This window comes from Bufo bufo, chromosome 10, assembly GCF_905171765.1.
Source record: "Bufo bufo chromosome 10, aBufBuf1.1, whole genome shotgun sequence".
NCBI classification, from domain to species: Eukaryota; Metazoa; Chordata; class Amphibia; order Anura; family Bufonidae; genus Bufo; species Bufo bufo.
This window is the reverse complement of record NC_053398.1, coordinates 115,737,289-115,809,377: the sequence shown is the minus strand read 5'-3', so window position 1 is coordinate 115,809,377 and position 72,089 is coordinate 115,737,289.

Below are 72,089 nucleotides of genomic sequence, written 5' to 3'. Positions count from 1 at the left end.
AAATTGTGATTTGCAATGTCCCAAAAGCTCAGATGCTGGTGCACTGAGCTTGCATAAAATGTCCGCCGCCGCCGCCGCCCGCCTAACTAACAGAATTATAAAAGTAATTTTTTTTTGGTCAATGGCCTCAGGGCAGGGTATAACGATTGTGCCCCGCACCCACACAACTATTTCTCTGTAGATCGCTGAGTTAGATTCTCTCCTATTCTCTCCCTGAAATCACAAGTCCAGCAGCATCCTCTCCCTACACTTGTAACAGCAGAGTGACGTGCCTCAAGTTTATATAGAGCCTGGGTCACATGCTGCTCTGGCCAATCACAGCAATGCCATTAGTAGGCATGGCTGGGATGGCTTCTAAGGTCAGACAGTTAACCGCTAGTTGATTGGCTGCTCTGCAGCCTTTCAAAAAGCGCCAAGAAAGCGCCGAACAGCGAACCCAAACTTTTATGGAAATGTTCGGGACCGGGGTCCAAAAATCCTAAAGTTCGGTACGAACCCGAACTTTACAGTTCGGCTTCGCTCAACCCTACAAGTGATAAAAAATTTAGCATAGCCACTGAGTTATTCAATAAATTGTATCTGTATAGCGCCACTTGCTGTTTGTTCCTTTTCCTGTTTCTTTGTCCCGCTTACTGTGATGGCCGCACATGCTCAGTTTCATCATTTAACTGTCTCTTGAGCTGTGATAGGGAGAGAAGTGCAGCAAAATGGACACTGAGCTCCAGTAGAAAAGAGATGTTCCCTGAGCTGTCAGCTTGATATAAATCTAGCAGAGCAATGAATGGGGAGATCTCTGGACCCATGTGAGGTACAGGGCTGGTTCTAGCTTTGTTAGAAAGAGGTTGTCATGTACTATGTTCAGTGGGCACAAATTTACTGTCCCAAGTGACCAACTCCCTCAGAGGGCGATGTCTATGTACACCCCTCGTTCTTCACAATACCTCAGATGGGGAGGATAGACTTTCCTGAGAGGTGTACCAGGTGCTACCTCCGAGGAGGGTTAGGACACGAGGGAATCGGAACCTGGGTGTGGACCCACTGGACTGACCTCCAGCCTGTATGAGACACCCAGAGGGCGCTGGGAGGCCAGAGGCTGATCAGGTGGAAGCATAGGGTACGAAGGCCGAGGACAAAGCAGGCAGCAATGAAGCAAAGTTTGTGAATGTAGTTCTAGGTCATGGAAGGCAGCAAATAGGCAAAGTCTGTTTATACGGAAGCAAAAGAAACAGGGTCCGGTACATAGTAAAGCAGAGTCACACTAAACACCTTTACACCAGGGATGCTCAACCTGTGGCCCTCCAGCTGTTGTGAAACTACAACTCCCACCATGCCCTGCTGCAGGCTGATAGCTGTAGACTGTTTGGGCATGCTGGGAGTTGTAGTTTCGCAAAAGCTGGAGGGCCGTAGATTGAGCATCCATGCTTTACACAATAGGCCTAGACAAGCTAGTGACCAAGTTGCTCAGGCGTCTTCCTGTACAAGGAGGCGCCTTAAATACATCCTGCAGATCACATAAGGAGAAGAGACATGTCCACACACACCCCACATGCACACAAGGAACTCTGAGCCGGACCATAAGCTCCGCTCAGAGCAAGGAAGGGAATGCCAGCAGCAGGAGAGCAGACCACAGCTAAGAACCCCGCTGCCCATGCCTGTCAGTACAGTGCGCAGCAGTGGGGGGGTTGAGAAAGCCTGGCGCTCGTGCCTGCTTGTGGGGACAGAATCGCAGGTAGGGGGCATCGGGTTAACAACATGATATCTTATTTTCATTTTTTTACATTAATCAAGGGATAACCCTTTTAAGTACACCCTTACTACTTCCATAGAAATAGCCGCCAGGTGCTGATAATCAAATGTTCTTAATTAATTGATCATGGGTTTAGGCAGTTTGCTGGTCTGGAGCATTCAGGCAAGTGTTAACACAATGCCAGGAAGAAAGACATCAGCGATAATCTAAAGCCTTGTTCACGTTTCTTTTTTTTTTTACTTTTCCACGGACAGCACACGTACTCATTGATTTTAAATGTGTCTGTTCCACATCAGTAGTTTTTTACTGACCGCGGGTCAATGAAAAAAAAAAAATCACGGGAGTATGCACTACTTTGGTCCGTGATGCAGATCAAACACGGCCATTGAAGCCTATGGGTGCACGAAAAACCACTGACACAACACGGATGGCATCCGGGTTTGGTTCATGTCAGTTTTTCACTGGAGATGCCTTTAAAGTAAATTTTCAGCTGAGCAGTGTCCATGGAATACAGATGACAAACAGAGGGCAAAAAAAAAGGACTTAATAAAGCAATTTTACTGTCCATCAATCTGGGAAGGGTTATTATGTCCTGAGATGTGAAACCACAGAATTCAAAGCTGGCGCTTTTATGTTTCGTTATAATATATAACATAGTGAGAGTACATATAGGTGCATCTCAATAAATTAAAAAAATCATCAAAAAGTTAATTTATTTCAGTAATTCGATTCAAAAAGTGAAACTCCTATTTTATAGATTCATTACACACAGAGCGATCTATTTCAAGCACTTATTTATTTTAATGTTGATGATTATGGCTTACAACTAATGAAAACCCAAAAGTCAGTATCTCAAAAAAATTTAAATATTGAGAAAAAGTTCAATATGGTAGACTCATGGTGTCACACTCTAATCAGCAGCACAAGACACCTGCAAAGGTTTCATAAGCCATTGAATGGCCACTCAGTCTGGTTCAGTAGGCTACACAATCATGGGGAAGACTGCTGACTTGACAGTTGTCCAGAAGACAGTTTTTTGAGACCCTCCACAAGGAGGGCAAGCCACAAGAGGTCATTGGTTCAGAGGCTGGCTGCTCATAGAGTGTTGTATCCAAGCATATTAATGGAAAGTTGAGTTTAATAAAAAAAAGCGTGGTAGAAAAGGAACAGACTACAAAAAATGGCGTGGTGTCAAAAGAAAAGAGGTGCTCAACCCCATATGCAGTTGTGTATCCATACCCAGGGGAGCAGATCCTGCACTTGTGGCCCGTTTCTAATGGCGATCCCCAACAAAAATGCATACAGTGGAGGATGCCCGCTGCAGACCACAAGTACCACAAAAAGACATCCTACACAAGATTGAAAAATGTGTGGATGTAAATAGCTATATTAAAATAAACATTAATAAGGAAGGTGCACTACTGTGGATGCAAACAAACAAGTCTGACTAAACCCTCAAACTGGTGTTAAAATTGAGAATTTTGCCAATATATCCTTATATGAAGGACATATCTGAGCCCGAGCACAGGGATAACCGCAGCCTTGAAAGGATTGTCAAGAAAAGGCCATTCAAGAATTTGAGGGAAACTCACAAGTAGTGAACCCCGTCTGGAGTCAGTGCTTCAAGGGCCACCACACACAGATATATCCAGTACATCTAGTGGAAATCTGCCCACGGAATAGGACACAGTCTCCTTCTGATCTCTTCCATCTTTGGCTGCTGTCCGAGGGAGCAGAGCTTAGCAAAGGTGGATGGGAGTGCACAGAACATATGCGCAATACTGGTTTAATGTCATGACAGTAAAAAATCAAAAAAATTTTAAAAAAATTCCCAGGACAGCCCGTTATCATTTTTATTGTGGAATTGTCCTACAGGGAGTGCAGAATTATTAGACAAATGAGTATTTTGACCACATCATCCTCTTTATGCATGTTGTCTTACTCCAAGCTGTATAGGCTCGAAAGCCTACTACCAATTAAGCATATTAGGTGATGTGCATCTCTGTAATGAAAAGGGGTGTGGTCTAATGACATCAACACCCTATATCAGGTGTGCATAATTATTAGGCAACTTCCTTTCCTTTGGCAAAATGGGTCAAAAGAAGGACTTGACAGGCTCAGAAAAGTCAAAAATAGTGAGATATCTTGCAGAGGGATGCAGCACTCTTAAAATTGCAAAGCTTCTGAAGCGTGATCATCGAACAATCAAGCGTTTCATTCAAAATAGTCAACAGGGTCGCAAGAAGCGTGTGGAAAAACCAAGGCGCAAAATAACTGCCCATGAACTGAGAAAAGTCAAGCGTGCAGCTGCCAAGATGCCACTTGCCACCAGTTTGGCCATATTTCAGAGCTGCAACATCACTGGAGTGCCCAAAAGCACAAGGTGTGCAATACTCAGAGACATGGCCAAGGTAAGAAAGGCTGAAAGACGACCACCACTGAACAAGACACACAAGCTGAAACGTCAAGACTGGGCCAAGAAATATCTCAAGACTGATTTTTCTAAGGTTTTATGGACTGATGAAATGAGAGTGAGTCTTGATGGGCCAGATGGATGGGCCCGTGGCTGGATTGGTAAAGGCCAGAGAGCTCCAGTCCGACTCAGACGCCAGCAAGGTGGAGGTGGAGTACTGGTTTGGGCTGGTATCATCAAAGATGAGCTTGTGGGGCCTTTTCGGGTTGAGGATGGAGTCAAGCTCAACTCCCAGTCCTACTGCCAGTTTCTGGAAGACACCTTCTTCAAGCAGTGGTACAGGAAGAAGTCTGCATCCTTCAAGAAAAACATGATTTTCATGCAGGACAATGCTCCATCACACACGTCCAAGTACTCCACAGCGTGGCTGGCAAGAAAGGGTATAAAAGAAGAAAATCTAATGACTTGGCCTCCTTGTTCACCTGATCTGAACCCCATTGAGAACCTGTGGTCCATCATCAAATGTGAGATTTACAAGGAGGGAAAACAGTACACCTCTCTGAACAGTGTCTGGGAGGCTGTGGTTGCTGCTGCACGCAATGTTGATGGTGAACAGATCAAAACACTGACAGAATCCATGGATGGCAGGCTTTTGAGTGTCCTTGCAAAGAAAGGTGGCTATATTGGTCACTGATTTGTTTTTGTTTTGTTTTTGAATGTCAGAAATGTATATTTGTGAATGTTGAGATGTTATATTGGTTTCACTGGTAAAAATAAATAATTGAAATGGGTATATATTTGTTTTTTGTTAAGTTGCCTAATAATTATGCACAGTAATAGTCACCTGCACACACAGATATCCCCCTAAAATAGCTAAAACTAAAAACAAACTAAAAACTACTTCCAAAAATATTCAGCTTTGATATTAATGAGTTTTTTGGGTTCATTGAGAACATGGTTGTTCGATAATAAAATTAATCCTCAAAAATACAACTTGCCTAATAATTCTGCACTCCCTGTATTTGGCACCGGTTTCCCACACCTAATAATTGCTACAATGTGTGTGGTCCCCTTACGATGTCTTTGCGGAGCCCTATTGTTTCAAATATTTTCTTGGGGGTACAAACTAAAGCATGTCACCCATTACAAACCAGAGCATTTTATATATTTCAGGGCGCATCTATGTGGAAAGGGTTAAAGTTTTCCGTTTCTAATATTTCCTTTTTTTAAATAAAAAAATAATCCTTTTCTCTTTACCTTTTATATAAGGAAATATTAAACTACATGTTACTATGAGATTAAGAGAAGCATTTTGTATAATATTGACTCGTACCTAAAATATTAAAAACCCAACTTAACTATGTCTGGGGACTAATCCATGTTCTCAGGCCGTAGATAAATAAAATATAATCAGTTTACTAAATGGATTCCTCTATGATAAGAAGAGATTATATTTCATATCCTTGTATGAGTTATGACCTATATATACAAACTCATCATTTTTTCTAGACTCGTTGCCTTTAAGAGCTTTATATTAACTCAAGTATTTCAAAAAACAATTGAAAACCAATTTCCTTATATAAAAAAAACACAGAAAATATATTTTAAAACAAATGTTCTTCTATAAAACAATATAACGTAGAGTCCATCTGCCTTCTTTTTACATTACCTGAATGTTTAATTTGTATTCAGTGCAACGTATTGTGTAGTGTCCGTAAATCCTCATTACGTTACTGTATTTGACCAGATACTTTAAATTTATGGTTTTATTTCTTTGTAATTCATAAATGGTTGCTAGTATAAAACATGTCGATTATTTTTGGATTTCTATTTTGTAAAGTATTCACATTATAAGCATGAGATAAAATTTCAAACATATTTCATGTAATACATTTATAGGGGTTCACCGGGCATTTTGTCTAATTACCATTTGTTGCCAACCTGTGGAGGGAAGTCATTTCACATCGCACTTACCTTCCCTTGCTCCCCCGATACCTCAGTCTCTGCTGCATTGGCCCGTGCTAAGGGCTCTTCTTTCTGGGTCCCGACTAGATGTGACCGCTTCTTTTCCTGTTTGGCTGCATTATAGTTGGGACCCAGGTGACAGAGCCATTGCAGCAGAGATGGCGGCATCGGGAAGCGCTACGTAAAAGAACTCTCCAAGGTTAGCACCATACATAAATGGACAAAAATACATTGACAAAGAATACATTTATGTACATGGATTTATAAATAGGAAATTCAACTTTCTTTTACAATTTTAAACTGATCAGTTCAGACCTGTACAGATCTGTTTTCAGCAGTCATCTCATTATCATCAATAAAAGCCAATACCTCTATCCACCTATCTATCCAAACTCAGGTTCCACCGTTTACAATGGGTGATATCACAGCTTATCTACTAACTCCCGACCTCTGCACAGGTCACAGAGCATGCTGATAGCACACATTTAACCCCTCAAATGCCATGGTCAACTGTGACGACAGCATCTGAGCGTTCCCGGGTGCCCGAGCAGTTTCCCTTAGAGGAGATCGGGGAAGCTGTTTATTCTCTCTAACAGTCTGGAGTTCTCTGGGGAGTTCCAGGCTAATAGAGCAGTAGTTTCACTTGGGCACTGCAGGTGGCAGTGCTCTATAGGAATATACTGAATCTCACATATACTGCTGTATTTAATCACAGTAGTGTTTAGGACAAGCAATCTAAAGATTGTATATTTTATTTGTCTAAGTAAAAAAAAATATATAAACAAATAAAAATTAAAAGTATAACAATTCAAATCACCCCTATTTCCCCATAATAAAAGTAAACAATAAAAAAAAACATCATAGGCATCACCGCATCCCAAAAACACCTGAGCTATCAAAATATAACATTTATTTATCTATGAAAGCCGTAGCAGGAAAAAAAAAATCTAAATAGCCAACTAGCCTTTTTACATCACTTCTCCTCCCAAAAAATTAAACAAAAAGTGATCAAAAAGTCAAACACACTCCAAAAAGGTATCAATAAAACCTATAAATCGTCCTACAAAAAATGAGGCCTCACACAGCTCTGCAGACATACCTATAAAAAAAGTTATGGGGTCAGAATATGGTGATGCAAAGAAAATCTAAATGTTTCTGAAGTGTTTTTTTTTTTTCAGTATTAAAACACAAGAAAAACTACTGTATATAAATGTGGAATCATTGTAATCATACGGACCCGGAGAATAAAAGGTAACAGGTCATTTTTACCACATAGGGAACATTATGAAAACAAATGCAGCCAGCCAGTAGCGCAGGGGCAACACGTGAGGTGCACGGTGGACCGATGAGGGGTCAAATGGTATAACACACAGTTCATCAGTTCACTCACGGTTAGCAGAAATCCTCCCTGGGCTGGCAGCACAATGTTGAGGTGGACAGCACGAAATCCTCCGGGGCACGCTCTATGGTAGGGAAGCATCAGCCAAGATGGTGGTTGAGGTGCCCTTGATGTTAGGGGTGCTTAGGGTGCTTGTTGCGGCTGAGTCCCTTGATGGTTTTTGTCGTGACGCCAGTACAGTTAATGGTGGTACAACCATTAGTAGTAATAATGAGGTAGACAGTGGTAAGGTGCAACTCACAACTTTTACTGTTGATGACTTTGGTTGGTAGCAGTACAAAATACAGTCTCTTGATGTTTTTAGAGTTGGTCTGCAAATCCACTGTTTCCAGGCTTTTTAGGCTTGACTTGGAGCTGTGGGTTAGGTGTACCTTGTTCCTATTGATGTGCTCTGTCCTATTCCTTGTCCTTTCCCTCCAACCTGAACATTGGGACAGGTAAACTCATCTGTCTCTCAGAAGTATGGTGTGGCTGCCAGAAGCTATTAGTCCTCCACCATGCGCAAAGGTGTCTGTGGCCCTCAATAATGGCTCTTATCACAGATGATTCCTTAGGAAGCTTGTTTCTATTCCAGGGAGGCAAACTCTCTCCTACTGGTCAGGGATGCAAGTCTATAGTCCGGCCACAGAAGGAAAACGCTCTTCTGCGCCTCACATCTTAGTACTACCTCATGGGGAAGTTGGCTCCACTCACTAATCTGTGTCATGGAGTCTTCACTCTACATTTTCTCCCACTAATCTAATCTGATCTCCTCAGATCTGCTCTAGACTCTGACTACATTTTTAACACTGATCTGATCTGCCTCACTAGGCCTGACCTAGGTATATATATAGGACCTAAGCTATATCCCCATCTAGTGGTGGGATGTATAAATTACACCTAATCTGCCTGGTAACAGGGATTTTGCAGATACATTATTACAAAGTACCACAATACAGCATAATACAATTGTTAAGACAAAAAGTTCTTTTAAGCAGTGCCCACACACACGTAGTGGGACGCTGCACAAACACCCATAAAACTGTGGTGGAATTGTGTTTTTTTTTTTTTCCAATATGCCCCATTTGGAATTTGTTTACTAACTTCCCACTACATTGTATGTAATGTTAAATGGTGCCATTAGAAAGTACAACCTGTCCCACAAAAAACAAACCCTCATACGTCTATATGAGCGGAAAAAAACAAGAACAGAAACTTATGGCTCCAGGAAGGCAGGAAGTGAAAAATGAAAACGAAAAAAATGGGGGGAAAAAATAAAAAATAAAAATAAAGCAGGGCTGAAAGGGTTAAGGTCTGATAACTACCCCAGTTGCCTTAAACAGAACCCATTTGCACCATCTATGATTACAAGAATCACATCCTTCCCTTTAGCGGAGTCACATCCTTTCTTTACAGAGAATCCGTCCCCTCTCCTGACAGGTCTGTTTTAGTAATTACTTGCATCCACCATGTAATAATTCTGGAATCTGGAGCATCTGTTCTTAGGACTCTATCATGTGCCGGTCCTTTATTAGTCCTGTTAGAAGCTATGAATGACTTACTAGGAGTCTGCAATGAAGTTCCAGATGGGTATTACCAGTTGGGGCGATGTCACTGCACAGTCTCGGACTATCCCATCAGTGCCTGCCAGAATCAGACTTTGCAAGGACACACCCTCAATTTTTAACACCCATCTGGACCTTCATTGCAAACTGCTAATTCATTCATGACTTCTAGTAGGAATAATAAAGGGAATGGCACAACATAGAGTCTATATATATACTCTAGAAATGTTATTACATGGGGGATACAAGTGTTTTCTAAAACATACATGTCAGGAGAAATCTGCCCCTTTTTGTGATCATTAGAGATGAGCGAGTTTATGAAAAGTTCGATTCGGCTGATTCGCCGAATTTTACCAAAAATTTGCTTCATGACGAATAACTTTGTCACTGGAGATGAGCAAATCGAAGCTGACGAAGTCGAAATCGTTACGAATTACAGGAAAAATTAGATTCTGAACGAATGCGAATTTCCTCACGCTTCGTGGTAACGAATTGCAATTTTTACTAACATGGCGGCTATCCGGCTACAATGGCGGCTAAAATGGTGGCTACACGTGTCAGGACATGGGGCAAGGAACTCTGGGAAGAGCAGCATGACCCATAATGCCATGCATGCAGCCAATCAGCAGCCAGCCAGCCTGGTGATGTCACAGCCCTATAAATACGGCGGCCATCTTAGAGTCTGCCATTCACTATCGTACTTTGTTCAGGGACAGACGTGTATGCAGGCGCTTGGGAGAGTGAAAGAAAAACTAATTGTTAAAAAAAAAGGAAAAAAACGATTTACTAGTGCAGGGAGAGGATAGTGAGAGGAATAATTTCATAGGCAGGGAGAGACGTGTGCAGGTGCTAGTAGGGAGAGTCATCGGAATTTCCTCATTGTGAAAACCAGCGATTTACAAGTGCAGGGAAAGGACAGTGAGAGGAATCATTTTACAGTCAGGGAGAAACATTTGCAAATGCTAGGGAGAGTTAGGCCTCTTTCACACGAGCGTGTCCGGATAAGGTCCGGATGCGTTGCGGCAAACCCGGGCGAGTAGGTACCCAATTGCAGTCAGTTTTGACTGCGATTGCGTTCCGTTCAGTTTTTATCACGCGGGTGCAATGCGTTTTGCATGCGTGTGAAAAAAAACTCAATGTGGTACCCAGACCCGAACTTCTTCACAGAAGTTTAGGTTTGGGTTCAAGGTTGTGTAGATTGTATTATTTCCCCTTATAACATGGTTATAAGGGAAAATAATAGCATTCTGAATACAGAATGCATAGTACAATAGCGCTGGAGGGGTTAAAAAAATAAATACAATTTTTTAACTCACTTGTTCGTTCAGCCGGCATCTCTTCTGTCTTCTTCTTTGAGGAATAGAACCTTTGATGACGTCACTTCGCTCATCACATGGTCCATCACATGATCTTTTACCACGGTGATGGATCATGTGACGGACCATGTGATGAGCGTAGTGACGTCATCAAAGGTCCTATTCCTCAAAGAAGAAGACAGGAGAGAAGCCGGGCTGCGCGAACAAGTGGACTAAGGCGAGTTAAATTATTATTATTATTTTTTTAACCCCTCCAGCCCTGTTGTACTATGCATTCTGTATTCAGAATGCTATTGTTTTCCCTTATAACTCATGCTGTTACCACCCTCCCCACTCTATGACGGGGTTGCTATTGTCCTTGTTTGGCCTTCTTGAAATCACCATTTATTTGACCCTTCTTCTGATCTGTCAGAAGGAAGGAAAAATGAGATGCACAACTGATCCTGTCTGTGTAGCAGCTGTAAGGTCTGTATGGTCCCATCAGAATTGGCTTATGATTTGGTAGCAAAAAGCAGGAGTTGGTACAAAACACAGAAGACATGCAAATATTGCATTCTCGTGTCATTTCTGTTTTAGATCCACTCCTAGTTTTTACTGAGCAAATGTTGACCGAGTGAAGGCGTATGCTCCCCAGACAGAATCCGTTTTTGGGGGTAATTGTTCTGACAGATCAGAGGAAGGGCAAATTAATCAGTGACGTCAACACAAATTTACTGCTGACACCCTCTCCACTCTGTCCGGGGGGGCTCTACTTGTATAAGCGTTTAATAGAACAGGTTCTGTTGACATCGATGTGGAATCAGCTGATGACGGTGTAAAAAGAGTGCGCTTCTTCTTGACGTTAACATCGACCTGTAAGGCTGAGTTCATACTTGAGTTATTTGGTCAGTTTTGGCCCCGTGACTGCCCTAATAAGAGAAGTGCACAGTGATTCTAAGAGCGACGCCTGTCATCTGCATGTCAGACTGACTCACAGTATTATTTCACGACCACAGCAGACTCCCTATACGTGTTACTGCAAGGCACAGTGTTCTACACCACTATAAAGGCTCTATGCAGCCAGGAAATATCCAGTTTTTTATCGCGATTTGTCGCGAATATATTCGGATCGAAGCAAAAAAAAATCTGAAAATTCTGCGAATCGGCCGAATCAAATTTTGGAGAAATTCGCTCATCTCTATTCGTCACAAAGCGCATTTTTTTTAAAGTAGCGGATGCAATGACAGGGAGCGGCGCCCCCTGTTATTGTAAAAACAATGTGAAATTAACATAATTTTTTTTTTAAATCAAACTTACCTCCTCCATTTGCTCGTGATGGGCTGGCTGCCGCCACCTTGCTCAAAGATCTGGAGCGAAATCTCGCACTGCGCGAGATTACGTTACCACGCACGTGATTTCGGCTGAGATCTTCAATCAAGATGGAGGAGGTAAGTATGATTTTTTTTGTTTTTTTACTCAATTTCAGGTTAAATCGATTCGCTAACACGAAGCACAAGGAAATTTGGCTTTGAGGCGAATCAAATTTATCCTAAAATTCGGATCGAATTCCACTTTGTGGGATTCGAGTCGCTCATCTCTAGTAATCATACAAGACTTTGGCAATTGATATTACGAATCCATACAATAGAGGTGTGTGAATAAGATCTTGAGGTGCTGATGTCACTATAGAATGACATATTCTTTGATGAACCTTCCATAGTGACCATTATATGAGCTGACCTTACAACACCCCCTTCTAAAAATAATGAAATAAAAAATTGCCTAATATTATAAAGGGGGAAACAAAAATATTTAATATTTTAGAAGCTCAAAATGATAACATTCCCCCCCCTTCTAAATCTCCGAGGGCTACTTTAGCATATCTAATTATTGGCCGTGGAACAGCATTCAGTTTCAATTTCCATTGTCATTACATAAATTGCCAGATCGCGTTTCTCTTTCGACATAAATTTATGTATCCTTTTACTCTCCCTTCGTGAAATAGTCATAGAGGGGACGGGGCAAGCAGATTGGGAGCTGTCCTGACATCTGACACTCTGTGTATACTGTGGGAAATGGAGGTGCTAATCATTAGATTATAGCTAAAACCTATTCTCTCCCTTGTCTCTCCAAACCCAGGTGTTAATGAAATCAAACGGAAGGAAAACAAGCAAATTATTTTTGGCTTTCACCTACGCCACACCTCAGCATTTCACAGAAATAGGTGTCCTGCATGAAGAGGGCAAAATTATGTCTTATGCAACAGGATCGAAAACCATCTACAATGCTTATTGTGTAATTAGTTTCTCACAGTACAAAGAAGTCTGAAGGGGTTATGTTTTTTTTAAAATAATTGATACATATAAAATTCCAAATTTGCATGGCAAATTAAAGGGGTTTTCCAGTTTATATCAACATCCTTTAGAATAATCCTTTATGAAGGTAGCTGTAATTTTGTAATGCATTTCATTTATCTTTATTGCTCCTATCTCCCACTCTAGGCTGCGGTCACATGACCATGCAGCTTTCTCTTATTTCCTGTGATGTTCTGTCCATGGGCAGGGCAGTGATAGGGGAGTGTCTATGTAACTAGCTCAATGGGAGGAGCTATCAACTAGCTGGGCATGGTTAGGGGCAGTGATAGGGGAGTGTCTATGTAACTAGCTGGGTGGGAGGAGCTATAAACTAGCTGGGTGTTGTTAGGGGTTGTGGCAGGGCAGAGCAGTGCATCATGGGTTTGGTTGGATACAGCAACAGGAAGTTCTACAGACAGGATGGAAACAAACCAGAGTGATTGGTGGAAACGGGTTAGGAGAGTCCAAATTGAAACAAAAAAAAAATGGGGAAGATGTACATGGGAAAAGCAACTACATGAACATATTTGATAAAAAACGTAGAAATCCTGTAAAAGCCCTTTAAGGTACTGTAGGATAACACTAGATGGCCCAATGTGGACATGATGTGCTGCCTACTATGATCAAATCTGCAGGAAATTGACTGTGGTCATACCAGGGTCAACTCGAACCCCAAAGAGATGCCATCTAGTGCAGGGGTGACCCTACAAATCCTTTAAATTATTTTATCAATAGCATCTTATAAAAGTCAATATTCTGGATTATAGAAATGTATAGAAAAGGTAGCAGGGGTGTACACAAAGACAGACAACACAGAAGCGATAGCTTCCCAGACCAGCCCCAAAATAGCAATAGAATCAATGGAGCTGAGATTAAGAGCCAGGAGATAACGCAGGCACAAAAGGGGTAATACAAGATTGAAGTCAAAACAAGCCGAAGTCAGGAGCCAAGATATCGCGTCAGTACAAGGGGTAACACAAGGTCAAATACAAGCCGAGGTGATAAGACCAATTACAGGCAACCTGTGGCCAGCAGGTTACCTGTTTAAATAAGTCCTCTTGATGGGTCACGAGACGTGGCCAGAGTCACATGACCCATGTCCAGCATCTCTGTACACCTGAGCACCGACTCTTTAGCACCGGCGCTCAGTTCCCCACCTGCTCGTTGTCTAGGAGATGTTGGATGGCGGCCACATGTAGTGTCCCCACTAGATAAGTGTGGGCACTACACAAGGGTCAATTGGTGTGTGCGTTACTCTTCCTCACTAGGGACAGGAATGTTATCTCTAATTGTGAATTTTATGTAATTTATAAGGTATTGTTTGTATGCAATGTTTCCCTGTTATATGCATTATCAGGCCTAGTCTCTGTAGTTAGTCATCCCAGACGCTAGAGGGAGCTAGAGTAACCCTGGTATAAGTATTCAGGCCCCAGACAGGGAAGGTTGTTGAAGGTCAGGAGTCTACAGAGACAAGCTAGAAGGCTCAAGCCAGAGCTTTCTCCTGACATGCAACTAGACAGTCCAGGCTTCTAGTTGCCACCAGGAGACTAGTAGAGGGATCCTAGTCTACCTGCTGATCAAGAGAGCCATGGTTAGCTCAGAAGATCTACCCCAGGGGAAGAGGTTACCTCCTGGAAGCAACCCTGTAGTTCCTACCAAGTCAAGCAGAGTCAACATGTCCAGCTAATATAAGTAGGCTGAAGGGCAGAGAGAATAGAAGTATGGAGCAAGAATGAGTACCTGAGGAGGATTATTTACCAAGGATAAAAGCCTACAATAAGGTATCCGGGCCTTGGGATCAAAGCCAGACAGGAGTTCTAGGGAACAGTGTACACTATCTCCGAGGAGTCTGTACAGCCTGATTCTGTGCATGTGGATGTTTACCCTCTGTGTATCTTGCCAAAGAACCATATACTGCCATGAATGTGAAACTCTGTTTGTGAAGTGTACTTGACATGTGGAACTGAGTTGCCGTCTAACTGTACAAAGTGGAATTTATTACAGTAAAGCAAAGTTTGGTTCACCCTGCCATCTGTGTTCCTTGCTTATTAAGACCTTCCACCGGTGTGCCACCGTTACCGGCACTGGCGTCACGTACCTCAAAGGGACCTTGCCCCCAGGCACATAAAATACCAGCAACACCCAGGGCACCTCATCCAACACCAGGCCTGGTCCCTAAATACAGAGTGTGCCCCAGAGGACTCTTGTGCCAGCCTCTCCTTCACTGCCGTACGCCTGCCCAGGGTTCTCCACAGAACTGTGAGTAACCCTCGCTTGCCATTAACCGTGACCTCACAATCGCAATACCCTGCAGGTCTGGCGTACCGCATAAATTGGCGTCACGAACAGGATCCAGAACATTCCTGCGCCATTGCGGATATAAAAACTGTGTGCTAAAGACTGCCTTAAAGTGACAAGCCCTAATTGTTTTATTGGGAATTGCTGGGCCCAAAGGACTGTCCTAAGTAGCGGTGTGAAAATAGTGTCTTCTGGACTGTTTGTTGCTTGTTTAAGCCACCGCTTGCTGTCAGTGAATAGACAGCGTTTCTACTAAAGATGGCCGCTGAGCTTGCTTGAGTTTACTGCTGCGTCATCTTCATCCTGAATTGGCGGTAAAAGTTGGCGCCTTTTTGCTGAGAAGAGCGGGAAAAAGCTCAAAGTCGGCGTCACCGCCTGTCTGGACATTTGCATGTCTGCCGAAATGGACTCCGCCTTCCCCATACTGGAGTACCTGGGGGGCGGCCTCCCAGTGCAATGGGAGGATCTGTCTGAACTTATTGGCGCCACCCTGTCGCTCTCCAGAGAAGGATCGAGCATGTTGGAGAGTGAAGACTGCTCTGCTGGGGTGTCCGCGCCTGATCTATTAAACATGGATGACATTGGTGTAGAGCCAGAGGACGCTCCACCGGCCTACTCTCCGGGACCGGAGAAACCCGCCTGCCCGCCACTGGGGAAAGAACCAGAGAACTATTACGGCTCCTGGAGAGACTTCTTTCAGCCCTCATTCAAGTGGTCAGCACTAATGGCAGAGGTCCGGGAGGCCGCCATAAAGAGGAATACTAAGACTAAGATATACTACGAAGAACTGACCAAGTCCATTCACGAACGTCACACTAATACCCAACCCAGCCTGGAAAGGAGAAAGGGGTTGGTTGTGTCTTTTGATAAGAACCGTGGCTATGGGTTCATACAAGATTACATTACTGGCGGAGACTTATATGTTAACCGGAGGTCCGTCAAGAGAGATTACCTCCCCGAGCATCTGCATAACCTCCGCGAGGGAGAGGAAGTGGAATTCACCCCTGCCGAGAGCCTGCGAGGCCCATATGCTACTGCCGTGACCCGTCCCAAGAAAGAACCGGAGGACTGGGAGGCAGATGAGGACTACTCTGGCTGCGAGTGCAAACCAGTGCGCTCTCCAGAACCGGCCCATCACGCATTCCAAGAGCGGGGCTCTTTCATTGGCCCTAACGTATTTTGGCTGCCAACCGTGTTGGAGAAATGGGTGAGTCCCTATCCATCCCCCGAGCTGCCTCGCCGGGAGAAAACAATCCAAGACATGGAGAATCTCAAAGGACTCCGCGTTACCCTGGAGAATATCCGGAAGGGTAGGAGACCTGATGCGCCACCGAAACCTGCAGCGGCCGCGTCCGATGCATCCTACACTGTACCTGCGCCGGCGGCGACAGCAGAAGACAGCGATTCTGAGACCGAGAGCCTGGGTGACCAGATCGTCCGTCTGGAAGAGAAGCTGCGGGAGCTACGCAAGATTGCCACCGCCAGGATCCAGACGCAGCCTAAGGAGGAAGAGGTAAGGGTGCCTGTCTCCACCCGTAGGCCACCTTCTACTACCACCGCTCCGTCAAGGCCCCCAAGAAGGCCCTCTAACCTTGTGACTTGCTGCGCAGAGTCAGTTATCCCAAAGCCCACCGGACCGCTTGCGGCGGCGGTATCTAATCCAGCACAGCCTACCATAATCATGCCTGGACCGGTGCGGTCCACAACTGTCCTTACTCCTAGGCCTATGGGGCCAATACCTATTAGGGGTACCTTCATGCTGCAGCTGCCCCCTGATACTGTAATGTGGGCACATCCGCCTGTGGAGGATTACTACAGGCCTTATTTGCCAGCAGAGCCGGGTGATTATGATAAGCCCTTGTGAATTAGCCTGCTAGGCCTTTGATTTGCTTTGCCAAGGGATTATTTCTGAAAATTTAACCCTTCCAGGACAGGAGTCCTTTGTTTTGGTCCTTTGTTGCTGCTGCCAGTTTACCCACGGCTCAGTGGTAGTGGTCACCCACTGAAATAAAAATGTCAGCAAAGCCATGTGTGTTTCCAGGACCTCCTGCCTGCTTCTACTATCCTACACCAAGTTGTGCCTGTTCCATTGTTGCACCTTTTACCCTTAACCCCCTTTTCAGGTTGATCAGGGGTATTACAGCATTCGTTTTTATGCCATTTGGAATGTGTGGGCTATCTTTCATGTGCTGTCATTTTATTGTGCAACTTGATACTAAGGAACCGTGCCCAGTGATAGACTCAAAAGTACCTGAGCCTCTGAGATTTTTACTCTTTTAAGGAAACGTGCCCAGAGATGGACTCCACTGTAAGCGAGCCTCTGTGATTTGCTATTCTACCTTGCTGGTGACAGACACTCACACTAAATAAGCACAAAGACCTGGGTACGGACTCATATTTGTTCTTTGAGCCTCCAAGAACTTTTAAATTGTTTTTTTCCTCTTGCTGTTCTATTAAGGAAAATTTGCACATATGGACTATCCTGGTAAGAATGTTACGCTGCACCAGGTCAGCGCCCCTGTTCCCTCATATGATCCTGAGAGAAGAGAACGACGCCCCTTTTCACCGTTACTTGTTCCTAAGCCAGTGGACTGCCTGATTTATGCATGTAATGTGCTTCTGCAAATGTAGATGTCTTTCTCCTGCTTTGCTTTTTGGTCTCTTTTCCAGGTGCAGTATCCAGCTGGGCAGGGCCCCTCCATGTTGCGCCGAGGTCGGGCAACGTTAAAGTGTGGTCGTATGTAGTGTCCCCACTAGATAAGTGTGGGCACTACACAAGGGTCAATTGGTGTGTGCGTTACTCTTCCTCACTAGGGACAGGAATGTTATCTCTAATTGTGCATTTTATGTAATTTATAAGGTATTGTTTGTATGCAATGTTTCCCTGTTATATGCATTATCAGGCCTAGTCTCTGTAGTTAGTCATCCCAGACGCTAGAGGGAGCTAGAGTAACCCTGGTATAAGTATTCAGGCCCCAGACAGAGAAGGTTGTTGAAGGTCAGGAGTCTACAGAGACAAGCTAGAAGGCTCAAGCCAGAGCTTTCTCCTGACATGCAACTAGACAGTCCAGGCTTCTAGTTGCCACCAGGAGACTAGTAGAGGGATCCTAGTCTACCTGCTGATCAAGAGAGCCATGGTTAGCTCAGAAGATCTACCCCAGGGGAAGAGGTTACCTCCTGGAAGCAACCCTGTAGTTCCTACCAAGTCAAGCAGAGTCAACATGTCCAGCTAATATAAGTAGGCTGAAGGGCAGAGAGAATAGAAGTATGGAGCAAGAATGAGTACCTGAGGAGGATTATTTACCAAGGATAAAAGCCTACAATAAGGTATCCGGGCCTTGGGATCAAAGCCAGACAGGAGTTCTAGGGAACAGTGTACACTATCTCCGAGGAGTCTGTACAGCCTGATTCTGTGCATGTGGATGTTTACCCTCTGTGTATCTTGCCAAAGAACCATATACCTGCCATGAATGTGAAACTCTGTTTGTGAAGTGTACTTGACATGTGGAACTGAGTTGCCGTCTAACTGTACAAAGTGGAATTTATTACAGTAAAGCAAAGTTTGGTTCACCCTGCCATCTGTGTTCCTTGCTTATTAAGACCTTCCACCGGTGTGCCACCGTTACCGGCACTGGCGTGACGTAACTCAAAGGGACCTTGCCCCCAGGCACATAAAATACCAGCAACACCAAGGGCACCTCATCCAACACCAGGCCTGGTCCCTAAATACAGAGTGTGCCCCAGAGGACTCTTGTGCCAGCCTTTCCTTCACTTCCGTACGCCTGCCCAGGGTTCTCCACAGAACTGTGAGTAACCCTCGCTTGCCATTAACCGTGACCTCACAATCGCAATACCCTGCAGGTCTGGTGTACCGCACACACTCCTCCGCATGAGCGGGATGCCGGCGGCGCTGCAGGGAGAGAGCGCGTCGCCGGCTCCCCGTTACAGAATAAATATGTATTTGCTTACACATGTAAAATGTGGCAAAAGGTATACAAATATTTAAATATAAATAACAAAAACAATCATAAAAAAACTAAAAATGTTTGCTTTTTATTTAACCCATTCAATAGCCTTGTTCAGAGCCTCTGGCATTAAAGTGCGTAATCTGTGATGTGAACTCCAGCACTCTGGTCCAGCCACTGTATGCAGAGTATATGCGTATAAAAAGTATTTTTTGGCCGGCCGAAAGCCAGCATATATGGCTGGATCACCAATATAGTGAATGGGGATTCGGCGATGCACGGTGGTATCTGGCTATTTGGGATGCAGTGAACTCCAGCAGTCTGTTTCTCTGTGCCTCTCTATTTCCCAGTCTCACAAACCTATTTATGATTTCTTCTGGGATTTGTTTAAGAATTATTAATTGCAATAAGAAGGAATCCTTACTGTGAACATTACTAAAATGTCGCTATGATTATGTTTGCTCAGATTAATGTTGCTACAGTGTCGGTTATATAGAACGTCCAACATACTCTCACTGGTATGGCCATGACAGGGGTAAATTACATGAATGGGGCTAGGAAGAAGTGGTGGCGCTCCCGGAGTGCCCAGCCTAACAGCTGATTGGTGAGGGGTCCCAGAAGTTGGTCCCCCGCCAATGGGATATTGATGGCTTATCCAGAGATAAGTTCTTCAATACTAATTACGGATAAGTCCTTTAACATCAACTACCTGGTAAAAAAAGGGTTTTCCGAGATTTTCTTTTAACGATGACCTATCCTCTCCTCCTGTGGGCGCCGCTGCCTTCTCGCAGCTTACCAAGCATAGCACCGTACATTGTACAGTGGTTGTTCTTGTGTAACGCCCCAGAGTGGCATTACCACCTTTTGTGCCCCTCTACTATCTCCTACGGTTGATTCTGTGTCATCCTGTGTATTTATTGCCAGACCCTACATTGTGTTTTTGTATTTCTGATTTTGTAACTGTTAAAGTGTAATGTACCTGGTTCACCAGCAGATGGCGGCAGTTATGGCAGAGCTACTTTGCCTGGAATGGAACCTTCTATCCATTCTAGCCCTCTATAGAGAGGGAGGAGTTTAGTCAGTGAAGGTCAGTCTAACCTACCCTTTCTAGGGAAGAGGTTGTGCCTAATTTACCCCCTGCTTGGGGAAGGCAGCAGGCCCTCGTCCCTGCTGGATGAGCCCTGCAGAAGTGATTCTAGAGTACCCCCTGCAAGCGGAAGGGTGTGTGCAAGCCAGGAGAGCACACCTTCATCCCTGCTGGGCATAGAGGCCCAAGCTGCAAGCTTCAGAAGCCAGGAAGAGAAGTTCCCTGGATAAAGATAAAGACAGACCAGACTACAGAAAGTAAAGTTCAGCAGAAAGGAAAAGTTTCTATTTAATCTGACAGCACAGCAGGGTTAAAGAGGTTCAGATGTAGCAGAGCTGAATGCGTTTACCTGCCAAAACTTATGCCAAAGCTTGCTGGTGAGCAAGATAAAGTTGGAAGATTGTTCTCTGATGCAAGTTTATGCAAGTAAAGCTGTTTTCAATGTTAATACAAAGTGGACTCAATCATTTCTACAAATCTCTCAACTATTCCCCTGGTTTGCACTGCTTCGGACGACAATGCCTGGGGTTCCAGGATATCCAGGTAGGAGCACAGTGACACGTGCACAGCCACAACACCAAAAGGGACATTATAGGCTACCCTTGCCCCACTCTGGCACTCCTACACCTGGGTACCGCCTATCACCAACACCATCTACTTAAGGGGACTCCGTTCCCTGTTGCTGAAATGTAACTGGCATCACAACAAAACTCTTTCACTTTAAGGGACTCCTGGTAGTACTCCGTTGGTTGCACTTGAAATTGCAGTTCAGTCCCATTCAGTGGGGCTGAGCTGCTCCTAGGCCTGTGATGGCTAACCTCCGGCACTCCAGCTGTGGCAAAACTACAACTCCCAAGATGCATACTTGCTTGGCTGTTCTCGGAACTCCACAGAAATGAATGTAGCATGCTGGGAGTCGTAGTTTCACCACAGCTGGAGTGCCGGAGGTTAGCCATCACTGTCCTAGGCCATCTGAACGATGAACATGATATCACTGTCCTAGGCCATCTGAACGATGAATGTGATGTCACTGTCCTAGGGGAAAGATTAGTAACCTCCGGCACTCCAGCTGTTCTTAAACTACAGCTCCCAGAATCCTCCTTTCACTTCTATGAGAGTTACAAGAACAGCCAAGTAAGGGCTCATGCACATGGCCATTGCCCGGTGGCGCCTGCAAACAGCAGGTCCACAATATACTGGTGCTGGCCGTGTGCACACTGTATCACGGTTGCGGACCCTTTCACTTAAATGGGTCAGCAATTCGGGAGGAGCGGTGCGGAACGGAGGCACAGAAAACCATGGACTACGGCCAGGGGCGTAACTAGAAGTGACTGGGCCCCACAGCAAATATTTGTAAGGGCCCCCCCAGCCCATTTCACACCTCCCTCCTCCTGTGTAAACCCCACTCCTTTGGCACAGACAAGGGCCGGGGGCACAGGCCAGGGCCAGGGGGGCGCAGATAAGGGCCAGGGGCTGCACTGAAAGGGCCAGGGAGGTGCACACAGGGTCCAGGGGCGCAGACAAAGGCAGGGGGGCACAGATAAGGGCCAGGGCCCAGGGGTACAGGCAGTGGCCAGGGAGGCGCAGACAGTGGCTAGAAATGTATGGGCCCCAGAGCAACTTCCCCACAACCCCTCCCCCAGCAGCGGCTTGTAAGACGCCTACACTCACCACACAACGTCGGACGTCCCACTCACTTAGTAGGTATGCCCCTTAGTGCCCCCAAACAGTAGTTATGCTCCATTATTTCCCCTTCACAGTAGTTATGCTCCCTTATTGCCCCCACACAGTAAAATGTTATTATTCCCCATTAGTGTCCACACTCCACACACTAGTTATGCCCCTTTATTGCCCCACAGAGTAGACATTTTCCATTAGTACCTCACAAAGTAGTTACTAGCTACCAGTACCACACTCTGCGCTGGGCTTGGCGCTGGACCGCTGGTGCTGGACCTGACGTGCTGCTGCTCTGCCTCTTCTCTACTGCTGCCGCCTGCAGCACAGCTCCTCATGTCCTCCCGCCTCCTGTAACGTACTGCTGCCGCCTGCCGCTCCCTGCTCTGAATCATCAGTATGTGCTGCTGCTGCTGCGCCTGCTGTGAAGGGGCCCTGAACATTAAGACAAGAATCGATCATGATTAACTATTTAACTAACTTGAAAATAAACTGTCAAACACGCTGCCGGGCCCCTTGGCAACTCGGGCCCCGAAGCAGCCGCTTCCCCTGCTTCCCCGGTAGTTACGCCACTGACTACGGCACTATGAAGCGCTTCCGTGGTATTCCGGTCCATGCCTCCGCACCGCAAAGAAATAGAACATGTTCTATTTTTTGCAATGAGGACGGATCACAGACCCATTCAAGTCAAATGGGTCTGCATCCTTCTGCAGCAACCGCACGGATGGTGCCCGTGTATTGGGGACTGCAAATTGCACAGAACAGCTGGCACATGTTCGTGTGCATGAGCCCCACGTGTTCATGCTGGGAGTTGTAGTTTCAGGTTTCTGATCCCTGGCCTAGGGAAAGCTGATAAGTGAGGGTCCCGGGTGTTAAACCACCACTGATCAGATACTGATGACCTATTCAGAGGCTAGGTCATCAGTATGAAAATCTTGGAAAACCCCTTTAACAGTTTTACTGCTAATAATATCCAAGTATTCTGGGAAGTAGAGAAACTAGATAACCCCAAATATTAGAATCAAGAAAAACTAAAAACTCATCCAAATCAATCCAAACAAAAAATAGTCAATAAAACAAGGGTAAAAAAATAACATTTTTGAAGAGGGAGGACTACGCGACATGGAAGTACTCAAATGATCAGCATAACTCGGGGTGAATCGAGACCCCATTACCCGGCCCGCCTCTGCTTGAAAAACAAACCTTCAAAAGTAAAAATATTGGTATCAAGGATAAAACTTATACCTAAAGAAGTCATTGCTTGTCTGGGTATATATATATATAGGAGGCACCTTATGTGTAAGCACAGAAAGTACTTACTGCTCCACAAAATGGTGTCATCATAAAAGGCCCACACAGATGCAGTTGACATGTACATAAGGCTTAAGGCTATGTTCACACCAGAAGCGACAGGCACACATACTGAACATATCCATGGGGTCCTGTAGACTTGGCAGATGTCAAAAGAGATTCCTTTTGGCATTCGTCAAGCAGGTAGACAAGGTACAGTCTGCAGCCACTTCCTATCCTGCGGTTCTTCGCCAAAACACTTGTGTTGCAGTAATGTGATCCAGTTGTTACTCTAGTGATCTAGCAATGGCTCATAGGTGTAACGTGATGCTCCTGGGCTCCATTGCAAAACCTGTAACAAAGCCTTCCACCGGCCAAGTGTCATTTACAACATTGGCGTCTTTTCATATCACAGAGAGGCTTTTGGGCCCCTTAATGGGGTTGTTCAGCCTGTCGGCCATTTTGAACTCTCCTGTGTTGTGTCTAGAGAAAAAGAAATTATACTCACCTGCTTCCTGCCGCTCCATTCTGTCTTACTGGCACCTTACTGCTGGGCCACATGCTGCTTGGAGACGGATTGACCACAGTAGCGTACATAACCCCTTACACCCCAGAAGTTAACAGGCGGGGGATCAGATGATCTCTGAACTGGAACTGCGTTGGGTAGCAAGGAAATATAATTTTTTTAAACGCAGCGGGGACAGTTAAAAATGTCCAAAAGGCTGGACAAACTCTTTAAAAGCATTTTCTAGGAGTATGATATTGGTGACTTATCCTCAGGATAGGTCATCAATATCTGTTTGGTGGGGGTCCAACTCCTGGCACCCCTGCCGATTAGTTGTTTGAAGAGGCTACGCTGCTCCTGTGAGCATCCTGTCAGCATACCAAGCACAGCACCGTACATTATATAGTGGCTGTGTTTGGTATTGCAGCCCAGGCCCATTCACTTGAGGTACCCCTAGGCCATGTGACTGATGAACGTGATGTCAATGGCCTAGAAAGTCCAGTAGCCTCTTCAAACAAGAGATTAGCGGGAGTGCCGGGAGTCAGACCGCCACCAATCATATATTGATTACCTAACCTGAGGACAGGTCATCAATACTTAACTCCTGGAAAACCCTTTTAAGCACTAGGGCCAGGGGCGTAACTACCATAGCGGCAGACCATGAGACTGCTATGGGGCCCAGTGCAAAAGGGGGCCCAGTTGGGGTTATCTCCTCTTCTACTGGAGGTGAAATCTTGGTCAAGACTCTACCCGCTAAAGGAACAACTTTTAGCAAATCAGGCAGGGGTCATTGAAAGGGTTTTAGGCGGAAACCCTTCTGTCCTGTGAAGGGGGGGCTGGTTTGATCCTTGCTATAGGGGCCTTGCTTCCTTGCTATAGGGGCCTAGGAGAGACAGAGCGCATGTGGGAAACCATACTATAAGAACTGCCACCTATTACTCCTCATGGTGGTGGCATGGTTGGTCCTCCTGGCCGCTTTCTATTTTTCTCATGTTATGTGTGAAACAAACAGTTCAATTTTCTGCAGATTCTCTTGGGCTTAGTTCACACTATTAGGTTTGTCCGCAGTCATCTGCCTGGAGGACTTTAATCTTGTCAGAATTTTCTTTGTTATATAGATAAAGCATGAAAAAACAATGTTTTTCATTAACCCTGACCGGCTCACAACCATTATTAATGAAGGCGAATATCTTGTTGATTTGGCGTGAAAAAAGCATGGCTGTCGGATGATTCATCTTTGGGGCTAATTGACATTATTAGCAACTGAAGCAAATACCTAATGGTTTGTTAACCATTGATTTTTTTGAAACCACTTTCTGTAACCATGGAGATTAACCATCGCATGCTTCACAGATATTTGTGGAACTTGATGAGACGTAGCAATTGCTACCAGGTTAAAGCAAAAAAAAAATAAGTATATTGCGCTCAAACTCTAAATGTATTTTTCACTTATTTAATAAGAACAGGTCTAAAACGATGTGCAAAACATTTCTAAAAATCAGAAAATTGAATTTTATATCTTCTATAAGCTGCATTTTTTTTTATGGTGACTGTTCTGCAACCTACTATGGTGACCTCTCATTGGAGACTCGTCAAACAGCTTTACATGGCTGATGTGCGGAGTCATCGCTTTATGGACCCAAAGGAGCCACCAAACAGCTTGGATCAATGCACCGTCACCAATAACAAAGGACTGGGAGAACTATGTAGTTACCTCTCATGGCGAGCTAGGGTGGCTATGCATGGACCCAACCATGGCCCAGTCTAATGAATAGTTAAAACTACATTTTATCCCACACAGATACATTATTTTAGAAGGTTGAAAATCTGTTATACAGTAAATCATACTTTTTATTTAAAAGGGGATGTGTCACAAAACATTTGCTACAGTTTTCAAACCAGCACCTGGATCTGAATAATTTTGTATTTGCATGTAATAAAAAATTTAATATAGCCAGAGAGTTATTCAATACACTGCATCTGTATAGTGCCACCTGCTGTTTGTTCTTTTCCTTAGTTTTTTTTTTGTCCATCTCACTAAGGTGGTCGCACATGCTCAGTTTAAATGTTGAACTTCCACCAGCCATGTCGTCTGTTAGAAGCTGTGTCAGGGATAGAGCTGCAGCAGAAAGAACCCCCCACTGCCAATCTGAAGATAATCTAGCAGAGCAACTGGAGCAGTGAATATGGAGATGTTTTCTTATTTCTTTGTCCTGCTCACTGAGAAGGTCGCACATGCTCAGTTTCATTCTTCAACTGCCTTCTGAGCTGTGATAGGGAGAGCATGGACACGCCCCCTTAACTGCAGTAGAAAAGACACTCCCCTTGAGCTGTCAGCTTGATATAAATTTAGCAGAGCAATGAATGGAGAGATCTCTGGATCCATGTGAGGTACAGGGCTGGTTCTAGCTTTGTTAGAAAGAGATCGTTATGCCCTATATATTGATGTTTATTTTTTACATTACTCATGGAATAACACCTTTAATCTATGAATTATCAGTGTTGAGAGTTATGGGAATTAAAGGGATTGTCTAACTTTGAAATGTTTTTCAAATAACCCATCGGGACCTGTGGAAGGAAGCATACTTACCTGCACAGTCTGTTCCAGCTGTGTGGACCTACTACTGTCTTCACTGCACTTGGATAGCATGTAAACTTCCAGAATGGATGGGGGTCATGTGCGCTGCTGCAGCCAACAACTGTCTGCAGCAGTCACCTGTCTCCCAAAAGTCATGAGACTGCTGTGGCCACTCATTGGGTGAAGAGCTTCCCATGGCCTCCGTTAATTACAGATATGGAGATGGCTCTCTTCCAAGAGAAATAAAGATGTCTCAATGTAATGCCACCTAGTGGACATCGCTACCGTGTAGTCAATAGCCATATCTTTAACAGGCTTTGCAACATGAAGTATATTAGCCAAACCACAAACCTTCACTTAAGTAAGAGGTCCCCTCTTCTGTACTTTTCTTTTGGAGAAGCCTGTGAGTTTGTCTTATATCCTTAGACATGTCAAGAGGTCAAGTATTGACTACAGGATAGCTACCTCTACTAGGTGGCACTATAGAGACAGCTTTATTTAGCTTTTTTAAGGGGCTTTCCGTAATTGTCATATTGATGGCCTATCATCAGGATGGGTCATCAATATGAGATCATCAGGGGCTCCAACTCTGGCATTCCAGCAGTTCAAAGAGAATGCTGTGCTTCATGAACGCTTAGGCCTCTTCCTAGGTCATGTGACATGTTCGTTGGTCACATGAACTAGCCACAGCTCAGTGAGCGCCACTGTGTGGATGACGCTGCACTTGGTAAACCTCGGGAAGGCCATGGCGCTCATCACAGCTCCAGTAAGCACCAAACATCTGATCGGTGGGGGTACTGGGAGTTAGACCACCGCTGATCTCATATTAATGACTAATGACCTATCCTGAGGATTACGGTCAGGACATTATTGTCACTATCTCGAGGATATACATGTACCAAATACCAACATTTGCTACAGTTGTCTTTGTATAAGACCCTAATTATAATAATACACAATTGTCATTGTTTCATTTCTGCTTTGAAACTGCAAAAATAAAAACCTAAAAACAATAAAACTGGTAATTGAAAGTAATTGAACGTGAAAAGTTGTGACAAGAAATTTCATGAGTTGTTCTAATTAAAGAGAAACCGGTCTTAAAACTTCATAATATGTCCCATTACACTACAAAAACCCTTCTATGCTCCTATAATACAATTTAACCTAAGAGTCCACTTCTTACATGCATCAATGACATAATATAAAATACAATTTGATCTTCACAGGGATGTACTCGCGAACAGTTGTAGATTGGCTGAAAGTGAATTTTTTGTTGTCAGTTGCAGTGTGAGAATGACCTGGGTTTTCCCAGATCATTCTCACTCTTTTCCAGCAGTTTGGGAACAGTAGTACAGGCTGTATTCGCAATCTGAGGCAATTTGAGCATGGTAATTGCTATGACCTCTACCAATTTATCATGTGAACCTAGATTGAATGAAAGTGAATTTATTGTCGGTGGCTGGAGTGTAAGAATGACCTGGGTTTACCAACAGTTTGGGGAGCTGTATTCACAAGCTCAGGCAATTTGAACATGGCAGTTGCAATGACCACAAGTCTTTCTCGTCGACACACCCGCTTACAATGACTTGTGTTACTGAAGGTTTAGAGACAGGATATTGTCATGAACGCAACATTGGCATGAACTCAACTAAACAAGTGAAGCTCAGCAACTTGTGAAGGCAAATAATGGTACAATTCAGTAACCTCAAATCAACATTGATTGACCAGTATGGTGGATTGGGAGTGTGTAGCTAATTTAGTTTGGTCAAACTTGGTCCCATCCACAGGTTAAAAGGATTAAAATATTCAAACTTTGAAATAAAAAGAAATCATAAAAACTCTCAGTTCAAATATTATATTTAATCTAATTAGAGACACACCATTAGTGCGGCCTCTTTTATTAGGATTTTTCTCTTACCATACATTTCTTATATGTGTAAGTTTATATTCCGGCTACATTCAGTCCAATTCGTTTAGCGTTAAAATATCATTAGACAAAAAAAATCTATTAAACACAAACACTGATTATTCTGCAGTCTATACCTGTATAATATATGGGGTCATTTGAAGAGGCAATTGCTTCCTGATGGAGTATGTTATACATATATGTAATGACTATGTCTATCATATGGCTATTCTCGTGAAAGAAAAAACAAAGTAAAAATGTAGCTATCTGTTAAAGGCTACATGTGACTTGAAAAATGAAGAACCTTGGAAATAGTCTAGATTGTAGACCTGTGTGACTAAGTGGTAGTAGACTACCAAATAAATAATGATCTCTGTCACAGGGGGTGGTCCATGACCAGTCTGGAGGAGAACATCCCCGGACAGGAACCTCTTTCAAGTGTATCTCCATCCTCTAGATCTGGTTGACAGCTATGGCAGAGCAGAGAGTCTTTGGCCACCTGCTCTGGTAAGCCACAGCCTGCTGTAGGCCTGTGGCCCACCAGATAGCTAAAGGTTGGACTCCCAGAAGGATGAAGAAGCTGTGAGGTGGAAGCCGGCTTTCATGCTTATGCTCCTCATACCTGGCCTGATGAAGGGCTACATATAGCCCGAAACGTTGCCTGAAATTATGTCCAGCTGAATAAAATCATGAATTACTTCACCTTCAACTTTGGAGTGCTGTCTATTTGTATATATAAAGGTGGTAAGACAATGTCATTGGATCCCTTGAACTGGGTGGTTCAGATCGAGAGGAAATAGGCCACTCACTGTTGGAAAGGGGTTAGGTGCTTTTCAGTTTTTTTTTATTGCAGCAAAGGGGGCACAGTGGGGGGCATTACTATTCTAACAGGGCATAGTGGATATACTATATTACTATACAGAAGGGGACATTTCTATTATAGTGGGGCACAGTGCTGTGTAGTTGGGGACATTACTATACAGTGGGAGACATTACTACTGGGGCAAAAAGGCTGAAATTACGTCTGTGTAGTGGACAATATTACTGTATGGAAGCACAAGAGGGGACATTCTTTTTATATGGGGACACAAAAGAGCCATTACTGTTGGGACACAAAATCCTTAGCATTAACCTTTTGACAGAAAAGGACAATTTAACCCTTTAGCAGTGATCCACTGGGTCACTGCATTACAAGACATATCAGTAATCCGTGTGTGCTTGAGAAGAATTATAGGAAGGTAAGTTCGCACATCAGTGTTATAGTGTTCATATATTCATGTAGATCATCACAACTGTCCAAAAAGAACACAATGTAGCCAGATCTACAGGGTTTGAGAAATGTAAACTATAGAACAAGGATATTAAAGCAGCTCTAGTTATAAGGAGGAAACTCCAACATGTTGCATATCAAAGATGTGCTTCATGTAATTGCAACACAGGATTGTGACACAATCTCGCATTTGAATGCAGACTCTCAATACTCAGATACAAGGGACGGGGACGAAGATAAATCACACTTATGTGCTGCCAGCTGACAGCCGTTAAATCCGTTACAATCACCGCAGCCATCAAGGGAGAGCCTGCTTTTATCTCACTAAATGCAAAATTGTCTCAGCAATTGGTAATATTGTGGGGGCAATTACTCCACTTGTTTCTTACATAAATCCCAGCAAGCGGTAAGTAAATTCTGTTGACGAAATGTAATAAACCAAAGGGTGTTTCAAATATGACTGGTCCCCAAGGTATTGGGAGCCAAGCTCTCTCATTGTATGTCGCAGAGATAATAATGTTTGCTTTTATCTGTCAGAAATCAATATTTCAAACATCAGATAAAAGAAGAAATTGAACTGGGAATAGTCTGAAGTGCTCTAAAAACTACAAAGAGCAATTATCAAAAAGCACTTAGCGTACATAATAGGATACACATAAAAAAATGCCTAAATTAATGTCAGAGAGGTATAATGAGAACTTTTGGGTGCTTTTTTTTATCTGATTGCAATGTAATTTTAGAATGCAACGGTCAGTCAATAGCGCGGCCGATATTTGTGAATCCCAGCGGAACAAAAGCTCTTCTCCGATAGGAAATAAAACGGTGCGTGCAATGGTTTAATAATTCAATTTATTGAAAGGGAATTTAGATTTAGTGCCTACAGTAAGGATTTCACTAATAAAGGAGATGTAATTAGCAGTTCTAGTGCCGAATGACTCCAAACACAAAAGTAATTCTGGAGAATGGCAGGGTTCTGAAGTACGGTTGTTGGTCCTGCATGCACATTGCAAGACCTTCTAGAATAGTTTTCTTTTCCCCCTTAAGGCTGACGATACATGATGCAGTCCAGCAGCGGGATCCACATTCATTACCACTAGTTACCAGGCCATACCTGTAATACAAGAAGGGCAGCCCAACACATTTACAGTGATTTACGACCTCTTTTTTCCCCCTGCATGTCCCCGAAATGTTTGGAGTGCTGCTGTTATCATTTCTGCCCTATCTAAGGGCGCAATGGTGCAGAGACATGATAGGCAAGCTGATGCAATGATTCGATACAGAGTTCTAAAACACCCCAATTAAACTACTGGTCAATACTATCTGTGTGTGCCTTGTGCAGAATCTCCGGTGTATCTCTAGGAGATTCAGCTTCACACTGCTTTCCACTCCCTCCTGCTTGCGAGAGCTGACTGGGAAAAACATATCACGAGAGGCAGGGGAGAAAGGATGAAGCTGCATCACATAGGAATACACTGAGACTGCAGACACAGATCAGTGTGCCGTGTTATGCTATGGAGGCCACTGATGGACGGGTCTGGTCATGTGGATGGTTGGAATGTAGATACTGTATTGTTTTTACTCTGATCTATAATGTGCTGACCTTTGATAGAACTCAGGGCAAAGCAACCTGTGATGTGATGAGACCCCCAGCCTGTTTTCCCTGCAAAGCCAAAGGCATCATGGGAAATGTAGGCTGCATTAGGGGAACTATATCAGGGAGGAAGAAGGAACCAAGGTGGCAGACAATCATAAATGGTGCTAAAACCAATACACAACGCTTCGCAAGAGCCTCTACATTATTCTTTAGTATTAGGTTATTCTACACTATATAGAAGATATAGAGTTTTGTAGGACTGCTTCTTGAATGTCATGCTAACACCTTGTTCATCTGGGAGTTTGCTCCTTTTAAGGGCACTGAAGAAACAACATATGCCCATCACATCATCGTAAGATTCACAGCCTTACGTACTTGTACAGGTGATGAGGATTCTCATCTACTGGGAGACAATGGCCTTTCCCCTTATATAATTGTCTAAGTGATGATTGATCTGGAGAGTGAAAGGTGCAGTCATCAGCCAGGAACTATGGAAGAAGCTGCGGCTTGTGTCCATATCAGGCAGATATACTGGGTTCATCTCATGTCAAAAATACCTGTTCATTTGAAAAATGTAACCTTCCAAGTTGCAATTGTCCTGCTTGGATTTTTGGAGAGGTGACTATTTTTGGTATGCAAGAAGACTTTGATATTAAAGGAGTTCTCCTGGATTTATATATTCATGACCTGTCCTAAGGCTAGGTCATCAATATGAGATCATCGGGGTCTGACTGCCAGCACCCCACCATTCAACAGTTTGAAGAGGCCACAGCGCTCCACCAGGTCGGTGGCGCACAGAATGGTGAAGCAGGAAGACTTCTCCCCGCTCCACCATTAAGCCTGCAGACACAGCTCCACCCACACAGTGCTGCAGAGCGATCTGTGCCTGCAGAGAAGAGAGGTATGTGAGCTTCAGGAACGGGACAAGGTGAGTAGTTACTATGTTTTTTTTTTTTTTTACTATGGAGGGGGGGCACAGAGCGAGAGGGCATTATTACAATGAAGGGGGCACAGAGGGCATTATTACTGTGAAGGGGGCACAGTGGGCATTATTACTGTGAAGGGGCAAAATGGGCATTACTACAATGAAGGGGGCACAGAGGGCATTATTACTGTGAAGGGGCACAGAGGGCATTATTACTGTGAAGGGGCAAAATGGGGATTATTACTATGAAGGGGGCACAATGGGGATTATTACTGTGAAGGGGGCACAATGGGGATTATTACTGTGAAGGGGGCACAAAGAGGGCATTACAACTGTAAAAGGGGCACAGAGAGGGCATAACTTCTGTGAGGGGGCACACATCTGTACAAAAGTACTGTGAAGGTTGTACAATGAGGGCAATACTGTGAGGGGGTGCAATTATTTTTTTTAAGTATTGGGCGGAGGGGGGGGGGGGCGGGGGTGCCAGAGAAAGGACCCACCCGGGTGCCAAACACCTTGGGCACACCACTGGTGGCCGTGCTTGGTATTGCAGCTCAGCTTCATTCACTTTAATGGTACTGAGTTACACCTAGGCCACTGGGGAACGTGATGTCTCTGGCCTACAAAAAGACCTAAGCACTCATGGAGCGCTGCAGCCTCTTCATACAGCTGATCAGTGGGGGTCTCTGGAGTCGAACCCTCACAGATCTCATATTGATGACCTGTCCATGACCTAACTACTTTAATTATATCTCTATAATAAATTGTTTTATTTAAAGAGGCATGCTATCACTGTGATCATGGGGATCTGAACTTAAGACCCCAATAATACCTACTGATCAGCAGGAAAAACAAATAGTGGTCATAGAAGTGTCGTGGCCCCTTCATCCAGGCACAACACCATACATATGGTGTGGGTAAACCTGCTACTGCAGTCCTACCTCGCTCACTTGAATCGGCCGAGCTGCATTTCAAGCCATAGCCATGATGAACCCAACAGATCCCATTGACTATAATGGGATCCATTAGGTTTCAGTTCGGGAGAACGTTTTTTTAGCGGAGAAAAAAGTCCTGCATATAGAATGTTTCTCTCCGCTATTTATGACGAACTCTGTAGCGGAGGTCCCTAACGGAGCCTCCTGCACAGATGTGAACGTAGCCTCAATAATTTACCCCATCCCAAATAAATAAAATACGCCTTATCAGATTTGACAATAGCACTATGCGTAAAACATACTAAGGTTACTTTCACATCTGCGCTTTTGCTGGATCCGTCATGGGTTAAGCAAAAACGCATCCGGTATATAATACAAACGTCTGCATCAGTTCAGAACGGATCCGTTTGTATTATATCCCAAATGAGCAAAAAGGAACCATCACAAAATCCATTGTAAGTCAATGGGCGCCGGATCTGTTTTTCTTTCGTGTCCAAAAAATGCATCAGTCACCATTGACTTAGGGCTCATGCACACGACCGTATGTATTTTGCTGGTCCGCAAAAAACGGATCCTCAAAAAATATGGATGATGTCCATGTGCTTACCGTTATTTTGCGGACAATAATAGGACATGTTCTATTTTTTGGCGGAACGGACATACAGAAACGGAATGCACATGGAGTAACTTCTATATTTTTTTTTGCGGACCCATAGAAATTAATGGTTTCGCATACTGTTCGCAAAAAAAACGGAACGGACACCAAAATAAAATACGTTTGTGTGCATGAGGCCTTACATTGTGTTTCATGATGGCTTTATCTTGATTTGTATCCCATCACACACTCAAAAACTGATTTTGTGCGTCACATGGTGCACTCCGTTCCGTTCAGTTTTGTCCCAATTGACAATGAATGGGGACAAAACTGAAGCATTTTCCTCTAGTTTTGAGATCCTACGACGGCGCTGATAGAAATGCAGGGAATGGTTGTCGTACACCGGTCCAGGATTTTTACCGTCTAGTTTACAGCACGTAGCGCTCACGTTTGCACCTTACGACACTATTTTATTACGTATCGGTGCCCCATTTGAGAATATTCCATGTGTAGAAGGAGTAGGGGCTGTATTTCCTTTGAAAGCTGATGTACTTCTTCTTTAATGAACTGTTTAGTAATTGTGAGGTTACTGTCGTTCTTGTCCAAGTGCAATGGATATTCCATGCGGGTCCTTTAAAAAAAAGCTGCTAAGACCTGCAACACTCCACATTGTCAGTAGGAATTTCATATCCTTATTTAACAAACCGAGTGGGACCTTGCCGATTAATTGCCAGAATAGCAGCTGAATGAGCCTTTGAAGTGCTTTGTGTGGCTCTCTCGCAGGCAAGGAGTCAGCAGACAAAAGGAAACAGCTTACTGTATTGAAGCCAGGGACTTCTGCAAGCATGATTGTGAATGGGAAATAGAGTGTAACATCGAGTGGGGGAATAGCTAGACCCTAAAACCTTTGTTTGCCTATTTCTTTCTTTCTTTTTTTCAACCAGGTAATATAACATATGCTAAGAAAGTATAAGCACCCCCCTCCTCGTCCTCAACATTTGCTTCAAACGCCCCTTTCATGTTGTAAACTAAACTGAGTGCTCGGTTCTTTGAACTGTTGCAGGTAGCAGATGCCTGGCAGTGTGATCCGGCCTGCCACCTCCATGGCTGCGCAGTATTTAATGAAATGGCTTACAGAATAGTTTGATTATTGTCACTGCTGAATGCCTCCCGAGCGGATGTGTGCAATGCATCCGGACCTCTGAATTACAGCCCTGCCTCACACCTGGCTATGGAGAGAGTATTACTTTCACTTGGGGCCTGTGAACCTATTAAAGACTCAAACAGCAAGAAATGACTATCACTTTAACCCTCTAGACAACTCAGCCGCCCCGGTCTTTTCTGCCCACGTCCTGCGAAAGTTCAGGTTTGTCAGGTTAAATACTTGTACTGTGCAGGCAAAGCACCTGCTAAGTATGTAGAGTACAACTGATCCCACTATAGGAACATACTAATAGAAATAAACAGACCCACTGGCGGAAAAAAAAAATACTGCACCCAGATAAAAATGTGGGATTGCTACAAAATTCTGCAAGCAGTTATGTCTTAGGTAGATATATAAATGATTATAGGTGTGATCTGATTAGACACTAGACCTTGCCTCAAGAGGGCGTAAAAGTGCTGCCCCCAGCGCTATAAAATGACTCTCAGAGGCTACTTTTGGGTAGTGTACCTTTAGGTTAGAGATCGTTAACTACTAGACATGCTTCAAAGATGCACTCAAAGACATTTTTTCCAAGTTCACAGACTTTGAGATGGGGCGCATGATTGGAATGAGAGAAGCAGGATGGTTGTTTCAACAAATTGCCGATCATCTAGGCTGTTCTTACCTAACTGGTAGGAGGTGTTGGGAGCAGTGGTAAAGTGAGGACACACACACACATGGCAAACAGGATCTGGAAAGCCCAGACAGACCACCGTTAGAGAGGACTGTTTGGTCCGCCAACAAGCATCAGCAGTTCCCACAGTTTTGTTGTCCATCATCCAGACACCCCTGTCTCTGCCTGGACCATTTCCAGGCACTTAGCAGAATGAAATTTGGTATCACAGTGCCCATTACATTTCCTGCCATTGTCAGCCAGCCACCATCGCCTTTGTATGCATTGGTGTCATGAACGAGAAAACTGGAAACCGTATCAGCTTTAGCCTTGAATCCAGGTTCTGTTTGGAATCCCATGATGGTCTGGTTCGAGTATGGAGTCCTCGTGATGAGTGATTAAATCCTGCCTTTGCTGTGGAGCGACAAACCTCCCCAACTGCTGGTGTGATGATCTGGAGAGTCCCCTAGTAGTCATACAAGGGACACTAAAAGCTCAGCGATATGTGCAGGACATTCTGCAGGTACATGTGTTCCTCTCATGGCAGGACTTCCAACTGGTATTTTTCAGCAGGATAATGCTTGCCCACACACACAGCCAGGGTTACCAAGGAATGTCTCCTCCGGATTTCAACACTTCATTGGCTGCCCAGTCTTTAGATTTTTGGCCAATTGAGCATTTACACCTGCTTAGGCGACTTACGAGTGTCCAGGATTTACAGGGCCAACTGTAATAGCTGTAGGCAAATGTGCCACAGGATACCATACAGAACATGTATGCATCCATGCCCAACTGTATCTCATCTTGTATTCAGATTAGAGGTGACCAACAGCGTCCTAGAGCCTCCTTTTAATTTGTACAGTTTTCCCCAACAAACATTCTTTTGCTCTAATATTGTAGTCATTTACATTTACCATTATTACATTCGCAAATAGAAAGTTTCATCCTTCTTGGTGAGTTATTTTTGTCAATGAGTGTATATTTTGAAATTTGAGGTGACATTACTTTATCATATCATATAAGCCTAATTAACTTTTCTAAATACAGAGGTTCTTATCAGGGTTGGATTAAAGGGATTATTAAATATTTCTTTATTAGATCATGCACAGTATAAAAATAATTTTAATTTAGATTCCCATCTAAAAGAGGTCACCTTGCCGTGGTGGATGGTTGGCCATCTAAACGAGGTCACCTTGCCATAATAGATGGGCACAAAATGATTTAGGTCAAGAAGTAGAGGGAGGGGCTAGTAAAAAAAGCAGGAGAAGCAAGGGTGCTCTTCACTGCTAATTAGCATATGGTTTAAAAGTACTTGGATTGCTAAGTAAAAGGTATCATTACATTCAGCTGAGCAAACCCTACAGGACACTGTACCTTGTTTAACAGGGAATTTCCTGATGACTGATCTATTTAAACCTATAACCTTAAATCTAATAATTGTTTCCTGTTGCAAATCATTTTACATACGTACCCTGTAACAGGGGACCTTGCTTAGACTGTGCACTCTGTTACTGTTTCTAGAACAGCTTCAGCAGAAAATACCATGGTCAACTCTCAAAACTGACCATTTTTAAAACAGCTTTCAAACTGAAAATATCAAGAATATCAGGGCCGTGGTAGGAACTGGTATAAGAGAGAGAGAGAGAGAGAGAGAGAGAGAGACAGAAAGAACGAGAAACAGAAAGAAAGAGAAAGAAAAAAAGAGGGAAAGAGAGAGAAAGAAAATGAAAAAGAAAAAATGAGAGAGAGAGAAAGGGAAAGAGAGAGAGAGACAGAAAGAGAGAGGGAAAGAGAGAGAGAGAGAGAAAGAAAGAAAAAAGAAAGAGAGAGAGAAAGAAAGCATGAGAAAGAAAAAGAAAAAAAGAGAGAGAAAGGGAAAGAGAGCGACAGAAAGAGAGAGGGAAAGAAAAAGAAAGAAAGAATGAAAGAAAGAAAGAAAAAAAAAAGAGATAAAGAAAAAAAGAAAGAAAAATAGAGAAAGAGAGCGAGAAAGAAAGAGAGAAAGAAAGAAAGAAAAAGAGCGCACGCGAGAAAAACAACGCACGTTAGAGAAAGCGTGCGAGAAATAGAAAGAAAGAAAAAAATAATAATTTACCTGAATTCAGTCACTAAAGTTTTAAAATACCGAAATCCTAACAAGTGAAATATTTTTATAAATTAAAGTTAATTCTTTACAATTGTACATAAGGTACATAAGTAATTCACGTAATTATTCAGTATTGAAGAACGTTATATTTGCAAATGTAACATTAGTCATAATGTATATAGATAACTCTGCACATAATTCAGACTGTGAGCCCTATTGGGGACAGCTTGATGCCAATGTCTGTAAAGCGCTACGGAATATGCCAGTGCTATATAAGTGCATAAAATAAATAAATAATGCAGATTATGCAGCATAGTATGTTTTCTTTCTACCTATGGACAATCATTTGTTTCTGTGGCTGTAAATAATGTTCCTTGGTTGACCAAGAATTCCGCAACTACAAGGAAATGCGGACTGTAAATGATGCTGGATAAGACAGTTTTCCTCTGTGCTTCTCATTTTCCATGGGGCTGTTTCACCGATCAATTGAATTATTGCCCCTGCACATGACAGAACTGCAAAGTGCTAACGTATTTCATTAAGGGGAGCAAACATTAATTACACCCCCAGCCCCACCTTTTCAACACATAAATTAGGAAGGATTGATGAGTGTACTTTCTCCATGCCTCATTGTCTGCCATGTCTAGATCCTGTCATGCATTATAAACATATCAATGATGGCACTATAATGCTTGATAACTAGTAGCATTAAAATAGCCCTTCGAGGGATGAATAGAGTACGGGTATGGATAGATTATTACTTGTATCGCTTGATGACCGTGCAGGCAAATATTATTTGTGCATGTCTAGTCTGTTAACTCCTTGAGTGAAAGTTCTACGTTAGCAAAAATATAACATCCTTAGGGGGACTAACATAACAATAGAAATGTCCACAGAAGAGTCCCTCTATACAGGTTTTGGAATATGAAAATTTTCAGTCTACTACTGCTATCACTTAAAGGGTTTATTCATATTGTGGTTCCTCCTCCGACAGGCTGATTGAGTGGAAGTTAGCTGCTAGGAACCCCTACAACCACCTGCTAGCTACAGGAGAACAGCAATTTCAATAATCTTAGTATGGCAATCGGCAATACTTTTATAGATATAAATCAAAATACTAGGTCCTCCATTGCCAAGAGCCTTCCCCTTAGCTCAACAGGACACGTGTAATGAGAAAGCGTTGAGTTCAAATCCAACTAAGGGCAAAAATCGACATGGCCCTCGTATATTCTCCCCATGTTTGTGTAAGTTACCTCAGGTACTCTGGTTTCCTTCCACAAACCAAAATAAAAAAAAACCTTTTACTGGTTATTTTGGAATTTAGATTTTGAAATCCAATAGAAGCAAGAACTGATGGAAAGGCTCCTTTACATGGGATGGACTCTGCAGGCAATAATCGGGAAGGTACCACTCATTCCCATTACATGGCTGCTCATCAGAAGAAGTTAAGAGCTGCATTTACAGGCAGCAATCATATCCTCTGTATGGGGATGAGTAATCTTTATTGTGATCGTTTCTCCCCATACAGATTTCAGTTTCTGAGCAGCAGATCCCTGTTTACACAACATGATTTGCTGCCCAGAAATCATTAGTGCAGGGACAGACGTGAGAAGGCGCTAGGGACAGTAATAGGAAAAACCTTATTGTTGAAAAAAAATAATAAAAAAATTATTTATAAGTGCAGGGAGAGAATAGGGAGGAATCATTTCACAGCATTTTAGTGCAGGGAGAGATGTCAGAAGGCGCTAGGGACAGTGCCAGAAAAACGATTTACAAGTGCAGGGAAAGGATAGGGAGGAATCATTTCACAGCATCTTAGTGCAGGGAGAGATGTCAGAAGTTGCTTGGGACAGTGCTAGAAAAACCTTATTGTGAAAACAAAAAGCGATTTACAAGTGCAGGGAAACATTATTTGGCGATCCAAATTGGCATTCTAGCAATTTGTTCTTGTTATTGGGGTGCAAATGCTATGTTGAAAAGCCTTTAGTGGTTTATATCTGTGGAAAAAGAAAAATATATACGCATTTCACTTCTGCAGTTATTTGTGTTGAAAGAGTTTAGTGGCCTATTTCACTGCAAAAAGGAAAAAAATATACGCACTTCACTGTTGCATTTATTTGTGAAAGAGTTTAGTGGCCTATTTCAGTACAGAATGAAAAACATATACGCATTTCACTAATGCATTTATTTCTGCTAAAAGCGTTTACTGGCCTATTTCAGTATAAAAAGAAAAATATATTCTCAATTCACTTCTGCAGTTATATGTGTTGAAAGCGTTTACTGCCCTATTTCAGTACAGAAATAAAAACATACGCACTTCACTGGTGCACTTATTTGTGGCAAAAGCGAATAGTGGCCTATTTCATTATAGAAATAAAAATATATACGCACTTCACTGGTGAATTTATTTCTGCTAAAAGCGTTTAGTGGCCTATTTCAGTACAAAAAGAAAAATATAATCTCAGTTCACGTTTGCGGTTATATGTGTTGAAAGCATGGCTAGGAGTCAGCAGGGTGGCAGCAGTGGGAGGTCAGGAGCCAAATGTGCCTGGGGTAGACCACCTACTTCGCAGCAGCCTAGCTACGCGGGAAGTAGTGGTGCAGGGGTTCATGGAAGTAGTGGCGGTAGCAGTCAGTCACTGTGGCGGTTATATGTGTTATTTTGTATTTCAGTACAAAAAAATATATATATTCTCAGTTCACGTCAGCGGCGGTTATATGTCTTGAAAGCGTTCAGTGTCCTATTTCAGTACAAAAAGGAAAAAAATATACGCACTTCACTGGTGCATTTATTTCTGCTACAAGCGTTTACTGGCCCTTTTCAGTAAAAAAAGAAAAATATATACGCATTTCACTTCTGAAGTTAATATTATTTCAGTACAAAAACAAAATATATTCAGAGTTCACTGTTGCAGTTATATGTGCTAAAACCTTTAGTGACGTATTTCGGTCGAAAAACTAAATATATTCAGCACTGCGGTTATATGCGGTAAAATCTTTAGTGACGTATCTTGATGAACTTCATGACTCTTCCGGGCTCAAAGCTATCCTGACGCTTTGTCTTCTCATTGTCTGTAGCTACTAGAGGCCTGTTCATGCCAGGCAGGTTCCCCCAGAAGTATCTGGGTCGATGAGCAGCTGATACCGCACTTGCATTTTTTGGAATGCTTTCTCCATCGTAACCACGTCACTGAATAAACAGAAGACTGGCAAATAAGGTGCCCAAGGGGATGTGAAGCGATGCCAGGTGCCGGCCGCACCCGCCGCCGTTCGTGCCCAGCGCCGCCTTTCCGGACTTCTGCGCCGCCTCCTAATCCTCTGTGCCGCCTCTTGCTCTCCCTCCCTCCCCCCTCCTCCTGCTGTAAGATCTCACGCTTACAGGGGTTGAGCGAAGTGCCGGTGCATGCGCACTTCGCTGGAAGAAGCCAAATGGAGAAGTCCGCACTGGCGCATCAGGCAGAGGCCTGTGCGCACGCGCGAGATCTTACAGCAAGAGGAGGGGGGAGGGAGGGAGAGCGAGAGGCGGCACAGAGGATTAGGAGGCGACGCAGAAGTCCGGAAAGGTGGCGCTGGGCACGAACGGCGGCGGGTGCGGCCGGCACCTGGCATCGCCTTACATCCCCTTGGGCACCTTATTTGTTTGACTGACAGGTTAGTAAAAGCTGTTTTTTAGCTAAATAAGCCCACAGATGACATTTATAAGCCCACATTAGGAATCGTGATGAGGCCCTGAACATCAGCATATGTTTAGCTGACAGGGTTGAAAACTGGTGACAGAATCCCTTTAAATTTATTAAATATTGAATATTAAATTGAACCAAAACTTGATTAAAATTATAAGAAAGTAAAATTAAATTTGCCAATATATTATCCCAATCTACGAGGGAAATTCACAGACAATCAATTTGCCAAGCCTTTTGTGCCAGAGAACACGTATTATTAAATCGTGTTTTAAGCAACACTTTATAAAGTTGAGAAATGTTATCCTTCTGTTCTGCTCCATATTCCCCATAAATGAATAGACGAAGCGGCCACTCTGTGGCCTCCTCATGCTGCTGCCACCTCCACAATCTGTTGTCGTCGTGCCACTCTCTGGCCTTCTCGTGCTGCTGCCACCTCTGCAATCTCTTGTTGTCGTGTCACTCTGTAGCCTCCTCATGCTGTGGCCTCCTCATGCTGCTGCCACCTCCACACTATGTCACCTTGCCACTTTATGGTCTCCTGATGCTGCCGCCACCTCCACACTTGGTCATTGTGCCACTCTGTGGCCTCCAACTGATGCTGCCTCCAACTCCAGACTCTGTCATTGTGCCACTCGGTGGCCTTCTCCTGATGCTGCTACAGCTGCTGCCGCCACCTCCCGACTCTGTCTTTGTGCCACTTGGTGGCCTTCTTCTGATGCTGCTACCTCCACACTCTGTCATTGTGCCACTCGGTGGCCTCCTCATACTGCTGCAAACTCCAGACTCTGTCATTGTGCCACTCGGTGGCCTCCTACTGATGCTGCTGCTACCTCCAGACTCTGTCATTGTGCCACTCGGTGGCCTCCTCATACTGCTGCCACCTCCAGACTCTGTCATTGTGCCACTCGGAGGCCTTCTCCTGATGCTGCTACTGTTACAGTCGCCACCTCCAGACTCTGTCATTGTGCCACTCGGTGGCCTTCTTCTGATGCTGCTACTGCTGCTGCCGCCACCTCCAGACTCTGTCTTTGTGCCACTCGGTGGCCTTCTTCTGATGCTGCTACTGCTGCTGCCGCCATCTCCAGACTCTGTCATTGTGCCACTCGGTGGTCTCCTCATACTGCTGCAAACTCCAGACTAGGTCATTGTGCCACTCAGTGGCCTTCTCCTGATGCTGCTACTGCTGCTGCTGCCACCTCCAGACTCTGTTGTTGTGCCACTCTGTGGCCTCCTGATGCTGCCACCACCTCCACACTGTCATTGTGCCACTAAGTGGCCTCCTGATGCTGCCGCAAACTCCAGACCCTGTCATTGGGCCACTCTATGGTCTCCTCATGCTGTTCCCACCCTCCCAACTTCATGACTGGGCCACTATTTTGCCTTTTGGCCTGGCTGACATCATCATTTGTTTGACCCTTCTTCTGATCAGTCAGAAGGAAAGAAAAATGAGATGCACAACGGATCCTCTCTGTGTAGCAGCTGTAAGGCCTGTATGGTCCCATCAGAATTGGCCTATGATTTGGTAGCCAAAAGCAGGAGTGGGTACAAAACACAGAACACATGCAAATATTCCATTCACATGTCATCTCTGTTTTAGACCCAGTCCTGTTTTTTTTGGCATTAGCAATGCTGACCGAGTGAAGGCGTATGCTCCACAGACAGGTTCCATTTTTTGTGGGTTATTGTTCTGACGGATCAGAGGAAGGGCAAATTAATCAGTGACGTCAACACAAACTTACTGCTGTCACCCTCTCTACTCTGTCGGGGGGCTCTACTTGTATAAGCGTTTAATAGCACAGGTTCTGTAGACATCTATGTGGAATCAGCTGACGACAGTTTAAAAGGAGTGCGCTTCTTCTTTACACTAACCTGTAAGGCTGAGTTCATACTTGAGTTATTTGGTCAGATTTAGTCCCGTGACTGCCCAAATAAGTGAAGTGTGATTCTAAGAGCGATGCCTGTCATCTGCTTGTCATACTGACTCACAGTATTATTTCACTACCAAAGCAGACTCCCTATGAGTGTTACTGCAAGGCACAGTGTTCTACACTACTATAAAGCCTTTCAGCAGCCAGGAAATAGCAGTTTTTTAACGTAATTCGCCGCAAATATATTCGGATCGAACCAAATTTTTCCTGAAAAATTTGGTGAACTGGCGAATTTTAAAAAAATTTGCTCATCTCTAAGTTTCCTCCTGTATATAAAATGCTATAGCTGTATATAAAATGCTATAGCTGCACAATAGGCCCCCAACAGTGCCCCCAGTATAAATAAAGCCCCTTAAAAAGGTTAACCCACTTTTAAAAGCTGTTGTACGGGCGCACTCCTGTCTATATGGCTGTTAAAACCGGGCCCATTGATTTCAATGAGGTCCATCTGGCTGTGAAAACGGCCAAAAACAGGATACAGCATGTCCTATTTTTTGACAGCCGCTATTCACTGGCTGTTTAAGGGGTCTTTTATCAAACTGGTGTAAAGAAGAACTTGCTTAGTTGCTCATAGCAACCAATCAGATTCCACCTTTCATTTTTTGACAGCTCCTTTGGAAAATTAAAGGTGGAATCTGATTGGTTGCGCGCGCAATACAAGCGTGGGTCACTGTTGCTACATTTTTCAAGCTGCTAGAAGTTTCCTGAGACTGGAGAAAATGGTCGGCGGGGCAGAACATCACAATAGCTTTATATGCAGATAGAGCGCTCCAATATATTCGCGATTGCGCAAATCAGCAATTAATGATGAGCATATTTTTGTGCAATACGTGCAACTTCACATTTTAGCAGGTCTGACTACATATTACTGATTGGTGCACTAAGTATTGTTGTGGACTTGTGACATCACAGCAGAACCTATCACACTACCTAACACCCTGCACTCAGCTACACTATATCACTATCTAACCTACACTGACTATCTGTATTATATATATAAGCTAACTAACTAACTAACTAACTAACTATCTAATGTAATTAAACAGTAAAGCACAGAGCACAGCAATGACACTGCTGTCTCTCTCAGAACTTCATAAAACTACAGAAAATGGCTGCTGGGGAGGTTCTTATTAAGTAAGGGATAGGCAACTTTCCTATTGTTTACTAAGTATGTTACTAAGCTCAGACAAAGACATTGCAGCCTTCTCATTGGCCCACAAGCAAGAAGGGAGGTTACTGATGAAAAAAAAATCTAGAATATTAGAGAACACGAATATATAGCACTATATTCTAAATCTTCGCGAATTCTCGAAAGTGGCGATATTCGCAAATAAAATTCACAATTCGAATATTCGCGCCCAACACCAATCCTAACATGATCCATGACAGATTCAGAAAAAACGCAGACGTGAGAGTAGGCGAGTTGAGGCAATTGCCTCGGGCAGCACCAGGTAGGGGCAATAGGGGGGGCAGCAGAAGGCCATCGGCAATCAGTGCTTCCATTGTGGAAACGCTTATCTCTACATATTCAACTGCATCGCTGTACTCAGGACAGCAATACGGTTAAATGCCCCAACGGGGCATGGGAGCGATGTGTCCCTGCCCCACCATTCCTTCTGATAGGCTTTAGTCCTAGTTCCCAGGGCCGCTGATAGGCCAGTACAGCGGGCCCAGTTGTACCGGGCCCGGCTGGCAGGGGGGCCCGGGCTGCCGACTCCCGAACCATTTTAATTTTTTTGCTGTCAGTGGGCTGGCTCCAGTAACAGCAGGCAGTGTGGGGGCGGCGCTCACTCACTGATGTCACACGCCTGCTCCTCCCACTAGGCGGCGCAGGCGCGTGACGTCAGTGAGTGAGCGCTGCCGCCCGCACTTGTTACTGGAGGCTGGAGGGTGGAGGGAGGAGGCAGGAGCTGAATGTAAGGTAGTATTTTAGTAAAGAGATGAGCGCTGTGCCTGTGCTAAAATTAAAGTTACTGTCTGCAGCCTGCACGGCTGCACCGATTTATTAATGTATACTACTGTGAGTGGCGGGGGGGGGATCTATATGGATGACATCATGACGGCACTGTTATAGGGAGGGCGGGGGATCCGTGGATGGCACTGTTATGGGGGGGGGGTCTGTCATGTGGATGACACTTATGGGGGGGGGGCCGGGGGGTCTGTGGATGACACTTATGGGGGGGATCTGTGGATGGCACCATTATGGAGGGGGATCTGTGGATGACACTGTTATGGGGGGGATCTGTGGATGACACTGTTATGGGGGGATCTGTGGATGACTGTTATGGGGGGGATCTGTGGATGGCACTGTTATGGAGGGTATCTGTGAATGGCACTGTTATGGAGGGGTATCTGTGGATGACACATAGCATAAGATGCTATATACGGTATGTGTCATCCACAGATCCCCCTCTATAACAGTGCCATCCACAGATCCCCCCATAACAGTGCCATCCACAGATCCCCCCATAACAGTGCCATCCACAGATCCCCTCCATAACAGTGCCATCCACAGATCCTCTCCATAACAGTGCCATCCACAGATCCCCTCCATAACAGTGCCATCCACAGATCCCCTCCATAACAGTGCCATCCACAGATCCCCTCCATAACAGTGCCATCCACAGATCCCCTCCATAACAGTGCCATCCACAGATCTCCTCCATAACAGTGCCATCCACAGATCCCCTCCATAACAGTGCCATCCACAGATCCCCTCCATAAAAGTGCCATTCACAGATCCCCTCCATAACAGTGCCATTCACAGATCCCCTCCATAACAGCGCCATTCACAGACGACCCCCCAGCGCCATAAATATCACTTGTAGACAAATCTGCATGTTGTTTCAAGGCGGCGTCTGGGGAGGGGCCAAGGGCGGGGCCAGGGGTGTGGCTGAAGGAGGGATCAGGGGGTGGAGCTGAAGGGGGCCCCGTCATGTATGCTGTACGGGGCCCCATGATTTCTATCAGCGGCCCTGCTAGTTCCTGTAACCTATCAGAGGCCGGTGTGATCATTAGTGATTGACGAACATCGGCCTGGACGATCAAATGTTCGCGAACCGCGCGTTTGTGGCGGGCCCCATTCACTTTAATGGCAGGCGAACCTGAAAAACCTTCAGGTCATATTTTCAGCCAACAAACACTTACTGCAGAGTCCATAATAAAATGCATACGTTAACGTAACATTTTTTTCTACCATGGAACACACCTAGGCCACTGTACGGCATCAGTCTGAAGCATCTATTAACGAATACATTTTTGGTATGCATTAAATGGATGACAAAAATAGGATGTGAACCCAGCCCTAGTGTCAGAATAAGCCCCAGTACACAGAGGAGCAGCTTGGAGGAGAGGGGAGGCCGCCATGTACTGACTGAGCGCTACCTGGTCCTGGTGGTCAGGGATGAGGACTGTGTTTCCCAAGGATCATTTTCTACTGGGAAATACAGGGCACAGTATAATACACTAGAATCTATATAATATAAAGATATTAGCCCTACCCCCGAATGATAATACATTTAAATGGTCATTTATTATATATAAATATATCTATGTTAGATGTATGTCTGACACAGATTGTGGCGCAAAGGTCCTTAGCACCGCAATCTGCATAATTTTCACGCTCATGCCAGGTCTAAAAAAGGATAGCGTGGGCAGGGAAAGGGATATAGTTATGGCCATCCAGTTATTGGATACTGCCGCCATACATTGACCAGATAACACCTCTGTACAGTGATCGGATAACACTGCCATACACATCTTCTAAATGCCCTCTTTTTGCAGGCGCAGTAGGATTGGTACCCGCACCTGTTTCGCTGTGGGTGGAAATTCCTCTGCCAGTGCCTGCAACAGCAGAATCCAGCATCTCTTGCAGCAAGGCCTGGAAATGCTGCATTCTGCCAGCCCTCTGTGATGCTGGTAACATGTCCCCCATTTTGTGCTTGTACCGGGGTCTAAGTACGTTGCCACCCAGTACAGGTCCTTCACCTTTATGCTTTTTATACGGGGGTCCCTCTTCAAACACTGGAGCACTGGAGGGACCACCCTCCTTGGGCTGATCTGGGTACTGTCGTCAGACCGCTGGGTGGCGGCCGTTGCTACCTCCTCTTCCTCATCCGATGTCAAGAATGGCTGTGCATCGGTAAGGTCTGGGAATGGATGGGAAAATAATTCCTCTGCCTTGAGGGGAGGGGTCTGGTGGTGGTGGTGTCTTTGGGGATGCACACAGCAGAGAGTGAGGAGGGTGCAGATACAGAGGATGAGGAGGGTGCAAAAGCGGAAGGCTGAGTGAGCCACTCAACCAACTCTGGTGCATCCTTTGACATAATCTCACGCACCTTCTCCAACTTCCCTGGTGCACCTGCCCGACCTCTACCACCCCTGCAGAATGGCCTGCCTCTTCCTCTGCCTGTCATTTTCAAAATGACCCTGTGCCAAAGTCCCTAGAGAACAGCAGTATTTGTGGAAGTATATATGGCAGGCCTCAATCAGTTGTTAGTTGAAGCTGGTATATCACCCTCAAGCAGTAATTTGGTGGACACAGGTATATGGAAAACCTCTATCACTATTTTTTGGAAGCTGTTAGGCTACTTTTACACTTGTGGCAGAGAGATCCGGCAAGCAGTTCCATCTTCGGAACTAACTACCGGATCCGGCAAAACGTATGCCAACTGATGGCATTAGTAAGACTGATCAGGATCATGATCAGTCTTAAAAATGCCTGATCAGTCAAAAAAATTTATTGAAATGCCGGATCCGTCTTTCCGGTGTCATCTGGCAAAACGGATCCGGCATTTACTTTTTTCACCTGTGAGGGAACTCTATGCCAGAAAAGAAAAACGCTAGTGTGAAAGTACCCTTATATGGCAGCTGAAGCAGGTATATCAAAACCCGCAATCTGTATTTTGTGGACGCAGGTATATGGAAAACCTCTACCACTATTTTGTGGAAGCTGATATATGTCAGGCCTTAATCAGTTGTTAGTTGAAGCTGGTATATCACCCTCAAGCAGTAATTTTGTGGACGCAGGTATATGGAAAACCTCTATCACTAGTTTGTAGAAGCTGATATATGGCAGGCCTCAATCAGTATTTTCTGGAAGCATACAAATGCACTATAATTTACTTTCTATGTTAGAAAATATATTAAAAGTATATTACACCCCTCTGTGTATCACACCTATCGATAGCTCAACGTTACCAGTCCTTAAAAGGACTTTTGTGGCCCTATTAGCTAGCGTTTGGCTCCAAAATGCAACCTCTCCCTACACTGGCAAAACACATGATGTAAAATGGCTGCCAGATCGGGTTCTGTTATAGGGTTGGGGGTTGTGTCCATGTGCTGAAATGTCTCAATTGGCTGTTCTGTCCCACCTGATGGATGTGTCATTGGTCAAAGTTCGGTGCAATGCAAAAGAATACGGTCTTGTATTCCAGCCTTAACCTGTATTTACTAATTGGGTTCTGTACTTGGTGTTCTCTAGCCGATTGGTGACTGAATCCAGTAGCAATGAGTAGACCCTAAACAGGATAAGGAAGAGCAACACTATGCGTTACTGTCAATATATTCCGTCCTATCGCTTCCAGACTGAACGTCTAAAGGAAAGATTGCTGAATGCAGAGTTTAAAAGTGAATTGACCTGACTGCGAGTCAACTGTGCATTGTGCCCTGCAGAAATCTCTGTGGTTAAACGCTCACCCCAACGTTGAATAATTTCCAGTGTAAAAACAGCCACATCGCTTGTCAGAATCTGTAGAAAAAAAATGGATTATCCGAGAATCTGCTTAAAAGAAAGTGCTTTTTTTTCCACTACCATGAGGTAATATGGTACATGATGTATGAGTTTGATAATAGTTGAGGTTAATGATCTTCAGCTAGATCACGGAAAAAACTAATTTCATAATACATGATGGATGAAATCATGTAGCGGCTGGGTATATACATTAAGGACAATGATCTTTCTGGCATGCTAAATGGTAAAATGAAAAGCACTTTTAGTAAGTTATTTGATGAATTGGTCTGCCCTTTTAGTTATTTACCATGATAAAGTAATATGCGTTTAAGCCGGTCACTTTGTTAGCCATTTTTCTTAGACATACACCAGCTAGGCGGCAGTTACGTTGAGGAGAGAGAAGATCACACAATGCTTATGTCTTTGTTAAAAGTCAATGCTCTTTATATTTCTCCCCTCTACTTCCGATTTTCACATCATGGCCCCCACCACGTGTCAGAGTAAGACAAATACATTTATAGATCTGGGCTGAAGGCGCTGTATAAGGGTGAAAACATTGCCTTCTAAGTGGGTCATTTTGGCCCGTGACATTGGACAAGTTGATTTTGCTTTTCAAGCCATAGAAAATGACCACCGAAAATGCGGAATTGTTTAGAGTGGAGATTATAGTGTCAAAGCTTAAATAGGAGCTGTCCCTCTTGGTTTATTATAAGGAGCCATGAACATTATTCAAAGGGTGTCCATGATGCTGCTTTATCAGGCGCCGAGGCATATCTCATACAGATAGAACAAAGTCCAGCTCTCAAGTGGTGAAGGTGCTCTGAACTGCTCTGCACGGATCCGGGCTGTGTTCACACCCAACGTCGATGCAGCAAAAAAGTCCAAATGGATCCAGCGAGTAAAATCAATGATTCTTTATTTCTTCATTTAAAAAATGTATAAACAAGTAATCCTCTTGCATAAAATCAACGCGTCTCAACCATAAGACAGATCTTCTTCATGGATTCATAGTATAAAGTACTTTATACTGTGAATCCATGAAGAAGACCTGTCTTATGGTTCAAACACGTTGATTTTATACATTTTTTTAAAATGAAGAAATAAAGAATCATTGATTTTACTTGCCGGATCTATATGGACTTTTTTGCTTCTTTGCTCTTTTGCTCTCATACAACACCCAGGCCATTAGGGTCAAAGGAGAGAACCATGTATTTCTGTTTTCCTAGATATCACTATGCATGTTTCTTGAATGAAAATTTGGCAAATTTGATATACATCAAGCCACTTAAGCAGGTTTCCGGTTTTTTTTTATGCTACGACCAACCGTACGGGCTGCATTCAGTCTGCAGGGTCAGACTGGGGTTCCTTGGGCCCACCAGAAGCAATTATTCTTGGGGCCCAAAACCCATCTCACTAAAGTCTAATAGATTTTGATCCAAAGAAATAGACCCTATTTGCAAGTGATTAGCTCCAAATATTTTTAGTCTATTATGGTATCAGAACCTGGGCCCACCGGAGGATTGTCTGATACTCTGGCAGGCCAGTCTGGCGCTGTTGGTCTGCATTGTCAATGGTCACGCAGTATTGAAGGTGTCTCTTGGCCATTAACCATACAAACTGACTAAATGGTGTGACCTTCATCAGTTCCCTACCCTTTCTGGCGTTTTCAATCGTGGAAGAGAAAATAAGGGGTCAGGAAGGGTAAAATGTCAAAAGAAGCATTACTCACATCCACTGATCCCCTGCCACTTTTCAAAGCTGTTCCCCTCTCTGCTGCTCTTTTCTTCCGGGCTTGGCATGTCGGAAAAATCAGGAATGGCCCATTCATGTAATCACTAAATAAAACAGGTCACAGCTAAGGTCAGTGATTTGCTAAGGTGGCCTTTCCCAGGAGCCAGGAAAGGGAAGTAGAGAACAAGTCGATGACCAGCACCAAAAAGGTAGCTAAGGGGGATTGGTGGATGTGAGTAAGATAACAAAGGTAAGTAGTGAGGTGAGGAATACTGTGAAAAGAGACTTAGAGATAAGTGTGAATCACTCAAAACTCGATTCAGCTTTGATTCGGCTGAATTGCTTAACCGGTTCGATCCCAACCAAAACGTAATTGCTCCAACTGGCCTGAAAATTAGTGTATGACACCGATGTCTCCTAGGACTTTTTTCTGTACTGTCTCACTTTTTACAAATGTTTGGACTTATTATTATTTTATTTATTTTTTCTATCTCCCTTTCTCCAAAATTTTTGATTGAATTCTGGATTGAATGGCCCAAAATTCAGATTCATATGCTATTAACATTTTTACAATTTATTTAGAATCCATTCTCTCACCTCTAGTCTAGTTAGGTGGCGGTCCTAACTGAGGAATCACCATTAAAGAGGTATTCCCATCTCAGACAATGGGGGCATATCGCTAGGATATGTCCCCATTGTCTAACAGGTGTGTGTCTCAGAGGTGACCGAGAATGGAGCGGGAAGCCCAGAGGACCTGGGGTTTTACTGGGTCCGGCCACTGCCAAGCGCTCTCCCCATAGAAGTGAACGGGAGTGCACCCCCCTTGGGTGGCCACCGCTTACATTAATTTCTATGGAGCCGACGGAAATAGCCGAGCCAGCACTCGCCAATTTTTGGCGGTCCCATAGAAATAAATGGAGAGTGGCTGCACATGCGCAGTACGCCTTCCACAACTTCCAGGTATCCGTTCTTGATGTAGGTGCGGGTCCCAGAGGTGGGACCCGCACTTATCAGATATTGGGGGCATATCCTAGCGATATGCCTCCATTGTCTTACATTGGAATACCCCTTAAATGATACCTTCCCATCTTGTCATGGCCTATCTTGCAGACTTTCCCTATTAAGCCCGGTCTCCAAGGTGCCATGATTAGGCCACAAATGGGTTAAGATTAGGCTCAAGAAAGCCCAGTTTTGTCCTGTGATCCACTCCATTAGCAAACAAGCATTAAATAATCCCAGAGCTTGGACCTAAAGGGTCTGTTTAGCACTAATGACAAAACGCTAACCTTTTTTGTAGTATTCAACAGTTTTGTGCGTGTTTGTCGTGTCAATGGAGTTTGAAGCACACGATTATATTGTTTGACTTGAACTAACTCAACACATTCTAAAAGAGAATACAATTAATGTCTTCAAATGACTCCAGAATGTGGGGAAAAAGCAAAAGAACTTGTGCTCATTTTCATAGATCAAGCAATGTTTATGTAGAAAGAAATATATAAGCTTGCCGAACACAAAAATGCATTTCCGTTATAAAAAAGCCCTATAAATCTCCAAAGTGGTAGGTGGCTATAAGAACAACTGATGTTATGGTAATTTTGGCTATTATACATCGATGTTATTGGATAGAGAAGAGCCTTTAAACTTAAAGCATCCCCATTCTTTGTGGTTTCTTACAGTTTTATTGTAGTGAAATATGTTCATTTTAGCCGTGGAAAATTAACTTAAGTCAAGAATATAATAGCTAGAGAACGGCAAGCTACGGAAAGCAATTTTCAAATGATATGCTACACAAATAAAGCTCCTAGACATTTTGTTTTATGTATTAGAACGTCCCACAAATCTGATTGAAAACAGATCCACTGACTGATATTTCTGCTTTTATGCCGCATTACAGCGGATTTATCTCCTGGCGCTCATTGTAACTATTGATTGATTTTTAAATTACGCTAAAGCAATCAGTAAATACCACCCAATCAACTCTTAAAAACATACCGGAGATTAGACAATTTAGGGTAATCAATGAAAATATTCTGTGATTTGTTTGCACTCAATTTTCACCATAAATTACAAGCATAACTCGCTCGCTACTAGGGCATAAAACAAGATTGTGACAAGGAGGGAAAAAAAAACTGCAAAAAAAAAAATAGATAAAGAGATGAAGGGAACACAGTAGTGTTTCAATTTAATGAAGCAAAAATCGCTCCCACATTCCCAGGGAAAATGACATGCTATTATTTATCTCTTAGAGTAATTACTTGTCTGCAATTGTCCGCACAACCGAGTTATGGGTGAATCTAATAGAAGGTTAATCTATTATTAAAACCTTTTTGTTTTAAGAGATTGCAATGTGTGATCTGCAGATCAGTTAAAGGGGTTGTCCCCCCAGCCCCTCTGAAAAGAGCATCGGAACATAAAATGCTCCGATGCTTCCCTTTGCCTTGTTTGAATCACACAGGGCAAGGGCTTTTTTTGGAGATCTGGTGACATACCGAGCTCTCCATGGGAAAGCTGGGCAGAGGTTTCCGCCTAGCAGTGAGCACGGTGACGTCACGGCTAGTGAGGCGCTAAAGCCGGCCCATCAGTGCAGGTGATGTGACTGGCAGCACTGCTAGGCGGAAGCCTCCTCCTAGCAGTGTAAAATGTAAACAAAAAAGCCCTTGCCCTGCGCGAAACAGCTGAGGGGAAGGGAGAGCATCGGAGCATGAAATGAAAAATGACAAATATTCTAAAAAATGAATATATAGAGCAATATAGCTAATATAGTGCTATATTCATTTTTCTGAATATTCGTAATATTCTAAAACAAGCATATTAGCAATATAGCGAATATTCGAAAAAACTAATATAGAGCAATTTAACTAATATAGTGCTATAATCTTTTTTATTAATAGTTGTAATTTTTTTCCAATCTGAACTTCAGATGAGAAAAAAATTACAACTAATAGACAAAGAAGATTATAGCACTATATTAGCTAAATTGCTCTATATTCGTTTTTTTCCGAATATTCGCTATATCGCTATATATGCTTGTTTTAGAATATTACGAATATTCAAAAAAACTAATATATAGCACTATATCGAATATATTAGTTTTTTAGAATATTCATCTTTTTTTTTTCAATCTGTACAGTTGTTCCACTTCAGCATACTCCTCCCCGACAAGTCCCCCCGTCACCATGGGAACGCCTGGGGGTTAGAATATACCATCGGCTCTGAGTTTTTACGATCACACTGAGAAAAAAAAAAGACGAATATTCTAAAAAACTAATATATTCGATATAGTGCTATATATTTGTTTTTTAGAATATTCGTCATTTTTCCCATCTAAAGTCATGATTCCTGCCTGCTTAAGTTGCTTGTGGGCCAATGGCTCATTGGCCCACAAGCAAGAAGCAGGGAGGAATCATGTTTTCAGATGTTAAAAAATGACTAATATTCAATATAACGAATATATAGCACTATATTAGAAATATTCGCGAATTCTCGAAGTTGCGATATTCGAGATAAATATTCGTAATTCGAATATTCACACTCAACACTAAGCAATACCAACTACCTGCAGTAGTTTTACTTTACGATTTGTCCACCACAATTAAATAAAGAAATATTAAATTTAATTTGTTAATTATTTTCTCTATAATTTATTGATTTATTTTCAGTAGCCTTTAGCCCCACTATGGGACCTGGATATGTAATCCTATGCAATCCCTGATTACTTAAATAATATACTACAATACTTCTACATTGCAATACGTCAAAGTGTGACATTGCCTGGCAACCTAGCAGATCCTACATGACAGCCCTGGAGCTTTTTGTTAGGCTACTTTCACACTTGCGGCAGTGTGATCCGGCGGGCAGTTCCGTCGTCGGAACTGCCCGCCGGATCCGCCGATCTGCCTCTGACTGAAACCATTTGTGAGACGGATCCGGATGCGGATCCGTCTCACAAATGCATTGCAAGGACGGATCCGTCTCTCCGCTTGTCATGCGGACAGACGGATCCGACTTGTACATTTTTTCACATTTTTACCGGTCTGCGCACGTCTTTACGAAAAAGTCGCATGTTCTATTAAAAAGTCGCATAAGATTAGAATGGTCCTCACTGAAGTGAAATTGCGTAATTTATTGCACAATTTTTTGTGATTTTTTAAATTGGCGCAATAGTAAATCTGTCTAGAGATTCATTTACATAAGAAAACATGCCCACTTTTAGAAAACTGGCGAGCATAGTGCAGAGCCAATAAAAGTCGGTTGCGGAAAAATTTGCGACTTCTTCACTCCATTATTTTGACTTGAGCTAATGATAAATCTGGCCCTGTATGTCCTGTCCTAGCTATTGAAGGAGCTACAACTGACACCTGTTGCTGATGGCAAAGGTCCTGAGCCTGCACCATAATAGTATGGTACAGTGCGGGAATTACCCTATCCCCAACATTGTATTATTCCAGTAATGAATAATTAAAGGAGTTATTTTGCTTTTTGCTACAATGGTCCCCAAACACATGGAGTTCACAGATTTCTTCTCTGTTGGGACACCCTGCCATTTGCTGTAATCTATGGTAAAACTCAGCAGCAAGTCCTTCATTTCCCTATAGCGTCACCAAACAAAAATTAAGTATTACAATGTTCCTTATACTTCCAATCATGAGGGACTATAGCTGTTATATCAGTGGACATGTTATAGACACCATATAGTAATCCATCCAGGATCTGTCATGTTTTTCTAGGTTTGTACATTTCACTGAATAGGACATTTGGTAGATAGAGGAAAGATAAAGAGATATTAAAACACAGAACACAGCTAGTTTAGGGTCAGAGATGTTCTTTCACAGTGAGAAGACAAAAATTTCAAAAATATATAACTGACCGGAGTCAGTTTACCACTGTGTAACTTATTCAGGCTGCCTCAGGAAGGCTGGTTTTGCCAGATATTTGTCAGACAACCCGTGTTACTGTGCAGTATTTAAAGCTATACTACTCAATTTATTATTACCATGAGTCAGCCTAACCATTATCACTAGAGATGAGCGAATCGAAGTTGATCAAGATGAATTCAATCCGAATTTCAGGTAAAACCAAATTACTTACCGGTAATTCCTTTTCATGAATCCTTCATGACGGCATACCATGAGAGATGACCCGCCTCCAACCAGATAGGGACTGGAAGAATAAATTTGACCCTCCCCTGCTCCTCCTCAGTGTCTTTCTGGACCGACAGCCGAGAGAGTTTTTTCCTCGTATATGTAACGGGGTTCCGAAGGTGCACTCGGTCCCCCATTACCCGCAGACCTGTTGCTTAGCTTTGGGAATGAGGATCTGTGTTTGACCTCATTCCCAGGGCGGCTTTACTAGCTGGGTGGCTCCCTGCTCCTAGTCTGCCTTGAGCGCCGAGCTGATCACTCGGTGCTCGACTGGTTGGTCTGTCGGTCATGTGACGCTGGCCACGTCACATGACCCTCACTCCCCATTATAAATACAGGCAGCCTGCTGGCCACAGGTTGCCTGTTAATTTAGGTTCCACCTGTGATTTGGTCTTTCCTGGCGTACTTACCTCCTGCTGAATTCCTGACGATCCTCTGCCTGCTCCTTGTGTACTTTGCTGCTATCCTGGTATTCTGACCCCGGCCTCCTCTTGACGTTCCTCTGCTGACTCCTATGGTACTTCACGTCTCTCCTGGTATTTATGACCCCGGCTTCTCCTGACAATTCTCTGCTTGCTCCATTTGTACTTTGTAGCTTTCCTGGTATTGACTCGGTCCGTTCACGTCCTGTTGTTTGTCTGTCTGTCATCCCTGCACTTATTCCAAGTTATGGATTGCCGTCCAGTTGTCCCCTGTCATTAGGACTCGCGAGGCAAGTAGGCAGGGCCAGGGGTAAGGGTGGAGCGCAGTGGTCACTTCCCTCCCCCCTGTGTGTGTGTGTATGTATGTGACCGGTACAGATTAACAGGCCCAATAATCACTGTATTATGAATCCTCTGGTGACCCTGACTGACCATGTCTCTAATATGACGCAGAGTGTGCAGGAGTTAGGGGAAAAACTCAGTTCTTTTGAGTTAGGGCAAGGTTCTTCCACTCCTCAGGCCTCCAGTCCGCATTTTGAGCCCCAGATTAAGCTCCCAGAACCCTTTTCTGGAGACCGGAAGAAGTTTCTCTCTTTTAAGGAGAGTTGCAAACTTTACTTCCGTTTGCGCCCCGTGTCCTCTGGCCCCGAGAGTCAACGCGTGGGCATTATCATTTCACGATTACAGGGTGATCCCCAGGACTGGGCGTTCTCTTTACCTGCTGGCGCCAGTTGTTTATATTCTGTGGAGGGGTTCTTTCAGGCCCTGGGTACCCTCTATGATGAACCAGACAGGGCTCTAGTAGCCGAGACGGCTCTAAAGGCACTGGTTCAGGGCAATTTACCAGCGGAGGATTATTGCACCCAATTCAGAAGGTGGTGTGTCCCCTCAGGATGGAACGAACCAGCCCTGAAGAGTCAGTTCAGGTCAGGTCTGTCTGATAAATTAAAGGATCTTCTGGTCAGTTATCAACTTCCAGAGACCTTAGAGGAGATGATGACCCTTGTTGTCCGACTTGACCGAGGGGTTAGAGAGAGACGACAGGAACAACAGTTCTCTTCCCAGATGGTGGTCCAGCCAGAGGCCTATCCCAGAGACAATGCTGAGGTCTCCACCGAGGAACCCATGCAGGTTGGCATGATCCGAGGGAATCTTCGCCGCAGACGTGGAGAATGCTTTTACTGTGGAGATCCTGACCATTGGATCAACCAGTGTCCGAAGAAGGTCCTCTCTGTCAAGTCTCCTAAGGCAAGGCAACCTAAAGACCAGGTACACCCTGAATTTTCTAAATGTAAGCTTTCGGTACCCATTACGATTTCTCTGGGAGTAGATAAATGGCCGGGTAAGGCCTTTATTGATTCTGGCTCAGCGGCTAGCTTTATTGACTCTGAGTATGCTGTAAGATTGGGTATTCCTATGTTTGCCTTACCAACTCCTATCCATGTCATGGCTATTGATGCTACTCCTCTTATTGGTGGTACGGTGAGCATATGTACCTCAGAGATTTCTCTAACCGTGGGTGTGTGCCACTCAGAGAGATGTTTGCTTCTAGTCCTGGAGAACCTACCGGCTGAGGTGGTACTAGGGTTGCCTTGGCTCCGACTACATAACCCCACTATAGATTGGTCCAATGGGGAGTTGGTGAGATAAGGGCCTAAGTGTGACTCGTGCTTGTCCATAGTACAGGCTGGGGTCTCAGTAAAGTCTGATACTTTACCCACTGTTGTTAAAGAATATTCTGATGTATTCTCATCACCAACCCCGGAGGTTCTACCCCCCCATAGACCTTATGATTGTACCATAGAGCTAGTAGAGGGGGCCAAGTTTCCTAAAGGACGAATTTATAATCTTTCCATGCCCGAACGCAAGGCCATGGAAGATTATATTAAGGAGAGCCTTGGTAAAGGGCATATTAGACCTTCTGTCTCTCCTATGGGGGCGGGGTTTTTCTTCTTTAAGAAAAAAGATGGTGGTCTTAGGCCATGTATCGATTACCGGAGATTAAATAAAATCACTGTCCAGAATAGATACTCCCTCCCATTGATTCCGGATTTTTTTAACCAGGTTCTGGGGGCAACCTGGTTTTCCAAAATTGACCTGAAAGGGGCATACAATCTAATCCGAATCAAGGAGGGAGACGAATGGAAGACGGCGTTCAATACTCCGGTAGGACACTTTGAATATCAGGTGATGCCTTTTGGACACAGGAATGCCCCAGCTGTGTTCCAAAACTTCATGAATGACATTCTTAGGGAGTTCTTAGGTAAATTTGTTATTGTCTATCTTGACGACATTTTGATATTCTCTCCTGACTTCGAATCCCATGTGTCTCATGTTAAACAAGTATTAGAGGTGTTGAGGGAGAATCAGCTATCCGCTAAACAAGAGAAATGTGTCTTTGGTGTACAGGAGATTCTGTTTCTAGGGCATGTTCTGACTCCTCACGCCTTCAAGATGGATCCTGGTAAGGTACTAGCAATTAAGGAATGGGTAAGACCTTCATCCTTAAAGGCCTTACAACGGTTCTTAGGTTTCGCCAATTACTATCGTAAATTTATTATGAATTTTTCCGTAATTTCTAAACCGTTGACCGACCTTACTAAGAAAGGGGCGGATTTGGAGAATTGGTCTACTGGGGCCATTTCTTCATTTGAAAAATTAAAAAAGGCATTCAGTAGCGCTCCCATTCTGATCAAGCCTGATCAGGAGAAACCTTTTATTGTGGAGGTGGATGCGTCCGAGGACGGCGCAGGAGCAGTCCTTTCACAAGGTCCTGCTAGCCTCACTAATCTGAGACCATGTGCCTTCTCCTCCAGGAAATTCTCTCCCACGGAGAGAAACTACGACATAGGGAATAGGGAGCTGCTGGCCATTAAATGGGCATTTGAGGAGTGGAGGCATTTTCTGAAGGGGGCAAGGCATTGTGTAACTGTTGTCACTGACCATAAAAACCTTATGTTTCTCGAGTCTGCTAAGAGGTTGAATCCCCGTCAAGCCAGATGGGCTCTGTTTTTTACTCGTTTTGATTTTTCCATCACGTTCAGGCCGGTAAGTAAAAATGTGAAGGCGGACGCATTATCTCGGAGCTTCCAGGCTTTTCAACCTACTGAGGTACTACCTGAATCCATCCTACCAGCAAAAATCTTCTTAGCAGCTCTTACCCAGGATATCTCGGCTCGCATTAGGTCTGAACAACATCTGGCACCGGTATCCACCCCAAAAGATAAGTTGTTTGTTCCCATACAATTTCGTCTCCAGCTGGGTGAGTGTCACGATTCTGCCTTTTGTGGACATCCGGGTGTTGAGGGCACTAAGGATCTGGTTTCTAGATATTATTGGTGGCCCACTCTAACTAGGGATGTCAAGTCCTACGTGTCAGCCTGTGAGGTTTGTGCCAGGTCCAAGACACCTAGGACTCGCCCTGCTGGTAACCTACGACCCCTACCCATTCCCAGTAGACCCTGGTCCCATATCTCGATGGACTTTATAACTGACCTACCGCCGGTGGAGGGTAAGACTGTAGTTTGGGTAGTGGTCGATAGGTTTAGCAAGATGGTCCATTTCATTCCCCTGTCTAAACTCCCGAATGCCAAAACCCTGGCGTCTATTTTTGTGAAAGAAATTGTTTAATTGCATGGTATCCCGGAAAATATTGTTTCTGACAGGGGTGTGCAGTTTATGTCCAAATTCTGGAGGGCCTTCTGTCAAAAATGTAAAATGTCATTGTCTTTTTCCTCTGCCTACCACCCTGAGAGTAATGGGCAGACTGAACGCCTTAATCAGTCTGTCGAACAATTCTTGAGGTCGTATGTTGCTGATCACCAGCAATTATGGGTGAAATTTCTTCCATTGGCTGAATTTGCTTTGAATAACTGTGTCAATTCTTCTGCTGGGGTTTCACCTTTCTTTTGTAACCATGGTTTCCATCCCCGTTTTCATTCTGGGTCATCCGTCTCCTCCTCTAACCCTGAGGTGGATAGGCTCTCCTCTGAACTGTGCACAGTTTGGGCCCGGGTTCAATCGAACTTAGAAAAGGCTCAAAGTTCTCAGAAACTCAAGGCCGATAGGAGACGTTCAAGGGGGGTAAATTTTCAGGTTGGGGATAAGGTATGGTTGTCCTCAAAGAATCTCTCTCTTAAGGTAGATTCTAAAAAGTTTGCTCCTCATTTTATTGGACCATATAAGATCACGGAGGTGATTAACCCGGTATCTTTTAGGTTGGAGCTGCCCGAGTCATTCCACATTAATAATGTGTTCCATAAGTCTCTACTTAAATTTTTTTTTGAACCGGTAGTACCATCAAAAGCCTTGCCTCCGCCGGTTCTTGTTAATGATGCTGTCGAGTATGTGGTGTCTAAAATAGTGGATGTCAGGAAGGTGCGTAATTCCTTGCAGTACCTTATTCACTGGAAGGGGTATGGACCTGAAGATAGATCTTGGGTACCTGCCAGGGAGGTTCATGCTCCTAGACTTGTTCGAAAATTTCATTTAGAACACCCTGAAAAGCCATCGCCTGAAGTCTTGGGTCCGGTGGCCCCTCGTAAAAGGGGGGGTACTGTAACGGGGTTCCAAAGGTGCACTCGGTCCCCCATTACCCGCAGACCTGTTGCTTAGCTTTGGGAATGAGGATCTGTGTTTGACCTCATTCCCAGGGCGGCTTTACTAGCTGGGTGGCTCCCTGCTCCTAGTCTGCCTTGAGCGCCGAGCTGATCACTCGGTGCTCGACTGGTTGGTCTGTCGGTCATGTGACGCTGGCCACGTCACATGACCCTCACTCCCCACTATAAATACAGGCAGCCTGCTGGCCACAGGTTGCCTGTTAATTTAGGTTCCACCTGTGATTTGGTCTTTCCTGGCGTACTTACCTCCTGCTGAATTCCTGACGATCCTCTGCCTGCTCCTTGTGTACTTTGCTGCTATCCTGGTATTCTGACCCCGGCCTCCTCATGACGTTCCTCTGCTGACTCCTTTGGTACTTCACGTCTCTCCTGGTATTTATGACCCCGGCTTCTCCTGACAATTCTCTGCTTGCTCCATTTGTACTTTGTAGCTTTCCTGGTATTGACTCGGTCCGTTCACGTCCTGTTGTTTGTCTGTCTGTCATCCCTGCACTTATTCCAAGTTATGGATTGCCGTCCAGTTGTCCCCTGTCATTAGGACTCGCGAGGCAAGTAGGCAGGGCCAGGGGTAAGGGTGGAGCGCAGTGGTCACTTCCCTCCCCCCTGTGTGTGTGTGTATGTGACCGTTACAGATTAACAGGCCCAATAATCACTGTATTATGAATCCTCTGGTGACCCTGACTGACCATGTCTCTAATATGACGCAGAGTGTGCAGGAGTTAGGGGAAAAACTCAGTTCTTTTGAGTTAGGGCAAGGTTCTTCCACTCCTCAGGCCTCCAGTCCACATTTTGAGCCCCAGATTAAGCTCCCAGAACCCTTTTCTGGAGACCGGAAGAAGTTTCTCTCTTTTAAGGAGAGTTGCAAACTTTACTTCCGTTTGCGCCCCGTGTCCTCTGGCCCCGAGAGTCAACGCGTGGGCATTATCATTTCACGATTACAGGGTGATCCCCAGGACTGGGCGTTCTCTTTACCTGCTGGCGCCAGTTGTTTATATTCTGTGGAGGGGTTCTTTCAGGCCCTGGGTACCCTCTATGATGAACCAGACAGGGCTCTAGTAGCCGAGACGGCTCTAAAGGCACTGGTTCAGGGCAATTTACCAGCGGAGGATTATTGCACCCAATTCAGAAGGTGGTGTGTCCCCTCAGGATGGAACGAACCAGCCCTGAAGAGTCAGTTCAGGTCAGGTCTGTCTGATAAATTAAAGGATCTTCTGGTCAGTTATCAACTTCCAGAGACCTTAGAGGAGATGATGACCCTTGTTGTCCGACTTGACCACGTCACATGACCCTCACTCCCCACTATAAATACAGGCAGCCTGCTGGCCACAGGTTGCCTGTTAATTTAGGTTCCACCTGTGATTTGGTCTTTCCTGGCGTACTTACCTCCTGCTGAATTCCTGACGATCCTCTGCCTGCTCCTTGTGTACTTTGCTGCTATCCTGGTATTCTGACCCCAGCCTCCTCCTGACGTTCCTCTGCTGACTCCTTTGGTACTTCACGTCTCTCCTGGTATTTATGACTCCGGCTTCTCCTGACAATTCTCTGCTTGCTCCATTTGTACTTTGTAGCTTTCCTGGCATTGACTCGGTCCATTCACGTCCTGTTGTTTGTCTGTCTGTCATCCCTGCACTTATTCCAAGTTATGGATTGCCGTCCAGTTGTCCCCTGTCATTAGGACTCGCGAGGCAAGTAGGCAGGGCCAGGGGAAAGGGTGGAGCGCAGTGGTCACTTCCCTCCCCCTTGTGTGTGTGTGTACGCGACCGTTACAGTATATGTATGTAAGAATTTATTTTTTTTGCATTCACACAGACACGCACCTCCACCTATCTACAATCCCATAGTTATATTATGTATAATTTTTTTTTTCTTTGGGGGGAAAACCTATGCCGTAATGGAGGATTCATGAAAAAGGAATTACCGGTAAGTAATTTGGTTTTTCCCTTTCATCCTTCATGTCGGCATACCATGAGATATAACAGATACATTTTTCTTAATTAGGGAGGGACTACGGCCTGTAGCACCTTTCTACCAAAGGCGAGCTCCTGACTAGCCCTAGTATCCACCCTATGTTTAATAAATGCATGAGGGCTTGATCACGTTGCTGCCCTACATATTTGTTCTAATGAAGTGCTTGCTCTCTCAGCCCAGGATGCTGAAACAGATCTTGTAGAGTGGGCTGTAAAAGATTTTGGTGGAGATTTTCCTAAGGACTTATAGGATTCTGAGATGGCCATTTTTATCCATCTAGACAGTGAGTTCTTTGTGGCCTTATGCCCCTTATGTGCTCCACTGAACTGAACGAATAAGTAGTCAGTTTTTCTGAACGTTTTTGTGATTTCTAGATAGAGCAAAACAGCCCTACTGTCACGACTGAGGATGGGGAAAACCCTCAGCCGTGCGGTGCCAGGAGATGGTAAGGACGCTACTTGGCCAGAACCACAGAATTAGGGAGCAGGTCACCTCCTAGAGCTTCCCTAATCTGACCCTGACTCCTAGCTGCATGAGCCGCCCTTGAAGGTAGGAGGGCTCATGCTCAGGAACCTCGGATCCCTTCTGACCCTCCGCCGATCCCTGAACTAGGAGCTGGGTAGACAGCCCGTTCCTCCTGGACGCGGAGAAACAGGAGTCTAACGTGGCCAAGCTGCAAGGAAGAGGGGAACACAAACAGACCTATGGATATGGCAGGTGAACTGCAGTAGTTCCAGCCACCTGCCACAGCCTTGCTGACTGGATCCCTGTGCTGGCAAGCTGATGTCCACACAATACAAAATGAACACAGCACACACACATCCACACACAGGAACCCAGATCCATAGCTGCACCAAATAACAAAAGGAAAACATCAACTGAACATCACTTAAACTTATGACCACAAGGGTGGCCCCCACTGGCAGATGGAGAATAACAGGAGGAAGTCTCCAGCAAGCATGGCTGAAGAACCCCCTCTGACTACTGCTAAAGCAGAGACTATATAGGCCGAAGTAGTCACACCCACACAGACACACCCAGTGCACACACACTGAGGGAGTTAACCCTTCCTTAACCAGGGAGTGTAGTGAAACCACATAAAGGGGAATACACACAAACACTCACTGCAGCTGTTACCGTCGACAACGACATGTGTGGCAAACGTGTCCTGAGAGCCGGCCAAAAGGCCGAGACACTGCCACCACATGTACAAAGACCAAACGTTGCCACAGGCAGCCACAGGGGAAGGGAAAATGGCAGAGTGCACACAACATAAAACACAGTGCACACCAGACATTCAGAGTGCATACAAACACCCACACAAACCAAAGGCAACCGCACACATACCTGTTGTCCGCGGCAACTGCACTTGAGGCAAACAGCAAAGTCCCCCCAGCTGCGGTTGACACAACACCAAACTTCGGGCAACCGCATGCGGCTCCCAAGGAGTCACGGCCATAAACATGGTCGTGACACCTACGCACGTCTAACCTGTGGAACTTCTCTTCTCCTTCTGTTTTTGGATTTGAACAAAATGATGGGACAATAATTTCCTTTTGTCTGTGGAAATTTGATACAACTTTAGGAAGAAATGAATTATCTAATCTGAAAACAATCCTGTCTGAAAACACAATACAGAAGGGTTCCACTATTTTTAGAGCTTTAATTAATTTAATTTACGCACTGAGGTAATTGCTACCAAAAATAAGGTCTTCAGTGACAAATACCTAAGAGAGGCTTCTGACAAGGGTTCAAAGGGAGCATTTATCAGTCCTGATAGCACTAAATTGAGGTCCCAGGGGGAAACAGTAGATCTTAGAAATGGTCTTAACCTGTCTGCTCCTTTAAAAAAACAGATAACCCATGGGTGGTCCGCAATTGTTTCATCATACACAGCACTTAATGCTGATATGTGTACCCTTAATGTATTCGGACGTAATCCCTTCTCAAATCCTGTTTGCAGAAATCCTAAAACTGCTTGAACAGAAAATTTCTGAAAGGAGACCTTAGCTTGAACACACCAACTACAGAAACTCCCCCAAACTTTAGAGTAAATTTTGGAAGTCACTTCTTTTCTGCTGGCCGTCATGGTGTCAATAATGGCATCCGATAAACCCCTAGACCTCAATATCACCCTTTCAGGTTCCAGGCTGCCAAATGAAACCTTTATACTTTGGGATGACAAATTGGACCCTGTGACAGCAGATCTTGTTTCCAAGGAAGAATCCATGGGCTCTGCACTGACAGGTTCTTCAGCAAGGGGAACCATGGCTTTTTCGGCCACAGAAATGCTATTAAAATAACATGGGCTCTGTCTAGCCCAGTGGTGGGCAACCTTTTTTTTCAACTGAGCCAAATCTCGCCAAAACCACGATTGAAATTTATTTTGAGAGCCACATTTTTAAAACCGAAAATACATAGGATGGTACACTGTTTTTAGTTTCAATAAGTTTTTATTGAGAATATTGTGCATGCAAGTATCCACATAGGTCGGGTACTGTGGGACTCTTTGCACCGGCCCTGTCACGTGGACGTGACCAGAGCCTGTGCAAGGATTTTTTGGCAACACAAGCGAAGCTACATCTCGGTGACCCCCTTCTCCCACCGCCCCGCCCGCAGCTCACCTGGTCCTGGTTCTGTCTGCAGCAGCTGGCTTCTCCTCTGTGTGGTCCTGATATCTTCGATCTGGTTTGAGGACTGTACTTTTCGCCCTATAAGATGCACATAGGTTTTAGAGGAGTATAATCAGAAACAATATTTTCCATTATACCTCAGGTCAGACCACCAATCAGACCCCCAATGTTAATCATACCTCAGATCAGCCCCCTATATCAGCAGTCAGCACCCCATCCATCATGCCCATGTCAGCCCCCATCCATCATGCCCCCATGTCAGCCGTCATGCCCCTATGTCAGCCGTCAGCCCCCCATGTCAGCACCCCATCTATCATGCCCATGTCAGCCGTCAGCACCCCATCCATCATGCCCATGTCAGCCGTCAGCACCCCATCCATCATGCCCATGTCAGCCGTCAGCACCCCATCCATCATGCCCATGTCAGCCGTCAGCACCCCATCATGCCCATGTCAGCCCCCATCCATCATTACCCCCCATGTCAGCCATCAGCCCCCCATGTCAGCCATCATGCCCCCCATGTCAGCCGTCAGCACCCCATCCATCATGCCCATGTCAGCTGTCAGCCCCCATCCATCATGCCCCCCATGTCAGCCGTCATGCCCCTATGTCAGCCGTCAGCACCCCATGTCAGCCGTCAGCCATCAGCCCCCCATGTCAGCACTCCATCCATCATGTCCATGTCAGCCGTCAGCCCCCATCCATCATGCCCCCCATGTCAGCCATCATGACCTTATGTCAGCCGTCAGCCCCCCATGTCAGCACCCCATCCATCATGCCCATGTCAGCCGTCAGCACCCCATCCATCATGCCCATGTCAGCCGTCAGCACCCATCCATCATTACTCCCATGTCAGCCATCATGCCCCCCATGACAGCCGTCAGCCCCCATCCATTATGCTCCCTAATGGGGGACAATGTTGGAGTCTGCACCATCGGGGGGGTGACATGATGAGGGACAATGTTGAAGTCGGTACCTGATATATCACTGGGGTCTGGCTGGAGTGGGGTCGGTCTGGTCCTGGCTCCAATCTCAGCTGGCTCTGCCTTAAGGTGTCTTCTCCAGAGTCCAGACTAGAGTCCAGCAGGGTCGGCCAAGTTCCAACAAGTCGTGCCTCAGTGTTACTCTGTGACTGTGTTCTTCTGCTGCCAGCCTGGAGGGGCAGCTTTTACAGGTCATAGCAGACAGAGCAGCTCCGCCTCCTCGCCTCCCTCCGCCGCGGCCCCACTGACAGTCAGTGACGCCTCCTTTGGCCTGAGCGCCGCACGGCACACATGTAGGCAGGACAGCCGCAGGCTGCCGCCCCCGAGAGGAGGGAGGGGAGCGGGCGCCGGGCACACAGAACAGTGCTCCAGACTAAAAAAAAATTCCAAGTAGCCATTGGCTCCTGAACTGAAAAATTTAGGAGCCAAATCAAATTTTTAGTTGCCAAATCGAAACTGAATCAAAATTTTGGTATCGTGACAACGCTACGCCGATCAGATCGGCGTAGGGTTGTTTTGAAACCAAAATTTTGATTCGCTTTCGTCACCATAAAAAAGTATTGTGATACTCAATACCGTGCAAAAAAAAAAAAACAACAAAAAAAGCTGTGTGCATTTCGCATTTTATGAAACATTCGGCCCATAATAGAACAGTCCTATGCTATTTTTTGGGGTGACAAGGTGACTAAAAAGGCTATGTAATATGTTTATTTATTTATTGTTTATATATTTTATATGTAAAATTGGGAAAGGGGGGATTTAAACTTAATATTTTAAAGTACTTTCACATTAGCGTTTTTCATTTCCGGCACTGAGTTCCGTCACAGGGGCTCTATACCGGAAAATAACTGATCAGTTTTATCCCCATGCATTCTGAATGGAGAGTAATCCGTTCAGGATGCATCAGGATGTCTTCAGTTCAGTCATTTTGACTGATCAGGCAAAAGATAAAACCGTAGCATGCTACGGTTTTATCTCCGGCGAAAAAAAATGAAGATTTGCCTGAATGCCGGCTCCGGCATTTTTCCCCATAGGAATGTATTAGTGCTGGATCCGGCATTCAAAATACCGGAATGCACCCGCACTAAATCCGGACCCATTCACTTCTATGGGGCTGTGCACATGAGCGGTGATTTTCACACATCACTTGTGCGTTGCGTGAAAATCGCAGCATGCTCTGTTGTGCGTTTTTCGCGCAACGCAGGCCCCATAGAAGTTAATGGGGCTGTGTGAAAATCGCAAGCAAGTGCGATTTTCACGCATGGTTCCTAGGATGAAAGTCTATTCACTGTATTATTTTCCCTTATAACATGGTTATAAGGGAAAATAATAGCATTCTGAATACAGAATGCTTAGTACAAGGTCAATATAATAAACATTGGTGGCGCAGTGCGCCCCCCCATCACCCCAATATAATAAACATTGGTGGTGCAGTGCGCCCCCCTCAATATAATAAACATTGGTGGCGCAGTGCGCCCCCCCCCATCACCCCAATATAATAAACATTGGTGGCGCAGTGCGCCCCCCCTCAATATAATAAACATTGGTGGCGCAGTGCGCCCCCCCATCACCCCAATATAATAAACATTGGTGGCGCAGTGCGCCCCCCCTCAATATAATAAACATTGGTGGCGCAGTGCGCCCCCCCCATCACCCCAGTATAATAAACATTGGTGGCGCAGTGCGCCCCCCCCATCACCCCAATATAATAAACATTGGTGGCGCAGTGCGCCCCCCCAACACCCCAGTATAATAAACATTGGTGGCGCAGTGCGCCCCCCCCATCACCCCAATATAATAAACATTGGTGGCGCAGTGCGCCCCCCCTCAATATAATAAACATTGGTGGCGCAGTGGGCAGTGCCAATGAGGGTTAAAAAATAAAAAAATAATTAACTCACCTCCTCCAATTGATCGTCTCCTGTTCTTACTTCTTTCTAGTTTCTTCAGGACGCAGGACCTGTGGTGACATCACTGTGCTCATCACATGATCCATCACCATGGTAATGGGCCATGTGATGAGCTCAGTGACGTCACCACAGGTCCTGAAGAAACTAGAAAGAAGTAAGAACAGGAGACCGGCAGCTACCTGATCAACTGGAGGAGGTGAGTTAATTTTCTTTTATTATTTTTAACCCTCATTGGCACTTCCCACTGTGCCACCAACGTTTATTATACTGGGGGAGGGGGGGCGCACTGTGCCACCAACGTTTATTATACTGGGGGGGGGGGGCGCACTGTGCCACCAACGTTTATTATACTGGGGGGGGGGGGTGGCGCACTGTGCCACCAACGTTTATTATACTGGGGGGGGGGGCACTGTGCCACCAACGTTTATTATACTGGGGGGGGGGGGGGGCACTGTGCCACCAACGTTTCTTATACAAATACAGGAGGCGGGTGCCGGAATCAAATAGCCGGCACCCGACCTTTGTGACAGGGAGCTGCGATCAGCGGCAGTTAACCCCTCAGGTACCGCACCTGAAGGGTTAACTCAACTGCAGCGGATCGCAGCTCCCTGTCACAGAGGTCGGGTGCCGGCTATTTGATTCCGGCACCCGCCTCCTGTATTTGTATTAACAGGTCAGTTTTCTTCATTGGTGGCGCAGTGGCCACAGCCCCTCCCCTCCTCCTCCTGCCTCTTCTTATTGGCAGCGGCGGGGACAGCAGCAGCACAGGGGGGAGGGAGAGACTCCTCCTGCGCTGCTGAGAACGATCATCTCCTGTGCCCGCCGCTGTATTGAGCAGAGCTGCGGCGGCGGGTCTAGTCGCTAATGGCATCTGGAGCCCTGCAGAAGAGCCGCATTAAAGTGTGTAAAGAGCCGCATGTGGCTCGCGAGCCGCGGCTTGCCGACCACTGGTCTAGCCGGATCTTTTTTAGTACTTTGGAAATTAGTTGAAGAGGGGGGAAGGCATATGCCAGTTGAAAGTCCCACTTCTGTGACAACGCTTCCACACCTATGTTCCAGTCAAAGGGGTTCAGGGAAAAAAACTTTTCTAATTTTGCGTTTGCTGCTGAGGCAAATATATCTACTTGTGGGATCCCCCATAATTCTGTGATCTGAAGAAAAACCAGTTTTTCTAGGCTCCATTCTGTTGATCTTAGATATGTTCTGCTTAAAACGTTTGCCTTTGTGTTTACGTATCCTTTTAGGTGTATAGCTGACAGGGATCTTAAGTGAACTTCCGCCCAAGAAAAGTTATTTAACAGGCTCAGCGCTAAGCTTCTTGTTCCTCTTTGATGATTTACAATTTGAGGGGGTGTGTACTGTGTCAGTACACAAAAAAGTGATACCTTCTGGCGCAAAGACACAACCTCAGTAGATATGTATAGAATCTTTTATTGGTAAATGACAACGCATTTCTAAGTCAATGTACTCCTTTTTCAAGTCTGTGGGGTCCGTGCTGGAAATTGTAGTGCACGGACCCCACAGACTTGAAAAAGGAGTACATTGACTCTGAAACGTGTTGTCATTTACCAATAAAAGATCCTATACATATCTACTGAGGTTGTGTCTTTGCTCCAGAAGGTATCACTTTTTTGTGTACTGACACAGTACACACCCCCTCAAATTGTGTTTCATATCATTCCTCTGGAGAACTGGCTACTCCACCTACGAGGATTGAGAGATACCGGCTGCACCGACCCCTTGTCCTCACGAGTGTTGTGCCTGCGCACGCACAACACCAAAAGGTGAGCACAACCATTGATGTCCTCCTTCAAAATATTTTGTAATAATCATACTACCCTATGAGAGCCTTCCCATCTTTTTTTGCCATATTTGCTTTTTGATGATTTAGGTAGGCAACTACTGTTGTGTTGTCAGTTTACTTACTTGAATGTCCTTTCCTTTCATGTAATAAGACAATGCCGTTATCGCTTCCCAGATAGCAGCCAACTCTCTTAGAAAGTGTGCTCCCCATCCCCAAAGGATTGCATCTGTTGTAATAACTAGCAGGGAACCCCTCTCATCAGATGTTCTGGATTTTTCCACCACTGCAGGGACTGATTTACTAGTAAGGGAATCTGAACTACCCCCTCTAACGATTCGTGACTTCTCTATTTCAACACCCTAAAATCGACTGTTGTAGAATCCGAGTGAGGAACTGTGCCCATTTTACTGCCGGGATGCTTGTCAAGTCAAGGAACCCAGTAACTTCATAGCCTCCCTGATTGTGCATGCAGATTGATTTTGAAATCTCGAGACCTTTTTGCTTATCCCCATCACCTTCTGAGTTGGAAGAAATGTTTCTTAAAGAGTAGAATCTAGACGGACCCCTAAAAACTTTAAATTCTGAGATGGGCAAGGATTAGATTTTTTTCAGTTTATTATCCAACCTGAATGATAAAGGGTCTGACAAGTTATGAACAAATTGTTTTCCAGTGTTTGTTTTGAGCCACCTACAATTAACAGATCGTTCAAGTAGGGAATGATTAGGATGTTCCGCCTTCTTAAGTGAGCCACGACCTCTAGCATTACTTTGGTAAACACCCTTGGGGCAGAGGTGATTCCAAAGGGAAGTACTTGGAACTGTAAATTATGTTGTTTTTTCCCCCAAAAAACCCTGCTATGCGGAGAAATTTCTGAGCTTTCTCGCATGCAGGAATATGGTAATATGCATCTTTTAGATCTATAGATGCCCAAAAATCTCCTTCTTTTAACAGATTTATTGTGGATTTTATGGTCTCCATTTTGAATTTGTCGTATTTTATGAACCTGTTTAGGCTTTTTAGGTTTATTATTAGTCGGAAACCTCCATCAGTTTTTTTTACCAGAAAGACTGTAGAATAATAGCCCATTTTTTTTTTTTTTGTGAGAAAGGAATCGGATAATAGCTTTTTGAGCCAAGAGATTCCGAATTCCTTCTTCCAATTTTTCTTGTAAGAAGGCTGATATTTGAATTGGGGTGACCTTAAAGACATTTAAGGGAGGAGGAAGGCGAAAAGTAATATTGTAACCTTTTGCAATAATGTTTAGTACCCAAGGATTTGAAGTGATCTCTTCCCATTTTTGTGCGAAAAACTTTCGTCTTCCTCCCACCTGAAACCTGGCGTCATTGTTTGGAAGATTCTGTATTTTTTGGGGTAAACAAGAAGCCTCTGTTTCCACTCTTTGGATTTTTTTCCTTTGGACCAGTATATTTCCCTAGTAGATCTTTTTGCCTGAAAGGTACCCCCTTTTTTAACTCTTCGAAAGGGAAATTTTCTTTTATTTGTATCCTTAGGAAAGGACTTTTTAGAGTTCGAAGCCTTTTCTAAAATGCTTTCTAAGGCCTGGCCAAACATCAGGTTTCCATGAAAAGGTAAACTACATAATTTCATCTAGGAACTGATATCACCTGTTCAAGATTTCAACCAAAGCTTCTACTGCTAGTCCAGTGGCTTTTGCTGCCATTCTGACTCTGCCGTAGAATCCGACAAGAAATCCATTTCTTTTAAAAGCAAAAGGAAGGAGTCTTTTAGTGTGTCATAAGGATCTCCTTCTTTTAGGAGAGCTTCTAAATGCAATAACCACCTTTTCAAGGATCTAGATATGGATGTGGCGGCAAAATTAGGTTTGAATAGGGCCGCGCTAGCCTCCCAGGTCTTTTTTAAAGTCTGATCTGCTTTCTTATCCATGGTGTCTTTTAGGGTCCCCATATCTTCAAATGGAAGTGCATTTGCCCCTTTGACCAATTTTGACAGGGACTCGTCAACTTTAGGGCAGGATGTTAGCAAAGCCACTTCCTCTTCACTAAAGGGGAGGCGACGTCTTATAGTTTTCGGGATAAATAATTTTCTATCCAGAGTTTTCCATTCTCTTTTTACAAATTTCTGCATGATTTTGTTGATTGGAAAAACTCTCTTCTTCTTTTGTTCCAGTCCACTAAACATTTGATCTTGGACGGACCTATGGACTTTCTCATCCGAGAGATCCATAGTTGCCCTGACTGCTTTGACTAACTCTTTTGTATCCTCAGAAGAGATGAGAAAGTTTTGAATTCTGAATCAGATTCTGAATCAGTTA